This window comes from Eleutherodactylus coqui, chromosome 1 (assembly GCF_035609145.1).
Source record: "Eleutherodactylus coqui strain aEleCoq1 chromosome 1, aEleCoq1.hap1, whole genome shotgun sequence".
NCBI classification, from domain to species: domain Eukaryota; kingdom Metazoa; phylum Chordata; class Amphibia; order Anura; family Eleutherodactylidae; genus Eleutherodactylus; species Eleutherodactylus coqui.
In genome coordinates this window covers 286,409,205-286,481,293 of record NC_089837.1, presented here as the reverse complement: position 1 = coordinate 286,481,293, position 72,089 = coordinate 286,409,205, and the positions used below count along the sequence as shown (strand labels likewise).

General features: G+C 44.1%; 2 protein-coding genes across 3 annotated transcripts; one reads left to right on the top strand and one right to left on the bottom strand.

The window, feature by feature from the left end:
- Nucleotides 1-29,935: 29,935 nt before the first annotated feature.
- On the bottom strand, nucleotides 29,936-42,246 carry ZCCHC17 (zinc finger CCHC-type containing 17). 2 transcript variants are annotated; one of them, XM_066572546.1, is made up of 8 exons: nucleotides 42,141-42,246; nucleotides 36,767-36,857; nucleotides 35,721-35,778; nucleotides 35,533-35,633; nucleotides 33,292-33,383; nucleotides 32,663-32,763; nucleotides 30,883-31,019; nucleotides 29,936-30,466 (listed from the first exon to the last, which is right to left on the bottom strand). In XM_066572546.1, the coding sequence occupies exons 2-8, from the start codon at nucleotides 36,806-36,808 to the stop codon at nucleotides 30,281-30,283; spliced, it is 717 nt and encodes a 238-aa protein (XP_066428643.1). In that variant the 5' UTR covers nucleotides 36,809-36,857; nucleotides 42,141-42,246; the 3' UTR covers nucleotides 29,936-30,280. The 2 variants fall into 2 exon arrangements, with proteins under 2 accessions (XP_066428643.1, XP_066428650.1); XM_066572553.1 differs by lacking the exon at nucleotides 42,141-42,246 and adding an exon at nucleotides 41,939-42,128.
- Nucleotides 42,247-42,339: 93 nt separating this feature from the next.
- On the top strand, nucleotides 42,340-58,661 carry SNRNP40 (small nuclear ribonucleoprotein U5 subunit 40). The gene is made up of 10 exons (XM_066572537.1): nucleotides 42,340-42,530; nucleotides 44,683-44,812; nucleotides 48,284-48,377; nucleotides 49,279-49,444; nucleotides 54,370-54,492; nucleotides 54,670-54,790; nucleotides 55,615-55,697; nucleotides 55,781-55,842; nucleotides 55,936-56,039; nucleotides 58,221-58,661. The coding sequence occupies exons 1-10, from the start codon at nucleotides 42,450-42,452 to the stop codon at nucleotides 58,268-58,270; spliced, it is 1,014 nt and encodes a 337-aa protein (XP_066428634.1). The 5' UTR covers nucleotides 42,340-42,449; the 3' UTR covers nucleotides 58,271-58,661.
- Nucleotides 58,662-72,089: the final 13,428 nt, after the last annotated feature.

Below are 72,089 nucleotides of genomic sequence, written 5' to 3'. Positions count from 1 at the left end.
CAAGTGCCACTAGTAAAAATTCCAATATACCCACGTGTAATGACTCATAAGAGGGCATATCCTAACATCTACATTCAGTGCTGACTGTTCTGCCTTGCTCAAACTTTACCTTGCAAGTCAATAAAATGTGAGTATCCAATGTGCTGGTCATCGATTTAGGGCTCATTCACACGAACGTAATTTCACCACGTATTACGCATGCGTAATATGAGGTGAATGGAGTCAATTACAGCAAGATAACCTTTATTAGATAATTTTAAAATAGGTTCATGACACAAACAACATGTGACGATGATTTCAACTAACAATCTGGATGACCAGATTGAAAAATATTTTTATAATTATTTTTTCCATCTGGTCATCCAGATTTTTAGTTGAAATCATCGTTACATGTTGTTTGTCTCATGAACTTATTTTAAAATTATCTAATAAAGGCTATCTTTTAGTATAAGGAATCATGCAGTGATAGCGAGCTTTAGATATTAGATTCCTCTGTCCCAGTGAAAGAGTCAATTAAAGCACATTCATTTGAGATGAACCATTTACATTTGCGTATATACCTTGTGTATAATACGTGTGTGAAAAAGAACGCAATATGTTCTATTTTACCACGTATTACATGCATACAGCCTGATTGTCCTCTATGGATTGCATATTAAACACTGTACATACACAATATCTTGCGTATGTGTGGTGTTTAAACGCAGCACCGCTATTAGACACAGTGGGGAATTTAAAAATAAAAATAAACTAGTTATACTGCGCATGCCAGCGTGCGTAACATGCGCTGTCATGTGCAGTGCACAATACATGCAGCGTTCTACACATACGACCGTGTGAATGAGCCCTTAGTAATCTGAAATGCTATGGACACATGCACATGCGTATTATTATCAAGATTTTATAACAAAAACAATATAACTGTGTGTCCACCCTTAAACTTGAATTGCATTAAAACGAATATCCGATTATAAATAAAATTTTCAGTGAACCTTGCATAGTGTCAACCTTCTCCCCATGTTTTTGAGTTCTCCGGCTCCTGCCGTGGTTCTTTGGTTTTTTCATTCTTGTCTTGTGGTACATCAATATTGTTACAATACCCATGATTATTTATGCTGCCCACCCTCGATCTACACCACACACAGTAGAGGGAAATGAGTGTCCATGTATGGAAGAGGTCAACAACATCGGCACTGAACATTCGGCCCCCCCTCCCTAGATGACACTTGAGTTCCAAGCCCAGTCTGCAAGCTCTCACCACCTAGTGCCACAGCCTCTGATCGCCAAGGGTCAGCTGCTAACCTTGCCTGGATTCATTTTACGCCAAAACTGGTAGGTTGACTCAGTGAGTCCACACTAGCAGTCCCTAACAGTACACTGAGGCCATGGATCCCACTGATCCTTCCCACAGGGGGCTTATGTAGTTGTTTCAGGAAATGGCGCAACAATAGGAACACCAGGAGAAAGTCCTGACATACCTACATTATGTGAGTACTCGTTTAAGCAATATTTCTGCCACCGCAGTTGTACCGCAGCAGTTGCAACTGCAGCACCACTTCCACAAGCAGTTTCCCATCTGGATCCAGACCCCATTTGTCTGCTCCGCCCTGCTACAAGGGTGATCCTAAACAATGCTACTGTTTCATTAATCAATGTACCCTTCACTTCAAGCTTCTGTCACATCTGTTTCCCTCGGATCATGCCAAAGTTGCATTCATGACGTCTTATCTCTCCAGACAGGCGCTGGCCTGGATCAATCCTCTTTGGGAGAGAGATGATCCATTGGTAAATAACTTAGGTGCATTTGTAGAGACCTTTTGGAGGGTCTTTGACAAGCCCAGTCATACTACTTCAGTTGTCTCCACCCTACTATGCCTTTGTCAGAATAATCTCACTGTGGGTCAATTCCCCATTTAGTTTCAGACCTTGGCTTTGGAGCTGAGTTGGAACAATGAGGCCCTGGTAGCAACATTCTGGGAGGGTTTGGCGGGGTGCATCAAGGACAAGTTGGCTGGTCACGAGGTACTGACCTTGCTGGATGCCTTGATCTCTCTGGCCATGAGAATTGACCTTTGGTTCAAGCAGAGGTCTAAGGAGGCTACCCAAGAGAGGAGGTTGATCCATCTGGTTCCTAGGTTCCAGAGACTGTGTTTTGCTCTGCCTACTACCTTCTTGTCCAGTGACCCTGAGCCCATGCAGGTTGATTGGCTCAGACTAACAGAAGAAGAGCTCAGACGCTCAAAAAATCTGCATGTACTGTGGAGCGCCGGGCCATCTTGTCCACGCCTGTCCTCTCAAACTAGGAACTCCTCAGCCCAGGGTCCATTGGAGAGGCTACCCTAGGTGAGGATCGCTGCTCACCAAGATTGAATCTACCTGTGACATTGTCCCTCACTGGTGTCCAGATCATGGTAGCGGCCTTTCTGGATTCAGGGTTGGCCAGAAACTTCTTACAGCAAGACATGGTGTACCACTACCAAATTTCATTCTATCGCTTCGAGAGACTTCTGGTGTGAACACAGTCAATAGAAGTGCCCTTTCTAAGACCATTCAATTTGTCACGGAGCTGTTGAAGCTGAAAATAGGCGTCCTTCACTCTGAGAAAATTTCTCTGTTGGTGCTTCCTATGGTGACCAGTCCCCTATTACTGGGTCTGCTGTTGCTCCATCTACATAACCCTACCCTGGATTGGAGAACCGGGGTAGTTGAGAAATGTCCTGCCATACCAAGTGCCTGCGCCCCAGTCAGTCTGTTCTCTATTTTACTGCTCCCCAGAACCTCCGGGGCCAGCCGGAGGCCTACTAAGGCTTTACTGATGTTTTTGACAAGAAGGAGGCAGAGTGTTTGCCACCACATCAACCCTACGACTGCCCTATTGAGCTCGTACCAGGTTCTGTACCTCCTCCAGGCAGGATATACCCCCTGTCGCTTTCCAAGACTGGAGACAGATTCTTCTTTGTTAAAAAGAAGGATGGGTCACTTTATCCTTGCATCAACTATCAGGGTTTGAACTTGATGATGATTAAGAACAAATACGCGTTGCCCTTGATCACAGAGCTCTTTGACCGTCTGCGTGGCACTCAGATTGTCACCAAGCTTGATCTGCAAAGAGCTTGTACCCTGATCCGCATCCACGAGGGGGACGAGTGGAAGACCGCCTTCAACACGTGAGATGGACACTATAAATACTTAGTAATACCTTTCGGTCTAGTCAATGCTCCAGCTGTCTTCCAAGAATTTGTGAATGACATCTTCAGGGTTCTTCTACACAAATGGATTGTCGTATATTTTGACGACATCCTGATCTTCTCATCAGATATTCATTGACACCTCAGGCAGGTCCATACTGTACTCCAGCGGTTAAGGGAGAACCGCCTTTTTGCCAAGTTCGAAAAATGTATTTTTGAGTGTGAATCTCTTCCTTTTTTAGAATATATATTGTCTAAGCAAAGGGATCCCGATAAGGTTTCTTTTCCAGATCTTTCTCTGCTGCAGAACAGAATTACTCCATAGGAGACCATGAATGACTGGCCATCCAGAGGGCTCTGGACTTTTGATGGTTTCTACTGGGGGGAGCATCTCAGCCCATAGTGATTTTTACTGGCCATAAGAACTTGATGTATCTAGAGACTGCACAGTGGCTTAACCCTCATGAAGCTTGGTGGTCCTTATTTTTTGCTCACATATTTTGTCCTGCACTTTTATCCCACTGACAAAAATGTTAAAGCTGACGCGCTGTCTAGAGTGTTCGATTCAAATGATTCTTAGGAGGCACCACAAATTATCATTGATCCTGTCAAGATGGTAACTGTGGCTCCTGTACAGGTTAAGGCTATTCCACCCGGAAAGGCCTTTGTACCCGAATCTAAGAGAAAGTCGGTCCTGTCCTGGGAACATTGTTCTGAAGTAGCTGGGCATTCTGGGCAATGCAAGACTATCAAATTAATCTGTTGTCTCTACTGGTGGCCATCCATGGTAAAGGACATTGGTGACTTTGTCTCTACTTGTACCACCTGTGCTGAGAACAAGGAGGGCGACTCATCAGGAACCATAAATAAGAGTGTATACAGAACCGATTGACATTATTGTGACATTAAGGAGAATAAACGCCAGAATTATTTCTCTCTTTTTTTCCTTCTTTTTTTTCTGGAGCCTCTTCAGGACACCCCTAGGAGAGGGATGGCCAATAAACATAGGAACAAGAGATAACGTTGTCATAGGTGGCGCCATTGTTCCATTACCACTCTCTTTCAGGAACCCAGAAGAACAGAACCCCCGAGACTCCTCACTCACTCATACTTATAATCTCTCACATACCACGTGACAGGACATAAATTGATACATTTGCAGGCATCTCCCAGTCTCATGCAAACATTACCTTCTCATTTGCTGCAGCTGTGTAATACACATAACAAGATGACTAGACAACTTTGCACAGCGCATCTACAAAAGACATGACATTTATGACATTTATAGAGGGGCCAGAAATATACATTCTGGGCCACTACAGTTCCTTCCTACTTGAAATAAGCCGACCCTAGCGCCTCCAAGGCAGAGTGTAATATCCAGAGTCAGACTATCTCAGTGTTCTACTCCCATTTCCCCTTTAGGACCTCTGCTCAGTCATGGAATGTGCGAAACCTATAAACACAGCTCCTACCCCCTGGTTACCTATGTAACGGATTAACCCATTCTTGGTGTTCTGCGACTACCTGAGACTGTCACTTTCTGAGTATAGCTTTTGTTTATGACAGCGTGTAGGAAATTATGAATTGCAAGTACATTTGAGAAAGATTCTACAAGGTGAGCAGAATTCAGGATACACTAGTATAGCTATGGAGCACATACATAACTCTTCTCTCCACAGACAAAAGGAATGAGGCAAGTGGCATGAACATCACTTCCTCTGACAAAGAGCTGAAACACACTGATGCTAAACTTCAAAAATAGAGAAGGGCGACTGGCAGGAAAGAAAAGAGACGAAAGGAATGATCGTGACTAAAGAAATGAGGTGAAAGGGATGCCCCGCCTACTGTGACAGACTAGGACGGTGGACTGACACTGGCACGTGACATGGGGAACACAAAACCCCCAGTCATATACATTGAATCATGCATACCATTCATACACACGGGAGGGTTTTTTAAATTAAGCATTATTTACTTTAAAGGGAATAAATTACTCTTAAAGTTTGTGTGGGGTTGTTCTTTAACTGTATGGTGGGTACAACTCTTTATGCGCAGATATGTACAATATTCATCTTACTATTTAATTGTGGTAAAGTTCTGGGTGGGGAAACTGTTTTACAAACTTTCTCATCCTGTATCTCTGAGCAGGTTTTACTTTATGGCTAAAGGACCATTTAGACACAATGAGTATCACTCAAAGTTTGCTCAAAAGCCATCTTTTGAGTGATAATCGTTACGTGTAAATTTCAGTATGGCATTAATCTTGCTAAGTAAAATTCTCAGTACACAGTTTATCATTGCTGTATACATTTTGTCACCCTACTCAGCAACCCTAATATAGAAAGTGCTGACATTTGTGACCTGAGTACCAGAGTCTCTGCTCTTGATAATAATTTTAATAATGTTCCCGATTCCAATTGGAATAAATATAAACAAGATATCAGATGCTACCTATCCCCCCTTTTGGGGCATTACTTAAGAACGTGAATTTGTGGGACCTCTGGAGACTTTGCAATCCTGGAGAACAACAGTATTCATGCTAATTCTCTATGTATTAGTCTTTGTCCAGGATTGATCTTGTTTTTGGTAACTCTTAAATATTAAACATGATTGAACAGGTAGAATACCTACCCATAATGTTATTCACTCGCTGTCCTTTAAAAAGTGACATTGTGGGTTTCTCTGTCTGCTGGAACAGAACGGGACTTGTGGAAATGAAATCCATTCTGACTGCAAATTATAGATGTCGCTGCTCTATAGACACTCAACTACAAGTATATTTTAAATTAAATGTGGGATTGGCTTCACCTGGTAGTGCATGGGAGGTAATGAAAGCCTACCTTAGGGGAGTTAATTTTAAAATCCATTAGTTTAACTAAATACAAGACTAGACAGTTGGATTATGCCATATCAAAGGAATTTGATAAAACCCTATCTCTAGAGGAGTTGGAGGAGGCGTTGGAATCCATGGCGAATGATAAGGCTCCTGGGTTGGATTGCCTCCCGGTTTAGGTATATAAAGGAATTAATGGATAAACAGTAGAATAAGTATCGGATATGTAGTGTATGTTTACTGCTTTGGATAGTTGATTGGAATGTTCAAAATGATCATGTATGGATGCATAGATGTTATTTTGTTGTATATTACAAAAATTTGTGAAAAAGAACATATTTTGCAATGCTTGCTTCCTATTTTACCACTTTTTTCTTTTTATACAAATATACAAGACATAATCTTTATGCAATTTATCACTCTGAAAACTAAAGTCACTTAGAAGTCCTAAGGGCTCAGGCAATTGTATAAAAATATCTTGTATACAAAGCAGCTTATAGCCCGACCATGCAAATCAGTTTTTAAACTCCCCACCATCCACGAATTTTTGACTGCTAAATCTGTAAATCTGCTAGCTTTCACAGAAACGTGAATGCAGCAGTCTGACACTGCCTTTCCTGCTGCATTGTCTTACAATGGCCTGCAGTTCTCCCATACCCCAAGACTAAAAAACAAACGTGGCGTAGGAGTTGGTGCTCTTCTCTCCCCAAAATGTACCTACCAGGTCATCCCACCCCTACCCTCACCCACTGTCCCATTGTTTGAGATACATACGCTACGAACTTTCCGTCCGCTGTCCACGCAAGAAGCAGTTATCTACCATCCCTAAGTCCTCCCCGCCTGTTTCTGGATCACTTTGCTACCTGGCTCTCCCACTTCCTATCCTGTGAAATCCCAACCCTCATCTTAGGCGTCTTTAACATCCTCATAAATGACCCCATCTGCCTCTTAACTTCTATCGCTCACCTCCTCCCTTGGTCTCTCACAACTCAAAGATCTGGTCTTCCTCTGTCTCTGGTCTGCTTTCCACTTCACTAACTCCCCTTTCCTGCTCTCGGATCATAACCTCTTCTCTTTCTCTGTCAAGCTCCCTAGCATCTCTCCAGACCTGCTTACCTACGTATATACAGGACCGTGAGGCCGTTCACACCCAAGACTTTGCTGAGTCTCCACAGTCTTCTCTGTCCCCTATCTCTCTTCTCTCCTGCCCAACCTGGCTGTCACACATTACAACACCATTCTCAAACATGCCCTGGATGAAACAGCAACCCCCGGAATGTCTGTCCGCTGTCTCTAACACTATGTCCTCTCTCTTCCTAAAACTGAACCTCTGAAAAACTGACCTACTGGTGTTTCCGCCCTCCACTAACTGACCTCATCCTGACATCTCCATCCCAGTGTGTGGCACCATCATAACTCCTACACAGCACGCCCATTGTCTTGGGGTTATATTTGACCTTAGTCTCTCCTTTACCCCTATATCCAATATGTCGCCTGAACATGTCAGCTGCACCTCAAGAACATCACAAAAATCCACCCCTTTATCACCGTGTACACGCTAAAAACGCTAACTGTTGCCCTCATTGACTCTCGGCTTAATTATTGCTTCCCCTGCACCAGGCTCTCCCCCCTCCAATCCATCCTGAATGTGGCAGCCAGGCTCATCTTCCTGTCCAGCCGCTACTCACTCGCCTCTCCCGTGTGCCAGTCACTGCACTGGCTGCCCGTCAGATATAGAATTCAATTCAAATTCACAACCTTCATCCATAAAGCTCTTCATAGCACCGCGCCACTCTACATTGCCTCCCTCACCTCAATCCACCACCCAGCCCACGCCCTCCACTCCGCTAATAAAATCAGATTAAATGCCTATTTAATTCGACCTTTGTCTCCCGCCTCCAAGACTTCTCCAGAGCAGTACAAGTGCCACAGAAAGCGCTATCCAAAACTATCCGGGCAATCCCCAACACACAAAACTTCAGGCATGCTCTAAAAATGCACATCTTCAGGGAGGCATACCATATTCCCTAAACTAAACCCCTCTTTACCCCCCCTGACAACATGCTCCCTGTTCTACTGACTGCAATCCCTGCTAGCCGCAATCAACCGCCCCAGGCAGTCATACTGATTCAGCCATCACACGGCTTAACTCTGACCATTATCTATGAGTACTGCATCCCACATTCTCCACCTCACCATACTGTGCACATTTCCAGCCCCTTTACCTTCTGCATCACCCCATTATTCACTTACCTGCTCCGTTGCTAGCGTCCTCGTCTCCATGGTTCCGTCTAAATTCGCTGGCAGCTTGCTTTTTTAGACGCGCTTGCTCAGTCCGGTCTTCTCCTTTCAGCACGAGCCGCTTCAGTGTGCTCCCCGCTACAGCTCTTCTGCGCATGCGCAGACGAGCTGTCACTGCTCGGGAGCGCGCTGGAGCGGCCATTCTGTACCATCCTCTGTTAGAGGAAGGTGCAGAGCCGCCCAGCTGTCCGGAGAAGCCGCCCAGCTGTCCCGCCGTCCTGTGCCGGGGGGGCTGCCGCTGCGATGGGGGGGCTGTCGCTGCGATGGGGGGGGGCTGTCGCTGTGCCGGGGGGGGCTGCCGCTGCGATGGGGGGGCTGTCGCTGTGCCGGGGGGGGGCTGCCGCTGCGATGGGGGGGCTGTCGCTGTGCCGGGGTAGCTGTCGCTGCGATGGGGGGGCTGCCGCTGTGCCGGGGGGGGGCTGCCGCTGCGATGGGGGGGCTGTCGCTGCGATGGGGGGGGCTGTCGCTGTGCCGGGGGGGGGGGCTGCCGCTGCGATGGGGGGGCTGTCGCTGTACCGGGGGGGGCTGCCGCTGCGATGGGGGGGCTGTCGCTGTGCCGGGGGGGGGGCTGCCGCTGCGATGGGGGGGCTGTCGCTGCGATGGGGGGGGCTGCCGCTGCGATGGGGGGGCTGTCGCTGCGATGGGGGGGCTGCCGCTGCGATGGGGGGGCTGCCGCTGCGATGGGGGGGGCTGCCGCTGTGCCTGGGGGGGGGGGGGCTGCGCCGGTTACCTGCTGCCTGGCGGTGGGTGACTGGTTGGCCGTGTTCACTCCAGGGGTCCGGTCGGCGGCTGTGTGGCGTCTGGTTGTCAGGGAGACACAGCTGGTAGCGTCTCGGGAGCGCGCACGTCGGGCTGCAGCAAGTGATGGGAAAAGAGCCGGCGGCCATCTTGGGAAAATTTTTATAAGTTGCTGAAACGCTGGAACGGTAAGTACAAACCAGCTAGAAAAGTCATTTACAGGGGGGCTTAGTAATGTATGCTTAATTAGGGGGACTGGGCAAAAAAAAAATTCACTCCTGCCTCGAGACATCTCCTTTAAGTCTAAGGAAAGGATTAGATATCCTTTAGACTCTAGCAGACATAAAATTACTCCTCTCCAAAAAATTGCTAATGCATTTGCCTCATATTACTCCTCTCTTTATAAGCTAAGAGAAGATTTAAATACGCATCAACCCCAATTAAAAGAAATTTCAAATTTCCTCCAGAACATTAATTTCCTGTGCCTCTCACCCGACCAGTTAGCCTGTCTTTCTACACCAATCTTTTGGTCTGAAGTTCTAGAAGCCATCAAAACAATAAAACCTCTCAAATCTCTGGGCCCAGATCTCTTCTACAATGGTTATTATCAAAAAATATTCTTCCCTTGTGGCTCCCTATCTGGTGAAAGTGTTTAATAAAGTAATATTTAAAGGGTTCATTTCCATCAGAAATATTAGAGGCCCTTATAGTCACATTACCCAAACCTGCCAAACAAACTACCTCAACGGCTAATTTTTGTCCTATTTCCCTATTAAATACTGATGTAAAAATTTATGCTAACATCTTCAGCATCAACTCTTTTCTATTCTTCCAGCATTGGTTGCTGCAGATCAAGTAGGTTTTGTCCCACAGAAACAGGCTCCCAATGGAACCCGCCAGTTCCTGAATCTCATTAAGGCTGGGCTCACATGGCCATTTGCAGAATCCACTGCGGGCCTCCCGCAGGGGATTCCAGCTGTGAGTTCGGCCGTGACCCTGTGTACTGCCACGTAATTGTATTGCGCATGACCGCGTACTCAAGCAGGCGGTTATGTGCAGTACAGCTTTTTAAAAAAATGTGTTTATGTTTCCACGCCGTCTCTTAGTGATGATGCGGTTATATACCTGCAACCATAGAGCACAATGGGCTCTGTCGCGGATATCCGCAGTAAAATAGAGCTTGCTGCGCTCTATTTTCCGCAGGCACATTACGCAATTCCAACCTGCTAATTTAAGAAGAATTGTGTAATCCAATGGATTTGATTAAACAGTGTATTATTGTGGCTCAAATGATCACGAAATTCCGCAAATCAAATCCTGTCAGGTGAGACACGTCCAAAGACTGCTGAACTTGATCATATACCTTCTTCATTCCTAGCCCTGGATGTAGAAAAGGCGTTTGATCGGATTCACTGGAGTTATTTAGAGACTACCTTAGGGAAATTTGGTTTCTCTAGCCCTCTTAAATCTGCGATCTTGTCATTATATTTTACACTATCTGAACAGGTTTTTTAATCTGGGTGCATTTCCCCTTTATTTATGATTTTTAATGACATGGCTGCCCTCTCTCGCCCCTTATTTTTGCCTGTTTCATAAAACCTCTAGCTGAACAGATTAGAACAAATATTAACATCAAAGGAATTAAATTAGGACATCAGAAACACAAGAAAGGACTATATGCAAATGACGAAATATAGGAAAATTAGGAGAGCGCCCCGTCTGTGAGACAAAACTTCTGTGGTGATTAATAAAGATGAGGACACCCACCTGTCGTGGTGGTCGTCCAAACCACCACGTCATACGTAAGAACACGTTGAACACACTGTAATTCCTAACAACCATACGGAACCAGGAAGAGCACACTCGCAGAAGCCGACAGCCAAAACAGGGATCGGAAATGAATAGGAAAATAATGTGTGAATAACCCCGGCGCTCCGGTGCGTTTACTTAGTACGAATGATAATTGATGGAGAGGCTTGATAAAGGGAGTACACATTATATATCTCCCGTAACGCGTTGCCATATTAGCCCCACAGGCTTTTTTATATGTTGCATTTTTAATTTTATTTTTTGTGCTTCTCATTTGTTTGTATATTTTCAATGTGTGGCATATTGCCTTCATATTAAATTAAGGATTTTTTAAGCTGACACCCACGTTGTTTTGCGGTTAAAATTGTGTGCCACAATCCCACTGTCATCAATCTTGGTTCTGTTCTCTGGACTCCGGACTACTGAACACAAGCTGGAGACGTGTCTTCCCGGACATCTACAGAGGAGGCTCATCAGCCATACGGGCCCCTCTGTGCAATTAAGTGCCTCTGCATCAATTATCATTCATACTGAGTAAGCACATATGCAAATGATGCCATCTTAGCTTTAACAGACTTTATATACTTTTAAAACTGGCACAATCTGTAATTTCAGTTTTTGGAAAAATTTCATATGATAGGGTAAACAATACAAAATATCAATTTTTGGATGTTGGGACTGAAGATAAAACTGGAGAACATATAATTAATTCCCTCTGGTATGAATGAAACGACCATTCCATACCTCCTCTAGGTATTCATTTAACAAGCCCTAGCTCAGATCCATTAACCAAAAATTATTTGCCCATGCCTAACTCCATTCCATAATTCTTAAATAACATCTGTAAACCCTTAATTCCTGGGCAGGAAGGATATCAGCAGGTAAAATGATGGTTTTGCCATGCATTCTCTACATTTTTAGAGCTATAGCTATTTATATCCCAAACTCCTTATTCACAGACTACAGACCGTTCTTAACAACTTCATTTAGGTTGGCACTCATACTAGAATTAAACTTTCCACTTTAGCTAAGCCCTTTGAAATAGATAGTATGAAAGCCTCTGACATTAACCATTATTTTCACACAGCAATTTTGGACTAAATCTTGTTTGAATAAAAGATGGCTTTGATTCCATCGATACCCATCTATTGAGTGAGAATCGTTGGGTCTAAATGCATGGACATCGTGCAATTTTTTGTGCATTTCTGGGTCAATTCTACTTTCCTTGAATTAAGCGATGAACTATTATCAGCGGTGCAGGCTGTTATCACAGTCGGCAGCGCTGATAAGCATCTCTCAGCTCGCGTCCCTCTGGTAGTTCACAGCGGGATGCGAGCTGTAATCGTGGAGAACAATACAGCTGTTTGCTTATGCAAAACAGCTGTAATGTTCACCAAGCAATAGTGGCGGGGTCCCACTCCACCTGCGTAGTTCTTAAGCAGCTACTTAGCTACTATAGACTATGCAAAGATGATCGCTGAAAACTGTCACTCAAACTGTCGTTTAACCCTTTCCAATCCAATTTCTATCCTGGTTTTCCTGGGGAGCTTACTGTTTTTCTGCTGCTATACAACGGCGCTATATGCTGGCTAAAGCCAGTACTGCATAAGGTGACACGTTGGATAGACTCCGACAGCAGAGAGGCTGGCAATATACAGAAAGAGAGCCCTGATGGACGTCTTCCAACATTGGAGCTGTAAATCCTTAAATCATAATGTCTTCTGAGGTCAGACAGTGGATTGAAAAGGGTTAAGTGACTTTTGAGCGATCATCTGACAGTGTAAATGGGTCTTAGTATCTCCCGTTTTCTAGATTGTTGTTGAGGCATTTGCTATGTAATTGTCTCACAGCTCATCCACTACAGTGTGTTAGCTGATCATACTGGATCAGCTCAGGCTCATTGGAGAGAAGTTTCTAAATGATTAGAATTAGAGATGAGCGAGCATACTCGCTAAGGACAATTACTCGAGCGAGCATTGTCCATAGCGAGTACCTGCCAGCTCGGAAGAAAAGATTTGGCTGCCGGCGGGGGAGAGTAGGGAGGAATGGAGGGGAGATCTCTCTCTCCCTCTCTCCCCCCCGCTCACTCCCGCAACTAACCGCTCACCTGCGTCGGCACCTAAATCTTTTTTTTCCGAGAGGGCAGGTACTCGCTAAGGACAATACTCGCTCGAGTAATTATCCTCAGCGAGTATGCTCGCTCATCTCTAGTTAGAATTTCTTTAAATATTTCTGGCTTCTGAGGGGGTAGTATAAACTCTGAAGGGAGTGACAAAACTGTAATGTTTTAATTTTGTGATGTATTCTTGATGACTCTCCCTTGTTCTGTATTGTGATGTATGATATGCCCAATAAACGTTTCTTTAGAAAAAATATATCTATATATATTTCTTGCTTCTGCAATGTGTTGCTGGTTGTAAACTATGTACAATATAACCCAGCATTCCGTGTATGTTTCTAGTATCTTGTTCATAGTCTAGCTTTGTTTTGTGTTAGTGTAGTTTTGTTCCTGTGAGTAATCATAGTCCAGTCCTTGCTTCTTGGCTCAGTTATTTGTGCTTCTTCCCCATTTGTGTTTGTCTTCTCATATTCTTTTTCATGTCTCTGGGTCTCAAGTGTCCTCTCATTGTCAGTGCTTCAGATAGGGATACTCATGGTTAATCAATAGATTAGGGTAAAACATATGCAAAGCTACAGTTAGGGTCAGTTATCACTTTGTTATGATCTGTTCACCATCACCCATCTGTTCCATTGGTGCAATCATCTGATTACTATCACCATTCTGATCCTGTTATCTAGTGGCAAGTTCATACATGGTTCACATTATTGCTCATTAGACTATCTGGTTGTTACATAGTTAATCTCTACTGTAAATCTGGAGGTATTTTAGCAGTGGGAGACACCATTAGTTCCTATGAAAGAGGACCACCATAGGTGAAGTAGATTTCTGCGATCTTGTATCCAACTGGTGTTGTTACAGTGACTAAGTATTATTATGACACGTGCATGTACAAACAGAAACTTTGGCATTGTGGGTCAATGTTACAACTCTAAGTAACAATAGTGCAGGCAGTGCCTGGTTAAATGGTGTCTCATGACTGGAGGCTGTGATAATGCGGTTCTTAAATATGGATATTTTTTCTTAAACTCATTTTATTAAAAGTTGAACATCATACAAAAATTTAAGAACTATAGCACACAGTACATGGAAAATTGGTGTACAGAAGGAAAAATAGGAAGGTCAAGCCTTCTTAATGTTAAATACTAAAACATAATAATAATTAGGACATAAATTTGGGGAAAACACGAGTCCCACCTCGCGAATACACCCATCAAAAGGGGACTTATCAGGAGTACTGATGTGGACGAGGAGAGCAAGTGTGGCAGATAAGAAGTAAAGGCCCATTTACACTGGACGAGTGTCCGGCAAACAATGCCCAACACTCGTCCCTGTGTCTCCGCGCTCCTGCACGGGAGCTAGCACAGCTGGCTCGCACACAGAATGGCTAGCAGGGGGGCTGGGCAGTGCGGGAGATTTCTCTCCTCTTGCCCCCTGCCCATCTCCATTGAGTTACACCGCTGACGTTCGCAATGGAACGGCAGCTGTTTAAACTTTACAACAAGCTATGAGCTTCATCGCTCATGTTTTATGCAGCATAAAAGATGAGCGATAAAGCTCATTGTTAAGTTTAAACAGCCGCCGTTCAGTAGCGAATGGCCGCTGTGTATCTCAATGGAGAGGGGCGGGGGAGCAAGAGGAGAGAAATCTCCCACACTGCCCCGCCCCCCTGCTGGCCGCTCCGTGTGCGAGCCAGCTGTGTTGCTCCTGTGCAGCAGCACGGGAACGCGGAGACAAAGGAACGAGTGTCAGGCATCTTTGGCCCGACACTCATCCAGTGTAAATGGGACTTTAGAGGGGAATTACACCATAGACCCCGTACTTTGTCAAACTTATTAGGGCATTTACATCTCTTATAAAATATGTAATTATATGGCATTACAGAATTGACCAGTTTCCTCCACATAGATAGAGAGGGGATTTTATGATCCATCCATCACTTTTCTGGCAAAGAATAATGCTTCCCTCGGGAATACTCTGATGTATTGTTGCCAGTTCTTCTCATCAATTATCCAAAATAGACAAATTTCAGGGTATGTAGGAATAGGAACTCCTTGGAAAAGAGACCTGTGACCTCTTCCCAAAAGTCTCAAATAACTGTGCATTCCCAGATCATATGACAGAAATCAAAGTAAACACATGAGCATTTGATACAATATGCTGAGGATACGCTACCCATTTTCTGTAGCTTTGCTGGGGTAAAATAACATTGATATACAATATATAGTTTTATCATTTTGTTTGCTGCTGGAGAAACAAATAAAAGAGAATCCAATAACTCTTCAAAAGTGTTGGTCGTTAGAGTTGGTATCAATATCCTCATTTTATTAAAGCAGGAGGTGTTTGGAAGTTTTTGATCATATCAGATGAGATTATAATACAAATATGAGGCCTTGAGAACGTAAAATGCCAATTAAGGGGTAATGTGATATACAAGGTCAAAAAGATGAAAAAAGAGAAAGATGAACAGCGTCTTACGTGTCCTAGATATTAAATATATATATATCATAATAGGAATGTGTGCATGAACACTCACCTGTCAGGTAAGATTACCCCAGGGTTGAGGGGAATCCACCTGCACCTGAAGTCCAGGTTCGCGTATCTAGAATAATCCCTTTCCACAGTCCAGTCGGAAGGCTGGAGAAGCATCCTGGAGTCGATCGAGGCTCACTAATGTGGAGGGCCTTGCAGCAACTAGAAACCCAAGTGAAGAAAAGTATGCTCTGTGCTCCATAGGTCAAGGGGGAATCATTTAAAAATCTGAATCGGTATAGGGAATTATACCATACTTGATTGAATATAATGCAACGCGTTTCGGCGTGTAGATGAACACCTTTTTCAAGCATGAAATATTACTTACACAGGACCAATATATATAACAACAGGCAATACACTCACTCTGAATAGACACGCTGGACGCCGGGACGGTTAGCATGTGACGTCACCAGGGGAGGAGTATGTGAAATGATGAACAGACATATGTCACATGATACCATGGAACGCAGCGTGCGTTCCAATTCTTTATTAGTTGGAGCGCATGGTATGCATTCTGTTATTACTATCCTTCTCACAGTTGCGCTGCTACACTTCATTCACAAAAATGGAAATGAAAGTGAATGCCAAGTTGTGTTAAAGGGATTATCTGTCAATAATATGGAGGATGATTCTGGGCTGTAAAAGGTATACCGGAGATAATCAAGGTATTACTACCAGGTAATATCGAACAGGAAATATTTAACATAAAAGATAAAAAACAATAATAAATAAATAAAAATTGGGTAAATACACTCCATTTATAAATAAATGTATATAAAAAATAGTCACAGTAAAGCGTAAAAGAGATATTTTCTAATGTTTTATATTTTTTTGTTATATATTTTTAGATTTTCTCCAGCTGTTCATTTAAACAGTCAGTTAATCCATTAGTGTTTGGAGTCGGAAAATGCAATACATTTCCTTTTTGCAGAGTTCTTCGATAGAGCTGGATTGAATGTATTCGATTGGTGTGACTTTTAACCGTCTACTGTCACTAATGTGGAACTTTAAAAAGTGACGTGGAATGCTGTGATTGGTTATTTTTAGAGATGAGCGAACGTACTCGTCCGAGCTTGATACTCGTTCGAGTATTAGCGTGTTCGAGATGCTCGTTACTCGTGACGAGTACCACGCGATGTTCGAGTTACTTTCACTTTCATCTCTGAGACGTTAGCGCGCTTTTCTGGCCAATAGAAAGACAGGGAAGGCATTACAACTTCCCCCTGCGACGTTCAAGCCCTATACCACCCCCCCTGCAGTGAGTCACCCGAGTATAAAAATAGGCCCCTCCCGCGGCTCGCCACAGATTTGTTCTGACATAGAGGAGGGAAAGTGCTGTTGGTGCCGCAGCTGCTATAGGGAGAGTGTTAGGAGTATTTTTGGCTTCAAGAACCCCAACGGTCCTTCTTAGGGCCACATCTAACCGTGTGCAGTACTGTGGAGGCTGCTTTTTGCAGTGTTGCACATTTTTTTTTTTGTATATCGGCCATGCAGAGCATTGCGCCCTGCAGTAATTATACATAGTGCAGGGCCAGTAGTGGTGAGGCAGGGACAGAAGACATATATTGTGAGGCAGGGACAGAAGACATATATTGTGAGGCAGGGACAGAAGACATATATTTATTGAATATAGGCAGTGGGCCTTTGCAAAAACATTGGGGGAAAAAAATCTATTTGGGCTGCCTGTGACTGTCCTCAGTGTTCTGGGTCTGTGCTGGGTGTAGTTGTCCTCCTAATTCATACGCAGCCAGCTAAGTGTTACAGCAGGCTTGCGCAAAATTATTTCCTGGCTCTGTGTTGGCTGTTAAATCACCGCTGTATTCCTGTCCACAGTGCAACAGTCTGCAGTTATTTTACATACTCCAGGGCCAGTGGTGGTGAGGCAGGGACAGAAGACATATACAGTGTATATAGGCAGTGGGCTTTTCCAAAAACATTTGGGGAAAAAAATCTATTTGGGCTGCCTGTGACTGTCCTCAGTGTACTGGGTCTGTGCTGGGTGTAGTTGTCCTCCTAATTCATACGCAGCCAGCTAAGTGTTACAGCAGGCTTGCGCAAAATTATTTCCTGGCGTTCCGTAAGCGAAGTCAGCCTCCAACCACAGGCCAATAAGCGGCACATTTAATTACAGCGTTCTGTTTCTGCACTACTGGTAATACACCATGCTGAGGGGTAGGGGTAGGCCTAGAGGACGTGGACGCGAGCGAGGACGCGGAGGCCCAAGTCAGGGTGTGGGCACAGGCCGAGCCAGTGCGGTGGCCAGGGGTAGAGGCAGGGCCAGACCGAATAATCCACCAACTGTTTCCCAAAGCGCCCCCTTGCGACATGCCACCCTGCAGAGGTCAAGGTGCTCTACGGTGTGGCAGTTTTTCACAGAGACGCCTGACGACCGACGAACAGTGGTGTGCAACCTTTGTCGCGCCAAGATCAGCTGGGGAGCCACCACCACCAGCATGCACAGGCATATGATGGCCAAGCACCCCACAAGGTGGGACGAAGGCCGTTCACCGCCTCCGGTTTGCACCACTGCCTCTCCCCCTGTGCCCCAACCTGCCACTGAGATCCAACCCCCCTCTGAGGACACAGGCACTACCGTCTACTGGCCTGCACCGACACCCTCACCTCCGCTGTCCTCGGCCCCATCCAGCAATGTCTCTCAGCACAGCGTCCAGACGTCGCTAGCGCCACTGTTTGAGCACAAGCGCAAGTACGCCGCCACGCACCCGCACGCTCAAGCGTTAAACGTGCACATTGCCAAATTGATCAGCCTGGAGATGCTGCCGTATAGGGTTGTGGAAACGGAGTCTTTCAAAAGCATGATAGCGGCGGCGGCCCCGCGCTACTCGGTTCCCAGTTGCCACTACTTTTCCCGATGTGCCGTCCCAGCCCTGCACGACCACGTCTCCCGCAACATTGTACGCACCCTCACCAATGCGGTTACTGCCAAGGTCCACTTAAAGGGGTTGTCCCGCGCCGAAACGGGTTTTTTTTTTTTTCAACCCCCCCCCCGTTCGGCGCGAGACAACCCCGATGCAGGGAGGTAAAGAAAGCTCACCGGAGCGCTTACCTTAATCCCCGCGCTCCGGTGACTTCTCTACTCACCGCTGAAGATGGCCTCTTCCTCCGTGGACCGCAGCTCTTCTGTGCGGTCCACTGCCGATTCCAGCCTCCTGATTGGCTGGAATCGGCACGTGACGGGGCGGAGCTACACGGAGCTACACGGAGCCCCATAGAAGACTGCAGAAGACCCGGACTGCGCAAGCGCGGCTAATTTGGCCATCGGAGGCCAAAAATTAGTCGGCACCATGGAGACCAGGACGCTAGCAACGGAGCAGGTAAGTATAAAACTTTTTATAACTTCTGTATGGCTCATAATTAATGCACAATGTACATTACAAAGTGCATTATTATGGCCATACAGAAGTGTATAACCCCACTTGCTGCCTCGGGACATCTCCTTTAACAACAGACACGTGGACAAGCACAGGCGGGCAGGGCCACTATATCTCCCTGACGGCACATTGGGTGAATTTAGTGGAGGCTGGGACCGCTCACGTCCTACCCACCCCCAGAATTGCGGGCCCCAGCTCGGTGGTGGTATCTGCGGCGGTGTATGCTTCCTCCACTAAACCACCCTCCTCCTCCTCCTACGCAACCTCTGTCTCGCAATCAAGATGTGTCAGCAGCAGCACGTCGCCAGCAGTCGGTGTCGCGCGGCACGGCAGCACAGCGGTGGGCAAGCGTCAGCAGGCCGTGCTGAAACTACTCAGCTTAGGAGAGAAGAGGCACACGGCCCACGAACTGCTGCAGGGTCTGACAGAGCAGACCGACCGCTGGCTTGCGCCGCTGAGCCTCCAACCGGGCATAGTCGTGTGTGACAACGGCCGTAACCTGGTGGAGGCTCTGCAGCTCGGCAGCCTCACGTACGTTCCATGCCTGGCCCATGTCTTTAATTTGGTGGTTCAGCGCTTTCTGAAAAGCTACCCACACTTGTCATACCTGCTCGGAAAGGTGCGCCGGGTCAGCGCACATTTCCGCAACTCCAAGACGGACGCTGCCACCCTGCGGACCCTGCAACATCGTTTAATCTGCCAGTGCACCGATTGCTGTGCGACGTGCCCACACGGTGGAACTCTATGCTCCACATGTTGGCCAGGCTCTATGAGCAGCGTAGAGCTATTGTGGAATACCAACTCCAACATGGGCGGCGTAGTGGGAGTCAGCCTCCTCAATTCTTTACAGAAGAGTGGGCCTGGTTGGCAGACATCTGCCAGGTCCTTGGAAACTTTGAGGAGTCTACCCAGATGGTGAGCGGGGATGCTGCAATCATTAGCGTCACCATTCCTCTGCTATGCCTCTTGAGAAGTTCCCTGCAAAGCATAAAGGCAGACGCTTTGCACTCGGAAACGGAGGCGTGGGAAGACAGTATGTCGCTGGATAGTCAGAGCACCCTCAGGTCTATATCTCAGCACGTTGAGGAGGAGGAGGAGGGGGAGGAGCATGAGGAGGAGGGGGAAGAGACAGCTTGGCCCACTGCTGAGGGTACACATGCTGCTTGCCTGTCATCCTTTCAGCGTGTATGGCCGGAGGAGGAGGAGGATCCTGAAAGTGATCTTCCTAGTGAGGACAGCTATGTGTTGCGTACAGGTACCCTGGCACACATGGCTGACTTCATGCTAGGATGCCTTTCTCGTGACCCTCGCGTTACACGCATTCTGGCCACTACGGATTACTGGGTGTACACACTGCTCGACCCACGGTATAAGGAGAACCTTTCCACTCTCATACCCGAAGAGGAAAGGGGTTCGAGAGTGATGCTATTCCACAGGACCCTGGCGGACAAGCTGATGGTAAAATTCCCATCCAACAGTGCTAGTGGCAGAAGGCGCAGTTCCGAGGGCCAGGTAGCAGGGGAGGCGTGGAGATCAGGCAGCATGTACAGCACAGGCAGGGAAACACTCTCTAAGGCCTTTGACAGCTTTCTGGCTCCCCAGCAAGACTGTGTCACCGCTCCCCAGTCAAGGCTGAGTTGGCGGGAGCACTGTAAAAGGATGGTGAGGGAGTACGTAGCCGATCGCACGACCGTCCTCGGTGACGCCTCTGCCCCCTACAACTACTGGGTGTCGAAGCTGGACACGTGGCCTGAACTCGCGCTGTATGCCCTGGAGGTGCTTGCTTGTCCTGCGGCTAGCGTCTTGTCAGAGAGGGTGTTTAGTGCGGCTGGGGGAATCATCACGGATAAGCGTACCCGCCTGTCAACCGGCAGTGCCGACAGGCTTACACTCATCAAGATGAACAAAGCCTGGATTTCCCCAGACTTCTCTTCTTCACCAGCGGACAGCAGCGATACCTAAGCAATACGTAGGCTGCACCCGCGGATGGAAGCATCGTTCTCTATCACCATCAAAAACGGGGACATTTTTGCTTCATCAATCTGTGTATAGTATTCCTCCTCCTCCTCCTGCTCCTCCTCCTGAAACCTCACATAATCACCCCGAACGGGCAATTTTTCTGAGCCCACAAGGCTCAGTCATATAATTTTTCTAAACAATTTTTATACGTTTCAATGCTCATTAAAGCGTTGAAACTTTCACCTGAACCAATTTTTATTTTAACTGGGCTGCCTCCAGGCCTAGTTACCAATTAAGCCACATTAACCAAAGCGATTAATGGGTTTCACCTGCCCTCTTGGTTGGGCATGGGCAATTTTTCTGAGGTACATTAGTACTGTTGGTACACCAATTTTTGGGGGCCCTCGCCTACAGTGTAATCCAATTAATTTTTAGCCCACCTGCATTACAGCTGACGTTCCATCAGCTGTGTTGGGCAATGCAATGGGATATATTTATGTACCGCCGTGGGTTCCAGGGAGCCACCCATGCCGTGGTCCACACGGAGTTGTAACTGCATGTGTCCACTTCTAAAGAACCCCAGTCTGTCTGGGGCATGCAGTGTGGGCCAAAGCCCACCTGCATTAAACATGACATTACCTCAGCTGTGATGGGCACTGCAATGGGATACATTAATGTACAGCCGGTGGGTTCCAGGGAGCCACCCATGCTGTGGGTGCACACGGAATTCCCATTGCGGAGTTGTACCTGCCTGTGACTATTTATAAAAAACCGCAGTCTAACTGGGGCATGCAGACACCTTGACAGAATGAATAGTGTGTGGCACATAGGTTCCCCATTGCTATGCAGTGTCATGCAGGCAGTGATTGTGCTTTGTTGGAGGTAGTGTGGTGCTTAGCTAAGGTATGCATTGCTAATGAGGGCTTTTCAGAAGTAAAAGTTGTTGGGAGGGGGGGGCCCACTCTTGCCACTATTGTGGCTTAATAGTGGGACCTGGGAACTTGAGATGCAGCCCAACATGTAGCCCCTCGCCTGCCCTATCCGTTGCTGTGTCGTTCCCATCACTTTCTTGAATTCCCCCGATTTTCACAAATGGAAACCTTAGCGAGCATCGGCGATATACAAAAATGCTCGGGTCGCCCATTGACTTCAATGGGGTTCATTACTCGAAACGAACCCTCGAGCATCGCGATAATTTCGTCCTGAGTAACGAGCACCCGAGCATTTTGGTGCTCGCTCATCTCTAGTTATTTTATTTTTAATATTGAATCTATGTTTTGATATACGTGTTTTTAATTTATTTTTTGTTCCTATATATTTTTTATCGCAAGGGCATTCCAATAAAGAAATGATTTGTCTACTATCACAGTTCATTCTTTGTAGTAACCCCTTAGTGACCAAGCCAAATTTTGGAAATCTGACGTGTCACTTTAACATAACTCTGTAAAGGCTTTACATATCCCAGTGATTCTGACATTGTTTTTTCGCCACATATTGTACTGCATTTAGGTGATAAAAATAGTCTGATAGAATTTATGTATATTTATTAGAAACACCCAAATTGGGAAAATTTTACATTTCAATTGCAATATCTCAAATATGTGCAAACATACTGTACAAATTTTTGATAAGATATATATTTCCATCTGATTACTTTATTTTGGATGCACATTTGAAAAACTTTCAGGGTTCTTAACCTTTTAGGAGACGTACAAATTTAACATTAATTATTAACATTTTGAGGAACACTTTGTTTTCCTACTCCAAGCCAAGATTGCAAAGGCTCATGGGTGTCAGAATGATAGATACCCCCACAAATGACCCCATTTAAAAAAAAAAAAAACCACCCCTTAATGTAGTCACTGATGGGTGTCATGAGTATTTTGACCCCACCATTTTTTTTCAAGACCTAATGCAATTTAGAGAAGAAAAAATAAAATTTCATATTTTTACAAATATGTCATGTTAACCCATTCATGACATGGCCTATTTTGGGCTTAAGGACGCAACAATTTTTGGCGGATTTTCTTCTCCGTTTATCAAAAGTCATAACTTTTTTATTTTTCCGTCGACGCGGCCGTATGAGGGCTTGTTTTTTGCGTGGCGAACTGTAGTTTTTATCGGTGCCACTTTTGGGTACATAGACTATATTGTAAAACTTTTTTTTTTTATGATAGCAGGGAGAGAAAACGCATCAATTCTGCCATAGATTTTTTTATTTCTTTTTTACAGCGTTAATCATGCAGCATAAGTGAGACATTCCATTTTTTCTGCGGACCGGTACGGTTACAACGATACCAAAATTCTTACATTTTTTTAGGTTTTCCCACTTTTCTGCAATAAAAACCCTTTTTTTTGGAAATCTTTTTTCTATTCTAAATTGCTGCATTCAAAGTCCTGTAACTTTTTTATTTTTCGATGTACGGAGCTCTATGAGGGCTTGTTTTTTGCGAGACGAGCTGTAGTTTTTACTGGTACCATTTTGGGGTACATATGGCTTTTTTGATCACTTTTATTGCGTTTTTAGTGAGGCAAAATGCTAAAAACTAGCATTTTGCCTCAGTTTTTTAGCGTTTTTTTCCGTGCACAGTCAAAAGCATGTGCAACTTATTGTATGCGTTGTTATGGACGCGACAATACCAAATATGTGGGGTTTTATTTTTTTTTTACCTTTTTTTATGCTAATCTGAGAAAAAGCATAAAAAATGATTTTTTTTCTTTTTTTTACATTTTTTTAATTCATTTTTTTAATCTTTGTTTTTTTTACACTGTTTGTGTCCCTCTGAGGGACTTTAACCACTGCCCTGATGATCGCTGTCATAAGGCATGGCAGAGCTATTGCTCTGCCATGCCTTATCGCTTATACAGCGATCTCAGGCATAGGCAATACAGGACGCCAGTGTCTGGCGTCCTGTTACCATGGTGCCAGGCCGGGCTCTCACGATGTTATCGTGAGAGCCGGCCGGAGACACAGAGGGAGTCCGCTCCCTCTGTGAACTCTTTCCCTGCCGCAAATCTTAGATCGGGGTTAAGGAAGGGGTTAATAGCGGGGGGCGCATCTCCGATGCCCCCCCGCTGTTGCAGCGGGACGCCGGCTGTGACTGACAGCCGGCTCCTGCTGCGGGATAGCGCGGGATCATATGTGATCCCGCGCTATCCCCAGGACGTAAGTTTACGTCCTGTTGCGGGAAGTACCAGGCTGCCAGGACGTAAACTTACGCCCTGCAGCGGGAAGGGGTTAAAGGCAGGTTTTTTTCTATAGTGCATGAAAATAGATACTCCTGTTTGTCCTGTGTACAGAGACATACCCATTGTGACCCTAATATTATGTCTATATGCACAACAGGGCCCAAAATAAAAGGAGCAGCTGGTAGCTTTCAGAACTGAAAATTTGCTTGAAGGCGATTTAGGCCCCATTGCCCACTTTTAGAGCCCTTGAGCTGCCAAAACAATGGAGAACCCCCACAAATTACCCCATTTTGAAAACTAGACCCCTTAACGATTTCCTCTAGGATCCCACAGTTTTTGAATGAATCTAAGCATAGCCAAAGAAAAAAATTACAATTTAAATTTTTTTGCCAATTGTCTCATTTTAAAAACAGTTCTTTTTTTACAGCATACAAATAAATGAAGACGTTCACCCCAAAATGGATACCCCTGTTTGTCCTGTGTTCAGAGACATATCCATTGTGGCTTTATTCTACTTATAGGACACATGGCTAGGTCTATAATGGAGGGAACAACTGAATAAATTCCAGGCCCCAATGCTCACTTGTGCAGAAAAAAAATTGACTCCCTAAGGCCTCATGTCCACGGGCAAAAGAAGAATTAAAATCCGCAGCGGATTTTAACTCTTCTCCTGCCCGCGGATCCGCATCCCATAGGGATGCATTGACCACCCGTGGGTAGATAAATACCCACGGATGGTCAGAAAAGGGATTTTTTTAAAAATGGAGCATGAAAAAATCTGGACCATGCTCCATTTTCATGCGGGTCTCCTGCGGGGACGGCTCCCGCAGGCTTCTATTGAGGCCTATGGAAGCCGTCCGGATCTGCGGGAGACCAAAATCAGAATATACTCACCTGCTCCGGATCTTCCCTTCGCCGCGGCTTCATCTTCTCTCCGTCGCGGCCGGATCTTTTTTCTTCGGGCCTGCGCATGCGGGGGGCACGCAACCAACGTGCCCTGCGCATCCGCCGGGCCGAAGAAAGAAGATCCGGCCGCGACGGGGAGAAGATGAAGCCACGTCGAAAGGAAGATCCGGAGCGGGCGAGAGGTGAGTTAATTCTTATTTTTATGCCTCATGTCCGCGGGGCAGGAGGGACCCGCTACTGATTCTCTATGGAGAATCTGTAGCGGGCCTGATTTTCCCCGTGGACATGAGGCTTAAGGCCTCATGTCCACGGGGAAAATAAGAATTAAAATCCACAGCGTTTTTCCTGCACACGGATCTGCGCCCCATGGGAATGCATTGACCACCCGTAGATAAATACCCGCGGATGGTAATTAAAAATTTCTGGAGCATGAAAAAAAATGGACATGCTCCATTTTAGTGCGGATCACGCTTGCAGGAGCTCATAGAGCATATAGCTCAATTGATCTCCCGCATGAAAAATAAAAGACAATTACAGTGCATCCGCAGCCCAAATCCGCATTACAAATCCGCAGCGGATCTGATTTTCCCCGTGGACATGAGGCCTAAAAATAATCCCCCTCACCCCCATTTTTTGACGCTCCCCAAATCTTAGATAAAAGTAATAATGTAAACTGTGTGGTATGTCTAAAGACAAGAGTAATTAGGGGGGCCTGGATTGGATGGGCATATGGGGCAATAAAACCGGGTATCCCCCCTCCTCTCATGCTTTTTGGGAGGCATTTCTTGACCTCAGTGGCAGGGTTGGGGTGTAAAAAGTGGCGCTCTGTGAGGCTTCATAAGCTTGCTGAGGTGCGGCTGTCTCACACAGTAAGGCTGGGTTCTCACAGGGCGGATTCTTGGCGGAAATCTCGCGGTTTGGCCACAGAGAAAAACCGCAAGATTTCCGCCGGGAGAACCACTGCTGCAAAACCCACGGCGGCTTTGAAGCAGCCTGGCCGCTCGCGGATAAAGAGGAGAGCGCGGCCACAGCGGAAAAAAAAAAAGGACATGCTGCGGTCTGCAAATCCGCGCCGCAGCGGCGGCTTCTGCCGGCTTAGCTGCAGCGGATTTGCCGTCCCGTATGGACGAGATTTCTGAGAAATCTTGTCCACATGGCTGGCTAATCCCAGGATTAGCGGCCGCATGCGGATTTGCCACGGCGAAATTCCGCATAGAATTTCCGCGGCAAATCCACCCCGTGTGAACCCAGCCTAAGCGCTCAACAGGCTGCTAATGATACTGCAGGAAGGCTAGCGTTCTCGGGGCTTCTTATAAATTACGTATTACAGATAGCAGTCTGAATAATGCCGGGCTCACACTGCCGTATGTGGAATCTGCTTGGGGAGGCCTGCAGCGGATCCCAGCTGTAAGCCTCGCCACGGCCTTGCGTATAGCTGTGTAATGTACTGCGCATACCTCCGTACTTACACTGGCGGTCATGCGCAGTACACCTTTTCTTGTTTGTATGTTCCCAGCCATCGCTCAGCGATGACATAGGTACCCGCAGCTCGTATACAATGTAGTTGCATATGGGCTGCTGGTATATCCACGACTATGGAGCACAATGGTCTCTATGTTGCGGATATCCGCGGTAAAATAGAACATGCAGTGTTCTGTTTTCTGCGCGTGGATTACGTAATTCCAACTCGCTAATGTGAGCGGAATTGTGTAATCCAATGCATTTGATTGATCCGTGTATTACCGCAGATAAAACGCATGCAAAATCCGCAATTTCTATCCAGTCGTGTGAGACGGACCTAAGGTAGATCACTACCTTTTTATCACGTGACTGGGGACCGCTCAACAAGGTCACCGGTCACTGCTCCAGGCTCTTAGCGACCGTTGGTAACAAGGAAATTTAAAGTTTCCTGGGCTCCCTGGCTCCTGCGCATGTCCCTGGCAGGGGCATGCGCAGGAGTCGGGGAAGGTCTGTGGAGGATGATTGCATCAGGGTTCAAATGGGGAGGCGTACGGTAAGAAGTTTCATCTCCTCTCACTGATCGCATTAGTAAGGAAAGATGAAACTTCAACTTTTTAAAAGGAATTTACGTGATCACCATTATCTATTGGATAACAGCGATCATGTGACCAGGAACTGCATACCGCAGGCCCCCGTGACCACTCCAGGCTCTCGGCTACCTTTGGTAGCCAGGAGCAGGGAAATTTTAAATTTCCTGGGCAATTCTTAACTTTTGCGCATACCATGCGCTCCAACTGATCAAGAATTGGAATGCACGCTGTGTTCCATGGTATCATGTGACATATTTCTATTCTTTTGACATACTCCTCCCCTGGTGACGTCACATGCTAAGCAGGCCGGCATTCAGCGTGTCTATTCAGAGTGAGTGTATTACATGTTATTATATATGTTGGTCCTGTGTAAGTAATATTTCATGCTTGAAAAAGGCATTCATCTACACGCCGAAACGCGTTGCATTGTATTTAATAAAGTATGGTATAATTCCTTATACCGATTTGGATTTAACAATTCCCCTTGACCCGTGGAGCGAGGAGCATACTTTTCTTCACTTGAAGGTCTAGAAGATGGGAATTGTTTTTGTAACGCATATCTAACCTGTAAGAATCTGTAAAAATGGGCATGGGGTAATTCCTACTTAACCTGCAGTTGTTCAAAGACCATTGAGCTGAACTCATTTAATAAACCCAGAATCCTGAAGTGTGAGATGTGGGGCAGCTCAGAAAAGGACAGACTGTATTTACAAACCACGAACACTAGTCCAATAGTTGCGTAAATGAAGCTAACAAAAATTGCCCAAAAGTTAATATATTATCACAGACAGGTTCAAAATTGCTTCAGTGTTTCTTTAAGATAATAAGCTGGTAATATTGGATGAATAAATTTCCAGTTAATGTAAGCTGTCAGGTCTCATACACATGTATCACATAAATATCCATAATGGAGGATATTGGTCTCACCAGGCTACAGAACGGTAAACAGATTTCACCACCAGAGATAGAGTTCAATCAAAGGAGCAGGGGAACTCCCAATTTCCAGCCACTTATCACTGTGGGGAAGGAGAAGCAGGGCAGAAACTGTATATTAAATGTGAGGCCTGCTTATCACTGTGGGGGAAAGGAGCAGAGGGTATTCACATCCATGGCCTGCCTACTGCTGCAAGGGAGAGAAAGCAGTGAGATGCTAGAACCGTGGCCCACAGTCAGCACAGCAAGGAGGAGGCAAGAAGACAGAGGGGAGCCGCTGCGCATGTGATCCGCAGCCGAGACGCAAGTCACTAGCTGTCGTGTCCACCACAGCACACCACCGCCGAAGTGGAGGAGCTGAAGACACTCCTCTTCTCCACAGACAAAGTCTGGGAGGTCCTGCGCTAACCAAAAGCGGTGGCTTCCCCTTGGATGGACAGCAGGAGAGGAGTAGACCCGAGACCAAGACCTGTCACACGGAGGGATCTCTGAGTGGCTCCCAATCATTTCCGTCTCACTTCCAAGCAAAAGCCCAATTGCAGGGAGTGTTCTAGGCCACACACTGACCCCAGGGATAGCAGGACGGCTATAGGATTCTTGAGGTCACAGAGGAGCTCAGGTTAGGTCCGTCTTCTCTTCATGGCTGCAGTCCATTCCCCACCCCACACATTTTGATTTCTCAAGAAGTTTTTGTACATGGAAAACCCTTTTTACTCAAAATTATGAGTCTGTAATTTTATTATAGCAAGTCCAAAAACTATTCCATTTGCTATTAATAGTGGTTAATGTATATGCAGCTGTTTGCTATGATTTGTAAATAATTGCACAGAGATCCACTAGGTATGTATTTATTTTGGAGAATACTTCATGTACTCATGGGATTTACCCATGGGAACAGAACAAATTCCATAGAACAGCTGCATTGAATATTGCATCCTGCTGTCTGAGAGCTAAAAAAAACCAGTCCCAACACCAAGTCTACATCAGGGTAAATAACGTTCTATTAGAAAAAAACGTCTCTGCACTTCACGATACTGTGGTATGAGAAAGCTACTTGTCAAAATTATAGAGATAATGGCAGCACAATGGCACTTACTGGACAGGAGGGGGGTATGATGTTCAGAACCCCCCTCCCTGAAGTGTAGATTCCAGCATCAAAGGGGAAGTACACTCAAGTCCACAGAGGTACAATCCAAAGCTTTAATATAACAGACAACGCGTTTCGGTGCTTACACGTTAGCACCTTTTTCAAGCCAACATAAAATAACACATATATATGTTCACATATTATATTAAAACAAGTAATACATCACGTTTCATCCTGGATAGCGCCATCTTGGAGGCGGGACTGATGACGTCGGCGTTTTGCGTCATCATGGGGGGTGGGGTTGATTACGCCAGCATGCCGCATCGACACACCACATCACCGTGGAGGCGGGGTTGATGACGTTGGCACGCCACCTCAGCGTGTCATCATGTGGGCGGGACTAATGACGTCCGCGCGCCACATCGACAGGGATTTTAATATAAATGTGAACATACATATGTGTTATTTTATGTTGGCTTGAAAAAGGTGCTAACGTGTAAGCACCGAAACACGTTGCCTGTTATATTAAAGCTTTGGATTGTACATCTGAGGACTTGAGTGTACTTGATGCTGGAATCTACACTTCAAGGAGGGGGTTTGTGAACATCATACCCCCCTCCTGTCCAGTAAGTGCCATTGTGCTGCCATTATCTCTATAATTCTGACAAGTAGCTTTCTCATACCACAGTATCGTGAAGTGCAAAGAAGTTTTTTTCTAATAGAACATTATTTGCATTTCTCTTTTTGGGGGGCTCTCTCTGTTAAGAGAAGCCCTCCATAGGTCCTGCAGCTCTCCCTATACCCCAGGGATTGGATATATGTGGATGAGAAGTTGAAGATTTAACCTTGTGCGCATTCCTACTGTGTTTTAGCATAAATAACGATGCTTTTACGTATGCTCTTTTTACACCTAACAAGAACCTCATGGTTCTGATAATGTCATCACCAGCTTGTTTGTGCAGCCTGTTAATACAGGCTAATCATACTTGGGAATCGCACATAACTCGCTTAGCGTTCCACAGTGCTATGTGAAACACTGAACGATCAGCGTTTAAATGTAACAAGAAGCCAACAACTCAACGATGATTTTTATGCCTGCTGAAACTGAACGACGAACAAAAAGCACACAATTCTCATTTGTCATTCAATTGTTTGCTTGCGTTTAAACTGAACGATTATCGTTCACTTTAGACCATTTGAACGGTTTTTAGAATGATAATCGTTCCGTCTAAATGCCCCTTTAGTCCCTTTGTTTCCGTTTCTTGTGTTTTTTTTTCTTTTTCTTTGATGTTCTTTTTCTCTTCTCTATATGGCGGCTCTTCTTTCTGGAGGGCTCAGAGTCTGAACTTCCAGAACTGCTGCTTGACGAGTTTTCTGTTCCTGAAGAATCTTCTTTGTCTTTCCGATGCCTTTTTCTCTTCATTTCCTGGAGTTGAAAAGCAGAGCAGGTGTAATGACAACCAGTAAATAGTTCTCTTTTTACCAACAACACTGAACCCACAACTTTAAGAACTGAAATAAGCTTTGTATAACTGCAATGGCAAAAAGCATAGCGGTGAACAAATGAGAACAACCTCTGGCCAAGACAGTTTTTTAGATCATTACACACGGTACAATTTGTACTGAGTAGTCCCAAAATACACCTTCATTAGTATTCAACAAAGGTAAAATAAGAAATACAAGGACTGCAATCAGAGCTCCAAATTTCTGCAGCGTAAACACGCATGGGTTTTAAGTAGTCGGCAAATGTGTGTTCAGGTCCCAAATTTAACTGTGAAACTCATACTAGAATCACAACACTGGATTATTGATAGACTTGGTTTATCAAGTCTACAATGTTACCTTCTTTTTTTTAACATGCTTATCAGTTTTCTTGCGATCACCATCATCATTCTTGTGATCTTCGTCTTCATTCTCTTCTGGAAGTAAACTGTATTTCGTTCCTCCAGGCTGCATGAAACAATCTTGGGCAAAGTGACCTAGAAGAACCAGTGCAGTATTTAGACTAATTAGGGGTGTCCTTGTATCATGTTTTACATCACCAGTTACAACTATGACTCCTCGATCATCTCAGTGAGAAATGTTAAACAGTGCGCTCAGTCTGAAAACCATGTTCCCAAGTGCAGAAGCAACGGCTTCCAGTCGGGTGGTTGCTATAGTAACCCTTGACATCATTAACATTGCGCGCTTCCTGTAGCATAAAGGGACAGGAGAGATGCCAAGAAGACATGATCTGTGTCATTCCTGGCATATTCCCATATACTAATCACTGGTAACAGTAATGTTACTGACAGGTACTTATATTTTATTCATTTATATAGTTCCAAGATATTCTGCAGCAGCTGTAGAAATCGTCAACAGTCACTCCAGTCCCCGTTTACACTGGGGCTCACACTCTAAATTACCTATTATCAAAGGAGCCAACAGGACTACTTATAAGAAATTCATATGAATAGAAGAAAATACAAACTCCATGCAGATGTTGTCATTTGGTAGATTCAAATCTAGGATCCCAATTCTGTAAAGTACAGTAGCTGCCCATCACATAAGCTCATTCTCACCAGCAGGGAAGCCATGAAAAAAGCATAGTTACAATGGCAATTTTTTTTTCCCCACTGAAACTCCAATAACGACGTGCACAAATGAGCATTGCCATAATTCTGAGTGGCAATATGTTATCTTAAGTCCAGCAGCCACTGTTGCCGATGTAACTCATCTATTATCATGGCCAGTACCTGTGCTGCTTCTCCTAGTTTCTTTGTACTGTAGTTCTCCATACTTAACAGCATCTTGGTCTGCTCAGAGATGTGTCTGGACAGAGGCAGAGAGTTCAGCACAATGTGTTGGTTGGTGTATTGCTCTAGTGGCAGATGTCAGTTAAAGAGGGGACTGTGACATCTTTGTGTAGTTAACATATGGAATATGATCGAGTAACTGCTGGGACTTCGCAGATACTGAGGAATACAGTGAGGGACCTGTATGATCAGGCTCTCCAACACAAACTTCTCTGATGGTGCAGCAGAAGCTCGATCACAAGACTGCCAAGTTATTTGAATTGCGGAATCCACGTGGGCACCCCACGTGGAAGATCTGCAGTTCAAGCTGCCCATAGGGAACCATGGAAATCCGCACTTGAATTCACACATGCAAATTTGTTTGCTGGATTACGAATGCGGAAATCAGATCGCAGCATGGTCCATTGCAGTGCGGTTCTTGCACGGACGGCTTCCAATGAAGTCAATAGAAGCCTTCTGATCTGCAGCCCGTCCGCAATTGACATTGCGGGCGGACTGCGGATTCCACGGGGAGCAAGAAATAAAAAAAACAAACCTGCACTGTGTATGTGCGCTGGCACTTTTGCACACATCCACAGTACAGAAAAAAGAAGACCCGGACAAGTATGCAGTGTCGACAGCTGCAGGCAGGGTCAGATTCCACTGCAGGCTCCTGCATGTAGATCCGACCTGCCCGTGGACATGAGGCCAGACACTTGTATTTACCTGTCCCATTGACCATAGGAATACATTTTAGGTGTTCAAGCCACTGCTTTATTTCTGACTTTCAACAACACTACCAAATGATAACAAGTCTCTATAGTGGCAGAGCTATGTGCACATCCTACCTTTACAGCCGCACTTCTTACACACAGTGTTCAGCACTGCCTCCAGCGTAATCTTCTGCTTGCTGTAGTCCCTAAACTCCCGTCTTTTTCTCTCATCTTGCCTGAAGAGAGCAAACAGCATTAAAAGGTTTTTTTGGAAGTTAATCTATGCTAAGGATGGGTCATCAATATCAAATCAGTATGGGTACATCATGTACAGCACTGTGCCTGGTATACAATGAACAGGCCGCAGTGCTTGCCAGACCTGGAACACCAATTGGATACTGATGTTTTATCCTAAGGATAGGTCATCAATATTTAAGTTCTGAAAAGTTCCTTTAACATTACAGGACATACAGTTACATCCTGCAACTTCGGGGTATGTATGAAGAGAGATTGCGGCGATCTTGCTCCATACATTGCAGCTGCTGTCCGTTTCTTACAGCCGACACTGGCCCGCAACAGCTCCGACAAGCCTCGCTGCTCATCTGAGCTGCTAAACCTTTAAATGTTGTTGTCAATTCTGCGGCATTTAGTAGGGGGATGAAAAAACAAAAATGCAAAAAAAAATAAAAGGGCCGTGTCCTTAAAGGGTTAATATTAACAATAGATGTAAAGAGCTGAATATTTCTGGCTTTGACATCACTTACTCCAGCACTACATTATTGGTATCTAAATCCTTCCCAGTTCCTTGGTGCACAACTTTCATGGATAAGGAGATTTTTTCCTTTGCATCTTTCTTCTGAAACAAGAAAGCATACATGTGTCACTCTGAAAAGTTACAAGTCAGATTATTTATTTGTCCTCATATAGATCTCAATATAATTTAAGGTTTTATCCCTTAAAAAGAAGAGATGGGCAAGGTCTACGTAGAAAAGCTCTCCCATCATCACATTTCCTAAACAGAGTTTCTCCAGGACTTTATCAGCGTTGACTTATGGCCCATTTATACCTAACAATTATCGCTCCAAACTGGTTCAAACAAACAAATTTGAGTAATAATAGTTCAGTGTGAATGCGACCCCCCCCCCCATAAAAAAAACAAAAACAAAAGAAAAACGCTTACTGTTTGTTCGTAGTTATTTATTGCTGACTTTCAGTCTACGAAAAAACTATCGCTGGAGCACTGGCTTCTTGTTGCATGTAAACGCTCCCGCTCAGCACTTTACATAAAAGGTGAAGCACTGAACAAGAGGCCAGCAATAATAAAGATGAGGTGGCAGCATCAATTGGTGCAAAACAGTTTCAAGTGTATTTATTTTCCCATAGCAAAAAGTACAGTGACGTTTCAACCAGCGGTTTGGTCTTTATCAAGCTGAATAAGAAACCAGCAATGTCTTTCGGTCTAAAAGCTCTGCACATGCGCTGTCGTTTAAATGACTGTCAGCCCGTGTTAAAGGGACATTATGCTTGTGAGGATTGTGTCCCCCTCATTGTGTAGGCAGTGGCTTGTTCATAGAAGCAACTGTGCATGGCACTGTGGTTCCTCCATCACTTGAATGAAACACAGCAGTACCAGGCACAACCGCTCGTAAGGACAAGCTACTGCCTATACAAACAATGAAGGGGGTCCACTACTTGCAAGAGGGCTACAGCGACTTTAATGTCCTGATCAATGGGCTTCATAAGTTGGACCCCAAGGATCAGGCATTGATGGTCTATCCTAGGAAAAACATCTTATAAAATAGCGAGTGTAAGTGCTGCCACTTACTGTATAGTTAGTATACAAGAAATTAAGGTGTTCCAGTGTTTTAGAACATACGGAAGATGGAACAATACCTCTGCAGCGCCACCTATTGGAAGGCAGAATTCCTGCAAGTCAATGTTAGACTCTACACAAACCTTGTAAAAATGACTGGGAATTGAAAACCAAGCCAGAATCCATACACAGACAGCTGTTTCACAGTGTTTGCTCCTCATCAGTGTGTAGTGGGTTTCTGGCTTGGCTAGCGAGAGGCTTGGGACGTGGGTCAGGAATGCTATCTTTTCTCCTTAGAAAGAAACAGTGAGGAGTGTTTTAGAAAGCATACAAAACTTCTTTGGTAATGCTGAGGGATTTTAGATCCTACATAACGGATACCCTCTTATCTTCATCTCCGCTGATTATGTAGTATGTTTCCACAGATTACCAGCAATAGAAATGTACACGGTGTTGACAAGGTCTGGGGACTTTATAGTTTTGGTAATCAGCAGTGATCGACATTAATAAAACAACATCAATCTGATCTTCTGGCCTGTCTCTATGGAACATGAAAATATCTATTTCGAACGATTTACCTTTCAAAGTAATTTGTTCTAATACTATGCTTTTTACATGTAGTGCTAATGGTTTTAAAATTTGATCTAAGACACACTGGAGGTGATTTATGGGGACAAGAGCGAGAATGAGCTGTGTACTTCTAGATCAATATATGCAGCTTGTCCATACAAGCAGCTGCAGGGGCCAGTATGGCTATAGGAAGGGTGCATTCACAAAGGGGAGTGCCGAGAAACTCAAACCAGAATCACACTTGTAATCCCGAGATTTTTATACAATTGTGATGCCATTTAAAAAAAAACAAACAAAAAATGCATCACAATGCTGCACTTACGATTTTTATGTGCAGCTTGCATGACTTTCATTTAACTTGCATGACTATTTTTTTTCCTTCAATATAGAATAATGGGCATAATCACCTAAAAATAGCGCATCGCCTATTTAAATACACCCATTTTAAATAATGGGTTCTTTTCACATGCAACATCTGTGTATCTCGCAATGCACAGAAATCACGGGTAAAAAAAAAAATAAAATCACCTGTGTAAATAAACTTACAGTCTCCTTACATTGCCCTAAGCCAGAAATTGTACCAGGAATTGGACAGTAGAACACAAAAATGAAGCGGTTGTACCTCACGACCGATGACTTTCACCCACACTTTCTCTCCAACATCAACAATTTCAGAAGGACGCTCAACGTGGGCAGATGACATATTTGTTCTGTGCACGAGACCTGAGAAATAGAGAAGGACAATTGAAAAACAGCGGGGGTTTCATGTTACAATAGATGAAGAAGAGGGTCGGAACAGGGTAGTTTTACCTTGCTTCCTGCTGCCGGGTATTTTAATAAACGCTCCATAGTCAGTCACATTTGCAACCTGTGGATCATTAGATATTAGTTTAGGAAAGGTGTTATGATTAACACCCCGTATATCACAGCAAGAAATATGGATGAAACTCATATTACATCTTTACTAATGCATATTATATCCACTAAATACATGAAAAACATTTGTGCTTTTGAACAGTATGAAATGGGGTCTATAAAAACCGACATTTGAGGGGAGCATCGTAGGGCACTGTCTGTCAGTGGCTCTCAGTCCATGGGCATCATTCAGCGCATTCTCAATGCTGATTTTGCAAATTACTTTTTCATATGGATGCCAGCTACACAATAGAAGCCCACCTAAATGATTCCAGAAGCTCTGTAGCGAGAGCTTTAAGCACCCACTATAGTTTACCCTATAACCCCTTAACGCTATATGATGTCAAGTTACGTCATGGCAGCGTGGAACTTAACGCACCAGGACCTAAACTTACGTCATGTGGATGGCGCAGGTCTACAAGCGGAGCCCGTGCCATCTTGCAGTGGGAGCTGGCTGTTACCAATAGCCAGCCTCCCTCTGCTACACCTGAGATCAATGAGAACTTTGATCTCCACTTTTAACCCCCTACATGCCACGATCTATGTAGATCGCGGCATGTAAAGGCTTCACAGAGGGAGCGCACGCTCCCTGTGATGTCATCGGACCCCAGCGATGTAATCGCAGAGGGTCGATGGGTTGCCACGGCAACAGGATGCCAGATACTGGAATCCCGGCTTGCCATCGTCTATGTTCGCTATTACAAGCGATGCTGGTTGCACTTTTCTGCCCAGTGTAAGGCCGGGCTCACACGAGCGGGTCGGATTCCGACTGTGAGCCTGGCCGGTGACCCTGCATATGGCACTTTGCTGTATTGCGTATGATTGCGGAGGCACGCAGGTGGTCATGCACAGTACAGTACATTCAAAAAAACTGAAGTATTAAAATGCTTTTAAAAACAGCAAAACTAAAGGGAACATTGTTGAAAAGATCTGCTAATTACCTCCCCTTGGAAGATTTCATACAATCCTGGCAAGTCATCCATTGCTGTAGAGCTGGTTTTGGACTGCTAATACTTAGGATGTTTTATAACTCTGCAAGAAACATATAGTTGTTAGTTTTATGCTGCTGAATTTAGGAAACTCTAAACCTATTTTCCATCATACACTGAATGCAAGGCTGTGAGGTAGAACAACTTATCCAAAAGATGTCTGAAACCACATAGGGAAAACTGCGTTTGGTAGCACTCCCTCATGCAGATCGAATGTGGTGCAGTGTCCCCGAGTCCCTCCAGTTTGGGCAGCACACACTAGTTTTTGAATGCACATAAAATGTATTTGCCAGTCCATATGTTCACATAAGGCAAAGTTTCGGGCTGAAATGCCCTTTATAAAACATATAAAGAAACTTGGGAGTCTTAGGGGTTAAAGGTAACAAAGTTCAGCCTGGCTATGGCTAACATCCAGAAGTGCAACAATGAGAAAAAGTCCTGTGATGTGGCATGAAAAGGGGAACCTCAGTCACCAGCTAACTTAGCTTTCCAATAAGCACATTAGTACAAACGTAATATTGCCACCATTTCTGGCCATAAACGGTAATAATGCCCCCCATCAATAGCAATGCCCTCTTTGTGGCCCCCATCAATATAAAAGTCATTCTTTGTGCCCCAACCCCCCATCTGTAACAATGTATTGTTTGACACTGTAAAATACAATTACAAGTTACTCACCGCTCTTGCTTACCCGATAAACAACAAGTGCCGTAAATGTACGGTGTTTGGTCTTGGACTTTAATCTCATCGAAAAGTAAAAATACGGCACAGGATTAAAGCTCCGGCAATGTAGTAGGAGCAGGTCGGGTGCCCAGCTGTTAGCCACAACCGATGATCAGGGGGACATAGTAACATAGTATGTTAGGCTGAATGAAGACAATGTCCATCCAGTTCAGCCTGTTTCAACCCTCTTGTTGATCCAGAGGAAGGCAAAAAACCCCAACGAGGCAGAAGCCAATTAGCCCAATCGGGGACAAAATTCCTTCCCAACTCCCTAATGGCAGTCAGAATACTCCCTGGATCAACGTTTGACAGTTCCTACCTGTCTGTAAGACCCAGATCAACAACCTGCTGGTCACCTAATGTCTATATCCTGTAATATCACAGCGCTCTAGAAGGACATCTAGTCCTCTCTTAAACTAATCTATCGATTTTGCCATCACCACATCCTCAGGCAGAGAGTTCCACAGTCACACTCCTCTTACAGTAAAGAACCCTATTCTATGTTGGTGATGAAACCTTCGTTCCTCTAGATGTAGTGGATGTCCTCTTGTTACCGTTGCAGTCCTGAGTATAAACAGATCATGGGAGAGATCCTTGTATTGTCCCCTCATGTACTTATACATGGTTATTTGATCGCCCCTTAGCCGTCTTTTTTCCAGGGTAAATAAATCCAATTTTGATAGCCGCTCTGGGTATTCCAGTCCTTCCATTCCGTTTATTAATTTAGTTGCCCTTCTTTGAACCCCCTCCAGCACTGTAACATCTTTCCTGAGCACCGGTGACCAGAACTGTACGCAGTATTCTATGTGACACCTGACAAGTGCTTTATATAGTGGGAGGATAATGTTCTCATCCCTCGCCCCTATATCTCTTTTTTTATGCACCCTAAGGCCCCCTGCACACGGGTGGAAATTCTGCAGCGGGATTTCCCGCAGAATTTCCGCCCGTGGAAGCTGCCATAAGATTGCATTAAAAAGCGCAATCCTAGGCAGACGGTCGTGATTTGTCACTCCCGGAGCCGTGGGAGAAGGTGAGACCAGCACTCATCCCTGCAGATGCGCGGGTCGGGTCCCGCTGTGAGAATTCTCGCAGGGGATCCGACCCGGTCGTGTGCAGGCGGCCTAAGACTTTATTTGCTTTTGCAGCAGCTGATTGGCATTGGTTACTCCAGTTTAGTCTACAATTCACTAGTACCCCCAGGTCTTTTTCCATATCACTTTTCCCTAGCAGTACCCCATATAGTGTATATTGGTGACATCTGTTTCTCCTGCCCGAGTGCATAGTCTAACATTTATCAACATTGAACTTCATTTGCCATTTTTCTGCCCAAGCCCCCAGCTTATCTAGGTCCATTTGTAGCCGTTCATTGTCCTCCGTCGCATTGATTATATTGTATAATTTTGTGTCATCTGCAAATATTGATATTTTACTGTGCAGCCCCTCTGTCAGGTCGTTTCTCAGAAACCCCTGGAATATTTTTCCAATTATTGAAGTGAGACATACCGGCCTGTAGTTACCAGGCTCACTTTTGGACCCTTTTTTGTATAAGGAAAACACACTGGCAATGGGCCAATCCAGTGGTACAACCCCGGTCTCAATAGTGTCCATAAATATAAGAAATAGCGGTCTAGCTATCACATCACTTCGTTCCCTTAGAACCCTTGGGTGTATTCCATCTGGGCCCGGCGATTAACTGCTTCTTCCTTCTCTCTAGCAGGCTACATAGTATTTACTGAACACTATGTAGAGAAAAGAGAAAGGGCTGCTTCTGCTATGTGACCTGGCAATCATGTGATCATCCAGATGAGCTCTACCAGTGACTAATGTCACTACAGGGGATGTTTCTTTAGGCCGCCTGCAGACGGCCGGGTTGGATCCCGCTGTGAGAATTCTCGCAGCGGGACCTGACCCGAGCCCCTGCAGTGATCAGCGCGGCACTCACCTGCTCCCGCGGCTGCAGCTCTCTGATGTGCCGGCTGCCGCCCAGCCGGCGCATGCGCAGAGCGGAGCCGGTGGCCTGGGAGTGACATTTCTGTGCGGGCCTCTGTGAAACCTGCACAGAAATAGAGCATGCCGCGATTTGTTTTCAGCGTGAGATTTCACGCGGACAAATCGCGGCTGTCTGCCTAGGATTGCAGTTTTTTAATGCAATCCTATGGTAGTGTCCACGGGCGGAAGTTCTGCGGGAAACCCCGACGCAGAATTTCCGCCCATGTGCAGGGGGCCTTACCCTGTAACTGGGGCTCCTATGGATGCCCCGGCTACAGTGGAAAAGTGTGTAATAAGAAAGAAAAAAAAAAATAAGACCATGTGAATGACATGCAGGGGTCTTATATGAGGTAAAAGGGAACACATGTTAAAACAAGTAGTTACAAAAATAAGTAAAAGAAAATAAATAAAAACTATATATAAACAATCCACGCTGATGTCAACCTAAGGCCGCCTGCAGACGAGCGGGTCGGATCCGGCAGCGAGAAATCTCGCCGCGCGATCCGACCCCAGAGCCTACAGTGACGAGTGCGTACTCACCCGCGCCTGGCGGCCCCGGCTCTTTGATGTGCCGGCTGCCGCGCAGCCGGCGCATGCGCAGACCGGAGCCGGCGGCCAGGTGAGTGCGTGCCCCGCAGAAAATTAGAACATGCCGCGGTTTGTTTGCCGAACCGCGGCCGTCTGCATAGGAGTGCGTATTGTAATGCACTCCTATGCAGACTTTCAGCGGCGGAAATCCCGCGGGAAATCCCGCAGCGGGATTTCCGCTCGTCTGCAGGCGGCCTAAATCATTGAAATAAGTACCCTGTAACCTCAGACTATATACCGGTAAATTATAGATCAAAATGTCTGAAATAAAATAAAATACCCATTCCTGTATTTTTTTAGCATAAATATACTAATTGTAAAAATAGACAACTGTAAATTAAAAAGCCTTTTGTTTTCCACACTTTTTTTTTGTCCAATTAAACTTTAAAAAAGGGGGGGGGGGGGATTCTGTGAAAAATATATGTTAAAAAAATAGCCCAATATGTTACGGAAAAAATAACTTTGGTAGCTAAAGAAATTCCTAAAAACTGTCTGGTCTTTTAGGACTAAAACACCCTGGTCCTTAAGGGGTTAAATAAACATGAAGCTCTCAAAGCATACACCAGCCAAGATACTGAAGTTGGTCTCCTATTCACAATAAGGCCTCCTGTCCACGGGCGATATTTTATTGTGTTATTCACACCGCTAATACGCATGCAGGTAACGCATGAAACGCTTTCTATAGGAGAACTATGGGATGCGCAGCCCGATGCACACGAGCGGAAAATCCACCCCGATTTTACGCTCCCGTATAAAAATCGTGGTATGCCGCCATGAACCTATCATAATGATAGGTTTATCACGGAAAATCGCGGTGACTTTAGTGTTCTCCCGCTGCGAAAATCTGCTGCATTAAAATGCAACGCCCGTGAACAGGCGGCTTAAACGTCTTCTTGTTTTTTCCTTGTCCATTAAGAAGGAAGACTTATTACAATAATAATGTATATTGCATGGAGGCGCCCCGAGTGCCACAGCTGAAGATGGCACAAAAAATGACAACTGGCACAAAAATCGGCATTAATGTGGACACCCAAAAGTGTGATTCAAAGGGTTAACGGGAACCTGTCATCTGCCTAAGGCTGGCTGTCCACGGGCAAGGCATCATTGCGAGATCCGCTAGCGATATTCCGTCGCGGTGTTGCATTTTAACGCCGCGGATGAACACTAAAGTCACTACGATTTTCTGTGATGAACCTATCATTATGATAGGTTTGTGGCAGAAAATCACAGTGGATTCCCGCTCGTGTGCATCGGGCTGCACTTTACGTAGTTGTCCTATGGAAAGTGTTCATTGTGTTACCCGCGTGCGGACTATCGCCGCGGATGATGTAATGCAGAATGTGGACAGGAGGCCTTAGGCAGTCTAAACTAACTTATGGTGCTGTTAGGGCAGGAGGCAGGGAGCCGGGTGATGTGTTTATATACTCACCAGCTCCCTGGTGCCAACGGTGCACACCTGTAAAGTCCAGGTGCTGGCCCAAAATCTGACTCTCTTCAGAGTCCTGTGCTCCCCTGTAGACTTGTATAGAGCAGCACATGGGACTTGGTGAGGCTGTGACACAGTACCTGGCTGCAGGGGGCACAGCTATGATAGAGGAGATCACAGCTCATCCTCCTGACTCTATACTTATGGCCTGCAGCTTATTCAGAAGCCTATAGGAGCGAATGATAATTAAAGTGCCAGGTTCCATACTGTATCAAAATCAGCCTGGACCAAGCTGGTTCTGGGCAGGAGGGCTGGCATCAAAGTGGGCAGACACTTTTTTACTGGTTTGGAAAAGCAAATTATGTCTTCAAAGGGTTAAACTCGTTCGGGCCGCTGACCTATCACAGAAGGGGACGCCTCTCGAGTACAACGGAGTGTGGCACGTCTGAAAGTAGTTGTCGACATCTAGATGGGCGTCCTCCACCAGCCTGCCCGCTGTAATAACAGACGGGGATGTGACGTCACCACATACCGGCTCCTACTCGCAACCGAACAGCAGAAGAAAACCTAAAGCAGAGCGGCAGTGCCAGCAGTAGTTACCTCACGTGCGCCGCCATGTTGTCTCCTCCCTCCACTCCTCAGCGGCCAATAACAGAACGCCGTCTGCACTCTATTACGAGAACAGCTCGAGGCTCCTCCCACTCCGCGTCCCTCCACTAGTCAGCGGGCTCTGAGTTCAGCTTCCCTTTTGCCACGTGATTAACAGCAGCCTATCAGCGGACAGTCCTCATGAAGTATTGGGCGCAGGGGATTTACGTCATTTTCGGGCGCCGGAACGGTGCGGTCTATTTGCGTGTTGGAGGCAGAAAGTTCATTCATTTTCTTGATCGGTTTAGGGTGAAGTGAGGCATGATCGAGCAGAACAAGCGGAAGGGGCTGGAGCTGGTCCCAGTGCCGGCCAAAAAGCCGCGGAATGAGGTGGTGGCGACGGTGAGTGTTGTAGGAGGAGAACGGGGGCGAGTAGCGCTACGTCTCAGCTGTGTGAAGGGCCTGGAAACCTCACCGGAGCCGTCCCCTGGGCCCCCTCTGCAGCTGTACACCCACTGACGCTCCTTGCCCGGTTTCTAGTCCCGTAGCTGGCTTCTCATTTGTTGCTAAATGCCAAGTGAAGGGGCCGTCTGTCTAAACGTGAAGACCCCCCTGCCTGCTGTGGCTGCAGCTCTGTCACCTCCAGTGATGGGCGTTTATGGTTCAGTCTAAGGCCAGTCTTACGGTAGATGAGAGGATTTGAATGGTGGATCCTATGAACGCCGCCCGTGCGAACGATACGCAGTAATACACGGGCATTGAAACGTATGGACTTTTGCCGCTTTGATCACACTCGCGGTAGGAATTGCGCTGTGCTCTAGTTTACCACTGATCTCTATGGATACGTTCAATCTGCAGTGCATAGGCAATTAACATGGTGTGTGGATGAGGATTCAATCGCTAGTTGCACATGGAATAAGGAACGCAGAACGTTGTGGGCAGAGAATGCCGGACAGTCTGGGAAGCAGCACACCTATCCAGACTGCTGGCTGCAACCTCCGCTTATTCTTCTGGGCTCTTCCTCCTCCACAAAAAGTGGTTCATACTACTTCCAAAATAAGTAGTATAAAACCAACCAAGCCCAGAGAGCAGTACCCAGTTCTGAAGGCTCTGAGCAGCTCTCGCCATGATGGCACAAGGGAATGATGCCTGAGCGATAGAAGGGGGTTCCCATGGGGTTGGGGTACTTTCTGATGTTCCCTGCTTGCATTCGGTCTTCCGTGCAGACGATACGCCGTACATCTGTGCAGAAAAATGCACACCTATGCTATTAATTTCTGCGATCATTCGCAGGCCTTCAGCTGTGGGCATCCGCACGTGGAATCCGACCCGCTCATGTGAGCCCAGCCTAATGGTACAATAGCATGGACGCGGTCCCTCAGTGGTTTTCAGTGCTGTGTGATTACATCTGGAGGGTCCGTCACAGATGCAGCTGAAAATACCAAATATGTATGTGGTGCTTTTTCTTCCGTCAAAAGCCAGGCAGAAAGCCAATGGACTGCGTTATAGTCAATCCAGAGAGGGAACCGTTCGGCTGCGGGGATTCCCCTTTCCTGTATCCTGAATGGAGCAAGCAAGCAGAACCCCGAGAGCAGGTGTGTAACCACCCCCAGGCCTCGTGCCCACAGCTGTATTGGTCAATCGGTGCAGACATGGTAATTTTACCGGTATTTGTAAACCTCGTATATTGGGCAGTACATGGACTGGTCTATGTGTGCTGTCCAATACCAGACGTACCCAAGTGTCTCGGGCGCAGCTTGCAGGTACGACCAGTGTGCTCCTGGGCTAAGAGCCATGTTATGGCTGTTTATTTATTTAGCTCTCAGTATGTTAATACCAGCTGGTTGGCTCATGGAGCATTGTTTTGGATGCCATTGAAGATTTGCTTGCTCGTTGATTACACATAGCTCTTTAGTAAACAGGAAGATGTGCAGCCAACCAATGATGGCTAAATGGGGACAAAAAAATCACATTAATGATGTTCCTCATACAGGTGATCCTCTGCTGTGTATGAACAGTGGTGAATGAGCGCCAATTAACATGTTTTATTGATCGGCAGTCATTACAATAGCGATTCTATACTTGTCTTAAAGGAACTTAGAGGGTCCTTCTACAAGGCAAGATAAACTGAAAGGTGCGTGCAACCAGCGGTGTTATAGCGATTATATCTTGTTCACTTGGCATGTATTTACACTGAACAACAATTGGGCAGTTTGGGTCGTTCACCACATCTCTAATCCACCCTTCTGCCGCTGCTTTCTATTCTGCAAATTGTTACTATATCAGTTTATATGAAAGAATTTTGAACAGATAGTTGATGATTTTAAGTCTGCTTGACAGATCCAGTCAGCCACAATCTAGCAATGTATCGTTCAATTTGAATATATTACACCTACTGATTACTGTGAAAATGACTCCAGTTATTCGCAGGAGAATTGTACCGTGCTAAAGGCTCACATGTTAACTGCTGTTCGTTGAGTGTCTTATTTAGTACTAAGACAGGGTGCGGTACCAGGACTGCTGAGCTACATCATGTCTTGCTTCTGTCTTCTAGGGCCCACCCAGATCCTCTAGTCTCCAAGCTCCTATTATGCTGTTGTCTGGACACGAAGGAGAAGTCTACTGCTGTAAATTTCATCCCAATGGCTTGACTTTGGCATCTGCAGGATTTGACAGACTGATACGTGAGTATTTCAGCTATTGCTTTGATACAAATATTCTTTCTTATATTATATATTTGTATATGAATTTTACTTGTTGCCATAAATATTAGGGTTTTGATGCTTCAAAGAAACTTCACAGATGGGTAGGATTTCAAAATGCAGAATCCATGAGAGAAAATTGTGGTGTTCTCCACCGCATAGCGTACTGTGGATATATAGATATATAATTTTTTTTTTTTCCCCCAAGGGAAGAATACAGTGTTTTGCAGAGGACCCTATGCTTTAGCTTAAAGGGGTTGTCCAGGACTTTCACTACTTATGACCTACTCTCCATCCTGGTGATAGGCAGGACTTCCAGGCAGCGGATTCTGCTGATCAGCTATTGGTAATCAATTCTGAAGTTGTCATCAGTAGTAAAGTCCCAGACAACCCCTTTAAAAGTGGAATTTTGGTAAAAATATCATGTTTTATATTTCTTTTTACGTAGTTATGTCCCAAGCTGTCAACCACATTTAATGCTACTGATGCCCAAGAAGGAGAAAACATGTTCTCTCACTGATACCACTACTGAGACATGCTACGAGGTTTACATTTTTAAATTTTTTTTCCCCCGTGCCGTGATGCGGAAAGAAAATCGCTCATGTGTATTACCCCATTCGAAAGAATAGGGTTCATATTTGTGCGTCTCACAATGCACAAATCCCACACGACTTTTCATCCATGTGAAAACTGCCTTAGTCTAGATTCTGAATTACATCTCTGCATCGTGAGAGGGATAGAAGGTTCCTTTTATTGCAACTATCTGCCAGGTAGCTGCCAAGTAGGGGCCCCTGGGAGCACCATGAAAACTTGTATAATTGGCAGTTATTGAACACATTGAGAAGTAGCATGTGAGTCTTCGTTATTATTCCGTATACAACTTAAAATAATAATTATTGATGGAACATCATATGAATTAATCCGTATCCAATTAGTATTAGTGCAGGGTAAACATTTTGTCTGACGTCTTTCAGATGTAACAAGTCTTTAGTTGTAGAGGGGGGGGGGGGGGCGCCTATGACTAAAGATTTCTTAAGTGTGAAATGAATCAGCAAAAAATGTCAGCACTATGCCATAATTTATGGGACTTCCAGTGCAGGAAGTGTATGTTGTGTGGTGCCGTGGGTTAATAGGTTGCACGCTGCTGGCACCATTAATAATGGAGAGGCACTCAGCTGTGAGGGGCCAGTGCTAATAATCAACAGTATTTTAAGTCCAACCATTGCTGGCCATTCTACCTCCTATGTAATAATTCAGTGCAGAGGAAAGCACTCATTAGTGAAGACATGCTCCGGTCATAGACACATAGCTCATAACTGTGCCTATATTTACCAGTGAGCACCTTTCTTCACTGCAGAGCAAAGCATTTCATTGCAGCTCTGCGGAGGCCGGCCCTGGCAGTCGTCATAGAGCAACAGGGGGATCAGACGAGTAGGCGATAAGCTCTGTTTCAGTCTAGCAGGGCAGTAGCTGCAGGTTGTCTGCCCTTACCTAATACTTAAAGGGGTTTTCCAGGGAGAATACTACTAATGACCTATACTCAGGATAGGTCATCAATAGTTGATCGTCTAGGGGCCATCGCTTGGGACCCGGACTGATCAGTTACAAGCGCCAGCCACTACACAGAGGTCGGCTCTAGACTTCCGCTGCTTCCACTCCAACCTCTGTATTTGCGGCGCTGACAGCATGCATCCACTCAGCTGATCAGTCGGGATCCCGAGTGACGCACCCCAGACAATCAACTATTGATGACCTATTCTGAGGAATAGGTCATCAATTAGGATTCTCCATGGAAAAACCCTTTTAATCGAATTGTTCAACTAATTAACTGCTCTTTTTTTTTTTTTTTTTGATGTGCAAGTACCATATATACTTGAGTATTAGCCGACCCGAGTATATACTGAGTAAAAAGAAAAAACCTCCATACTCTCCTCCCAGCCGGCGTCTGTGTTCCCGGCGGCGGTGCAGCAAGCTGCTGGAATTCTCCCCGCTGTCCTCTCTGCTTGGCTCTGTCATCCCCCACCATAAGCGCTGTGATTGGATTCAGCATCGGATTTGATTAGCCTGCGCTCAATCCAATCATAGCACTTACACCACAGCGTTGACGGCGGGGGATTTGAAAGCCGAGCAGGGAGATGCCAGCGGGGAAAATTCTAAAGCGGCTTGCTGCACCGCTGCTGGGAACACAGAAATTGAAGCAGCTTTCCGCACTGCTGCCGGGGACAGAGACGCAGTCTGGGAGGTGAGTATGGAGGTTTTTACCCTTCCCTGACTCGAGTATAAGCCGGGGGAGGGGAGGGGGGGGGGGTGGGGTGTTCAGCACAAAAAAAAAGTGCTAAAAAACTCTACTTATACTCCAGTATATACGGTAATTGGAATTCAGTGTGTGAATAATGTGCGTTGTCTGCAGCTTTTATCTCTATATATAAAGACGAAAGCCCTCACTGACTCGCCAAAAGTTCTCCAACTTCCCGATGTCGTAGAAACATGAAATTTGGCACACGCATAGATTATCTCCAAAATAGGAAAAGTAATTGGGTCCCAACTCGATTATTCAATTCTAGCGCAAAAGAATTGGCGTCGAAATTTTACGTACGTAATCTAAATCTGTCACTTTCCGGTGTCATAGAAACTTAAAATTTGGCACGAGCATTGAATATGTCATAAATAGGAAAAGCTAATGGGTCCCAACTCGATTATTCAATTCTATGCGGAAAAAAAATTAGCGTCCAAATTTTACGTGCGGAATGTAATTTTTTCACTTTCCGGTGTCATAGAAACGGGAGATTTGGCTCGAGCATTGATTATGTCATAAATAGGAAAAGCTAATGGGTCCCAACTCCATTATTCAATTCTATGCGCAAAAGAATTGGCGTCCAAATTTTACATACATAATCTAAATCTCTCACTTCCCAATGTAATAGAAAAATGAAATTTGGCATGGGCATTGATTATGTCATAAATAGGAAAAGTTAATGTGTCCCAACTCGATTATTCAATTCTATGCGCAAAAGAATTAGCATCCAAAGTTTTACGTACGGAATCTAATTTTCTCACTTTCCGGTGTCATAGAAACGGGAAATTTGGCACGAGCATTGATTATGTCATAAATAGGAAAAGTTAATGGGTCTCAACTTGATTATTCAATTCTATGCGCAAAAGAATTAGTGTCCAAATTTTATGTACGTAATCTAATTCTCTCACTTCCTGATGTCCTTTTATATAAAGTAAACGTCGCATGGTTACCTCCACGTGGTGTTTCCTGGGTAACGCAGAGAATTATGCAAAATGGTGAACATATGTTTTTCCGGTATCTCTAAAGTAAGCACGACTTCATAAGATTTTCCGTGTGAACACCAGATAAACACCAGTACCAAATTAACTCGGGCGAAGCCGGGTATATCAGCTAGTTCACCATATGTGAATGTTCAGTTTCCTTTTCTTTCTTTTCAGTTCTGTGGAACGTTTATGGAGAGTGTGATAACTATGCAACTCTAAAGGGTCACAGTGGGGCTGTGATGGAATTACATTATAATACAGATGGCAGGTAGGTTAACAAGCTGTTCCCTTACAATTTGAAGACCTCAGAAATGGGAGTGAAATTGTTGGCTAATGCAGTTGGAAATTTAGTTGCCAGCTCTGTTTCATAATCATTGAAGAATAAAGTAACTAAAGGGCTGCAGATACTTATCAGTCAAATGAGCCCAGAGAAAACCTTGTATGGCTCTAAGAATGAACTTGGTTCTTTCCCATTCATGTGAATGAAGCAAGTTGCCGCCATGTAAACAAGGGCAGGCATGCAGGACATGGCTTCTGAAGCCCACAGTATTTGTTATTGCTGGCCTAAAGTTAAATTCCCAGAAATAACTTTCTGCTTTATATTTTACCTGAGTGCCTTTAAAGGAGTATTCCCATCTTGGCCAAACATAGTTTAGGAATACAGGATCGCTTCTGCAGCCGGGATTGCAAAAACAGCTGAGCTGGCTGTTCCACACTGCTCTTGTAACTCCCATAGAACTGAATAGGACTTACAGAAACAGTGTAGTTTGCCATTCTGTACTATTTACGCAGCCCCCATTCATATGTATTGGAGTTTCAGATAAGTTATTGAATGGCCAGTTTGGCTCTTTCCAGACTCCCAGTCACCTTAGGCAAAACATGGTAAGCCAGTGATGGAAATAGGTGCGGTATTGGACATACATGGTATATTCTGTGCATCTGCTTTAAATGTCCAAGATGGGAATAGCCCTATAAAACATCGATCTTAAATGGGGAGACCATCACTGGTAATTTTTTAGCAAACCCCTTTAATTTGCTTTTTATTACCAATGACTTCCTTTTCCTTTCTCGTCCTCCGAGGAGTTGCTGTGGTGAAAAAAAACTTTTGTGAATTGCTTGGCAGGCTAAAACCTAATCAATGTTGAAGCTCTCTATTTTTAATCTCTCAGCTTGCTGTTTTCTGCCTCAACTGATAAAACTGTTGCAATTTGGGACTGTGAAACGGGAGAAAGAGTGAAGCGTCTCAAGGGGCACACATCATTCGTTAACTCCTGTTACCCTGCCAGACGAGGTCCCCAACTAATCTGTACAGGTAGTGATGATGGTACTGTCAAGGTGGGTAACATACTTTGTTTTTTTTCTAGAATGGGAGGGGTTGTACCTCGAAGGGCCTATTAGAGTATATGGATGTTATGCGTGTGTCCCCTTTATAGGACCCTCTCTCAGGTAAAGAAAAAACTGAGTAGTAGTAGCTGCTCTTCACTGTTGAACCCTGGCTGTACATTTTTTTTTTTTTTTTTTACCTGGAGGACTATATACTATCTCTCCCATGTAGTGGGCATAGATTTCAGAAGCTGAATATACAGCAGTCAAATTCTTCTCAGTCTTTTAAATCTGTGATTGGGGTAGGGGGAGGAAGGGGGCATGTCACTTCTTGAGTCGGTAAGTGTATCGTTTCTCCTTGGGGAGAGCACCTAGTGGGTGTGGGGAAACCTATAAGACCATCCATATGCAAATAGCAAGATGGAACAAGTGATCATTGGGAGAGGTTGGAGGATGTTTGGATACCATTCTTTATTTATGGCGGAGTTCTTAAAAATTGTGAGTGAGCCCATTCCATTGGATGAAAAGCAACCCCTCCGGAGTGGTAGCAGACAGGTGTCAGGGCATCTACATGGGTAGTGTGGCAAAGGCTTTTAAAGACTGACCTGATGTCAGGAGGAGCCACTGCTCTCCAAGAAAAACATTAAGGATAGACTGACATTCTGATTGGACTGTAGAGCACTGGAGTAAAGTTATTTTCTCTGATGAAGCCCCCTTCAGACTGTATGGGACATCTGGAAAAATGATTTTCCGAAGACGAAAAGGTCAGCGCTACAATGAGTACTGCGTCATGCCAACAGTAAAGCATCCCAAGACTATTCATGTGTGGGTTTGCTCTTCATCCAGGGGAGTGGGCTCACTCATAACTTTAACTAAGAACACTGCCATAAATAAGGAATGGTATGTAAACCTCCTCCAAGAGCAACTTTTCCTAACGATTCAGAAACAATTGGATGATGAACAATGCTTTTTTACTACATAATATAATATTTTGGAAATTTTGGGGTATAATCTGCTGGTATATCCCCCACATACCCCCATACTCCAGATAAGGGAACCTGGGTGGATAGACATCTCTGACCTAGTATACGCATGCCCAAAGGATGTTGGTAAAGCACATATCCAAAACGTATGAATAACATCCGTATCAGGCTACTGACATGGAAGACAGGTGCCTTCTGCACGGAATTCCATTCTAACCACCAAACAAGGGCTTCTATAGGCTCTGAGCAATAAACCGTTGTGAACAACACTGTTTCATGCTAAGAAACAGACTGTACACTCGTTCAAAACATTCAACCACTGCTCCTCTGAAATGGTCCCAACATCAGCTTCCCATTTGTCTTTTAACTGATTTTAAAGGGTCCTTCAAGATTTTAGGAATCATCTGGTAAAATATAGAGATTAATTTACTAGATATTTCGGCTCCAAGGATATTGGTGCATGGCATTGCAATGTATGTCTTAAGTGCAAATATTGATAGAAAGTAGCATTCAACACTTCAAAGTTCTCCTGTAACTGTTAAAGGGAACACATTATTCCCCCATCGTAGTTCTGAAAGACCTATTGTATACCGCTGCAACTTAAAGCCTTCTAACATAATTACCCCAAAAAGTGGGTTATCCCAGATACGCGCATATTTTGTACACCCCGTAATCTCAGAGTTCCTGGAACTTCCAACCCACTTTATGAATCGAGAGCACAGTGGGCTACTTGAGAGTCCAGAAGCAGTCGCCTCTCCACCCCCCCTTCCCCAGTAAATACATTAATATCCAAACCCTGGAATCCATCATATTCTTCTCACTGTCATAATATACACAAATGGATGGCTTTTGCTGTGTTGATAGAAAATCAGAGATTGGTAAAGGTTGATGAATGTGTCTCAGAAATCACACTTAACAGATAAAGGTAATTTAAACTAGATTAGCAAAGTGCTGTAGTTAAATTAGTATGTAAAATCGCTTTATGTAAATTGGGCCTAATCTTCTGATTTTCAAAGAGTCCAATCCAGCACTAGAATTACCGGTAAGTAATATCTTTTATTAATTTCCAGAAAAAGCATGTTGTAAGAGTCCACACCTCAGTACTAGTTCAATATTTGTCAAAGTAAGGCAACTAAAAAGTTAGCAAGAAAATATAAGGAGAAAGATGGAGCAATTGTTTTTTGCTCTGCTGCAGGTTTTGTGGTTATTTTAGTTTTCTCCTTAATTTTTTTTTCTTGTCTCCTTTTTATTTTCTCCACCTCAAACTACTAACGACCACTTATCAGTTAGTATGCAAGTGCTTCTGATGCTCCGCCCCTGGTGACATCATCGAAGGTCCTACTATATAGAGAGAGAGATCTCACAGAGGCGGACCAATAGAAGAACACAGTTAGGGCTCTTGAAAAGGGGAGCACAAAAAAAAACCAAAATGAGAATACTACTAAGCCGTTATTATCTCAGACACAACTCTGCTGTCCTGACAGAAGACACCGACCTACTGTCACCTCAGATATCCGGTGGGCTGAAGGACCTGCGGTGACGTAACTGTTGTGGGAGGAGCCATTGTGCAGTTTGGTAGAAAGTGCTGTATAAGCCGACAGCAGCTACTACCAGGACCTGTGATTACGTCACCATCCTGTGATCACCTGTGTGGGTGGAGTCAGGAATTGCATGTCCAGGGGCTCCTCACTCTATCCAGTAGTCTGGTGATGTGTGGAAATCGGGATGGATGTGGAAGTAGCAGAGCTGTGTGTGAATCAGGATGTAGGAGAGAGCTATGTGTGTCGTGTGTGAATCAGGATGGATGTAGTAGAGCTGTGTGTGTAAATTGGGATGTAGCAGAGCTGTGTTTGTGTCATGTGCTGTGTGTGTAATGTGTGGGGTCAGAATGGATGTAGTAGAGCTATGTGTGTAAATCGGGATGTAGCAGAGTTTTGTGTGTGCGTGTGTGTGTGTGTGTATATGTGTGTGTGTGTGTGTGTGTGTGTGTGTGTGAATCAAGATGGATGTGGTAGAGCTGTGTGTGAGAATATTAATGGATGTACCATGTAGCAGGTGGGTGTGTGTGTGTATCGGGAGGTGGCAGAGCTGTGGGTGACATGTGATGTGCAAGGTTAGCATGCATGTAGTAGAGCTGTGTGTGGGGATCATAATGTATGTAAGATGTAGCAGAGTTGTAAACTAGTACTATAATTTCATAATAATTACTAGGCTTTTTGATGCATGTGTTTTCCAAAAGTTAGCTGTGAATAAGAACTTTCTATTCAAAACGTGTAAGCATGTAGAATAGTATTGATGCATACTTTTTCAATATGCTGCTACCAGAAATGAATAAAGTAGGTAACATTTGAATCTGGTGTTGGGATGGACTTACTTGGAACTTTAGTGTCTTGCAACAGACTAGTGACTGATCCTGGCAGAGACATTTCTGGCCTTAGTCTATAAACTACACAGTCCAGATTGATATTACTGGTGTCTAGTATAATCCATACTAATATAAATGCAAAAGTAACACTTTGTCTGTTAGCTTTTCACGGCTAGACTGCTGAAGCGATTTTGATGAAATTTGGCAGGGAGATAGCTACGTTTTAGCCCAAAAATTTATAAAGTTCTCTAGGGAGCGCAACAAGACAGATTTATTTGGTGATGTGCAGGCATACCTCCGCTCCGCCAGAGTGCCTGCACAAGTAGGCAGACGTCATTGGCGCACATATGCGATTATTAAGCTAGAAGGGATACCTGGCAGTAAAATTTGAACGAAAAACACATTAACAGGGATTGAGATTTTAAAGAAAATCTGTGTTACCCATAGCAACCAATCAGAGCACAGCATTTATTTTATCTCAGCTGTGTGACAAATGAAAGCTGAGCTCTAGCAACCAATCACAGCGCAGCTTTCATTTTACCCCAACAGTGCAACACATGACAGCTGGGCTGTACAACATAGACAGATTTTGCCTTACAATTTGAATGAAAAACATTAACATGGAGTGGGGTTGCCTTTTCAGTTCAAAAGGCTGCAATGCCCTCTAAAAATAACATTTGGGGTGACTATCAATAAGGCTCAAGGGCAAACATTTAGGGTAGCAGGTGTTCATTCAGAAAAAACATGTTTTGCTTATGGCAATTGTATGTGTTCACCTGTAAAAAAGCCGACAAAACCTTTATATCCTAGCAAAAGATGACAGGATCCAAAAACGTAGTGTACAGAACTGTGCTGACATGGCATATTGCAGTTACATTCCTTACAGTATTTTAGAAAAACACAGATAAAAAGAAATACAAATTCCATGCTGACAGTCGCTGGTAACAAGCTAGTGTATTAAGTCTTCAGTTAAGCTCTGTCTGCACTGCCCATCAAAATTTACCATAGGAAGCAATGAAAAATGGGCTCGCTGTGGCTCATTATTGTATCACAATCCTATCCTGACCGGACCATGTGTCTTAAGGCCCATTTAAACGAAATGATTATTGCTCAAATTTCATTTAAACGAATTTGAGTGATAATTGTGCACTGTAAATGCAAAATAAAATAGTTTTCATTCGCGAGTCTTTATCGCTGATCACTGCCTTCTCGCTCCGTGTAAACGCTCAGTGCTTCACATGGAGCACTGAGCAAGAAGCCTGTGATCCAGTGGCAAGTCTTTCTGTGTAAACACTCTGCACGAGCGCTCTTGCAGTCGTTTACCCGACATCCGCTTTAATTGGTTGCTGTAGGTAATTTTAGCTTGATGAATTTATGTTAAATAGTGGAGGCCAGAAAATACTGATGAGGTTGAAGTAGTTAGAAGGGTTGTGGGGGATCCTGAGATGTCAGCCATGATTAGCCAAAGAAGAGTGACTGCTTAATACATTAATCTTATACCAAACATTTTATTTTTACATTTTTGGTAAGGTTTTCAACAAACAAAAACAAAATGTTATTCCATTTTTAAACTTTCCTTTTTGCTTTAGCTCTGGGACTTTAGGAAAAAAGCTGCAGTGCAGACCTTCCAAAATACGTATCAGGTTTTGTCTGTCACATTCAATGACACCAGTGACCAGATCATCTCAGGAGGAATTGATAATGACATAAAGGTAAGTTTCGTTGTGTTTTATACCCCTTTTGGATTACTTTATCTTGCTCTCCTCCTTTTTCCATGCACCCAATTAGTCAAACAGTATACTACCTTATTTATTAACCAGGCAAATTGGGGCATAGCTCTGTATTAAACAGTTTATATGTAATCTTTTTTATCTGTTCTCCTCTATCAGGTTTGGGATTTGAGGCAGAATAAGTTGATGTACACAATGCGAGGACATGGAGACTCTGTGACAGGCCTGAGCCTCAGTTCAGAAGGTTCTTACTTGCTCTCAAATGCTATGGATAACACAGGTATTGCACAGACTATTATCTGGAAACCTAGGGGGGATTTATCTAGCATAGTTTTCAGACTGACTTGTGCACCTCTTAATAAGTTTGTCACCTCTCTCTCCAGTGGCACTGCACTATGACTGGCGTTTAAAATACTGGTCTTTGCTAAATGTGCCACATTCGAGTTTAGGTAAATGGGCTTGTAGGATATGTGCCTTCTCCTAGTCACAAGTGTTTTAGCATCACGGTTACAATTAAGCATATGTCTGGATTTTATGATGTAAAATGTACTTTTAAATCTCTGTGGAAGGCATCTAAACAGTAGTATATCTCCGGCTTAGAGTGCCTCCTGGACTGAGCAGCTTTCATAGTACAATATTGTTCCTTACGATATTACTTATAAGTGTATTAGTTATTAGTATTATTTATAGTACCAGTGTTTCTGGTGGCGCCCTTATAATATAACTAGCTGATATATCCGGCTTCGCCCGAGTTAATTTGATACAGGTGTTAACGTGTTGTTCGCACGGAAAATTTTATGAAGTCAAGGTTACTTAAGAGTAACCAAGGAATAAAATATGTATACACATAGAGGAGCGTTCGCTTGCGATTTTCCGTTCACGTCTAAAAAATCATGGCATGCCGCAATGAATCTATCATTAAGATAGGTTCATCGTGGTGACATTAGTGCTCCACCGCGGCGGAATATTGCTCGCAATATTCCATCCTGCCAATAGACACTCGGCCTAAGACAGATATATATATGTATTTGATAAACATAGCAAAATAAAAGCCGTGCCTGTACCATCCCACATCCATGTTCATCCCATATCTTTTGCTTGTAGTTCGTGTATGGGATATTCGCCCTTTTGCCCCTAAAGAAAGATGTGTGAAGATCTTCCAAGGAAACGTGCACAATTTTGAAAAGGTTCGTAAGTGTAACCACATCTGCGCTCTCCCAGAGTTATACCAAAGTTGCGATCATTAACAGGCTGCCCTTCTGTATTGCAGAATTTACTGCGCTGTTCATGGTCATCTGATGGCAGCAAGATAGCAGCAGGGTCAGCAGACCGGTAAGTGTAATCTTTTCCATCCTCCATTTTTGCTTATTTTACCTATCCACAATTGAAGAATCCAATTGTACCTTTTTACTTCTTCCTGAGCAGATTTGTCTATGTATGGGACACCACATCCCGCAGAATCCTGTATAAACTTCCAGGCCATGCTGGATCGGTAAATGAGGTAGTGTTTCATCCTGAAGAGTCAGTTGGTGAGTTTACAAGGATATATTTACTTCATGTTAAATGAACAGAAAAATGTGTATTTTTTTTAGTTTGGATAAAGCTAGAATTGCAGAGTCACACTAAAGGGGCTGTCCAGGACTTCGAGATTGTTTTTTGTGTTTTTCTTTTGACAACCTATTGAGCTGATTCCCACTGTAAGTACGGACTGTACAGGATGCAGATCGTGCCGTTTGTGCTGTAACAGCCCGGTTTGGTATTTCAGGGATAGCTTCTATTGAATTCAATGGTCGCTGTGCCTACACTACCAACCCAGGCCACTGCAATATGGATGATGTGATCTGCTTCCTGCACTGTCTGTACTGTGAGGGGTGCCAGGAATCCACTGATATGGCAGGTAAGCTGATCTGCAGACCCCTGACTATCATCTGTCGATGACCTGTCCCAAAAGTCCTGGAAACCCCATTAACTGTTTTAAATTGCTCTTGCTTGCAGTTTTCTCCACAGTTGACTGTAGTTTCCTTTTCATTGTTGCATAAACTAAGTTACAAACAGTTATCGGTACTTTGCCATATGGTCGCCACTTTGTTTTCCCTGCAGTTATCTATCTCTTTATTGTGAGTTTGCAGCAGGAGCAATTTTAGTTAATGAGTATATTGGGTATAATCTAGAAGTATTCTAATTCCCTAACCTATTAGCAATTGCTCCTCTAAAACGAAGGTACATTTTATTTATGTATTTTTCTCTTATGTCTTCATGCATACTTTTTTTTGTTATTTTTTTTTATTTTTTTAATCCTTCTCACATTAAGTTGCCCTGATGTCTATGATCTGGTTTATAATGATGGCATTATAATAACTTTAGAAACATACATAGGCTGCACAAGCAGTGTCGAGGATCCCTTTTTCATGAGAAATAAACATAGCAAGCAGAAATTAAACGAAGGTCATTGACAAAAGTCTAAGAAACAACAAATGGATGATTAATGGTGTTTCAGGCGTATGACTATGCATAATAACTGGATAGATGCATGCATAACGACATTAACTAACTGGACATTGCAAAACTGAAGCAGAAATGCAAAAATCAACCAATGTAAAGTACTATAGTAATAAGTATTGTTGGTTATTATCTACCAGAGTAGTGTCAGAAGATTGCTAAAGCAGTAGAAAGACCTTAACTAAGGTATAAATCAATCTGCCATAGCACTAAAACTATGGGGAGGGGAATAACATTGATCTTATTGCAATTACATCTGTTAAGGGGTGGGATATATTATGTGGCAAATGCACAGTCACTTCTTAAAGTTGATGCTTTGGGAAGTAAATTGAGCGAGGTAAGGATCTGAGCAAGGGACAAACGGTGTTAGAGAGAGCATCCCCAAAACGCCCCTGGATTGCATCAGTATACCAGATGGCAGTGGCACCTTTTCAGCAGGGTAATACCCTGCCACACTAGAGTTCAAGGTGTTGATTGACCTCCAAAACCCCAGATTTCCATTCAAATATTGTATGCAGAACACCTTTTAAAGGTATATGCCTGATAACCGACACATATGACATGAGCAAGTAGATACTTTGTATTACATATGTTGGTACTTAAGAAAAAACAATGTGGCAGATCATCAGTTCTGGGTGTGGTAAGAATGTAAGAGAAAATCGGGTTATAAATGGTAGGTTCCAGAAACTAGATCAACACAGAATGGTACAAAAACCATATAAACACCAAATGTGGAGAGAACCCCAAAATAGCAAATCGATTTTGTAAGAGGTTCTGCAGTAGCTGAGGTGTAGAAGGAATAATGTACCTCTTACTGTAAATTCTAAAGAATATTAGTCCTCTTGGAGTTCTGTGGCCTGTATAGATGCACTTGGCCTGTGACCTCATGCTCTTCATTTGGTGACAGTACACCTCAATGACCTCTGACTTTTGAACTTCAAGAACTGGAGAACCTTTTTTCCATGTATCACTTGTAGTTTTTACACACAAAAAAGCTGCTAGACCTGTTTGGAATGGCAGAGGGGAATTAGGATGACAAAGAGAGAATAATTTTATAAGTTTTTAACATTTTACAAGGTGTATTAGAAACTTGTTTCAGTGACTAAAACCTAATTAATGTCATTAGTCCCATGTGGCCAGCTCAGCAGTAAGTTATGGTAATGCCGTCCTATATCATTCAATAACTCTGCAATTCTGTTTTGTCTCCACAGTTCTCTCTGCTTCCAGTGACAAAAGACTTTACATGGGGGAAATACAATGAAGCAGCCACGCACAAGCATTTTACCCTTTTTTATTTTATCTTGCATTTCAGATTTGTTGCAGAAATGTTCTCAATGTTCCCCATGCATTTATCGCAACATAAACACTGATCTTCGTACAAAACACGCTTATTATGTGTAGCATAAAGAAACTTCATTCAAATGTATGGAAGAAATTTTCGGTTGAAGCAATTTCTGCAACAAATCTGCCATGTGTGATCAAATCCGTACTGTGGTCATGGTGTGTATCATGTACATGTACAAAGATCAGTGTTTACATTGTGACACATTTGTATTCAGAAATGCACATGCAGTCTGTACCATTAGAAAATGCACATGGTTTACTGATACAATGGGACTTTTTTATTTTGTATTATAAACTGTTTTCTAAAATGGTGTGATTGTCTTTTCTGTCGTGCTGTCAGCTGCTTCTATCTCATTATCTGAGCTTCAGAAGTCTGTTGTGGACTTGTACCTACACTTCTACCACTTCTTTGCACGTTTCCTGTGTAAACCCAATTAGCATTACCTTTCCATTGTTGGTGGGGAAGGAAATGTTTTTAATAAGGTCCAAGGAAAGAAAAATAACATGGTGCTCATAAATCATACCTTCGGATGCTTAGGTGATGGGGCCATGGCTAATGTGGTTGTTGTAACATTCTTCACTATAGAAAAATATTGCATGTAGTGTACAAGACCTGTACCCTTGTAATTATCTTATGCTTTGTCTGTTCACTCTATTGATTAATTATTGGGACGGCGTTCTGGGCTCTACACTCAGAGGCAATGATATTTTCCTAGTATTAACAACAGGAAAAAAATGTAATTTCCTATTACATCAGGCAGAGGGATGTCCCCATCTACTCTCCCCTCAAAATATTCAGAAGTAGTAATGCTGTAGATCAATTATACGAAAAGCAAACGGCCGAACAATGGATTTTAAGTGGACTGAAAGACAACGATGAGCGAATCTTTAACAAACTGTACGACAGGCGCAAGATAGACACGATTATCGCTTAAACAATGTCTTTTGAGCGAATTTAGAGCGATAATCGTGTCTAAATGGGCCTTTAGTAAAGAAAAATTTGATCAGCTCAGAATTATTCTTCAACATGTTAAATGGGACAATGCTGTCAAAAATAACAGCACAGTCGCCAAATGGGAAAAGTTTAAAAACATTCTAAATACCTCATGTGAGCAGTTCAGCCCCTTCAAAATAAAAGGATTAGAACCAATGTGGCTCAACAGGACTGTGAGGAGGGCAATAAGGGAAAAAAAAAAGCGTTCAAATTACTAAAACAAGAAGGCAGTAAAGAAGCGCTAAAAACATATGGGGAAAAAAAATAACTATGTAAGAAAAACATAAGAACTGCAAAGGAGGAGGCAGAGAGACTGATTCCCAAAGAGAGCAAAAATAACCCTAAACTATTTTTTGATTATTTAAACGGTAAAAGGATATGCATTATAAGTATTGCCTCTTTAACAAATAATTCCACAACGTGATTAGTTCTCCAGCTCTGCATTGATTGGCTGAGTAGAGTTCGAAGAACCAATCACAGCCCTCACATTGGTTCTTCGAGCACTGCATTGATTGGCTGAGTAGCGCTGGATGAACCAATCAACACCATCACTTCCTGGGGCTGGAGTTTTGAAGCCTGCAACCAGGAAGTGATATTCTGTGGGTGAACAAGGACTGCAGAACACACAGTGGACCTCTGGCCAGCAGCAGGAGGACCCAGAACACGCCTGCTAGGTAAGCATTCCCTCCCCATCCCCTGAGATGTGATGCGAAAAGCAAGGAGCCTCCATAGGGAAATATGGGCTTCAAAGCATCAGAAATCACGGCAGTATAGAGCATGCTGTGATTTTTTATTTATTTTTTTCACGCAACATCGCATCACACAAAACATTATTAATGTGAAGAAACCTATATGAAAGGATGGGCTTCACATACATGTGATTTGTAGCACTGTTGCCTTGCCAATTATGGTCATAGTTCACTCATTTCTGAGTGAAAATTGGTCAAAGGTGAAGCTCAACAAGAGTGTTGCTATTACTACAAGTGCCATTAAGGCCTCTTTCACACGGGCAACAGCAATATCGGTACTACAAAATCGCGGCGATTTTGTCGCTCGCGTTAAAGTGGCCTTATGCTCGTGTATTAGCGCTAACTGCCATACTGCATCTGCAATTATTGGTAAAACACTAGTGATAGCTTCTAGTGTTTCTGTAAGGGTGCTTTCACATGGGCCCGCAATTAGCTTGCAGGACACACTGCAAACTGTGGTAAATTCCGCACCGAAATACCTGTGGACTTTTCTGCAGAATTGAAAATGGCTTAAAACCTGCCCCTAATTCTGCATCAAAATCCACAGTGAGACCTCCTAATTTTGGTGTGGAATTCTGCAGCTGTGGATGTAGGTGCATCCTGCAGGCTATTTCCAGCCCATGTGAATACACCCTAATAACAGCCTAAAACTATTGTTAAGAGTTCAAGAATATGATGCTGCAGCCGTCTAGTGATTTCTTGTGACATCAAGCAGTGGGCTACATCCCAGCAGCCGTGAAGGGGTAAGTATATTTCTGTTTATTATTTTCACACATTGAAAAGGAGTTGTGCAGTAACTAGACAACCCCTTTAAATAATTAGTGTTGGGGGCATGGCAGAGTGAGATGTGGCATCAGTGACCTCCTGCAGCACTCACCTTCAAAAAGAAGCAGGGCACCAGCAAAACTGGGACACCCACAGTGGGCTATGGTGAATCGGAGAGAGGTGATAGTGGGCCTATGGAGCCGTTCCTCAGCGCTACATTTCAGGGGGCAGGAGTATCTAATATGGCGCCTGCTCCTGCAGGGCCACATGTGGGGAGAGTAGCGGAGGTGACAGGCGCTCTCCTGATGGGGAGGCAGCAGGAGCTCCTGTGCCCAGGACTGTGACAGACAACATGCTGCAGGATCCAGCAGCCCTGTGGACAACACATCACCTGGGACAGTGAGTACAGCTGGTGACAGCTGCCCTGCACCCCTAACAGCTTCCCAACCCCAGACTCCAGAGAGGCGTTACAGTCGCACATGGACACCATCACCCTCAGCAGGGAAACGTCACACTGCAGAGAATAAAAAGCAAAATACAGCTTCCTCTAATGGGAGAGGGGAAGCTTGGAAAGCCTGCATAATGGCAATCCCAACAACAGACGTCTAATAAACAGGAGCTGGATATAAGCCGCAGTGATGTGCACCAGATAGACCACAGGCTCCTACAAGTAGAAGAAGCACAGGAGGGGACAGCAGCCATTTTGGAGTCTCACAGACAGGCTATACAGCGCAGGCAGATCAGATTGCGGGCCTCACTATGCATTTGGACAACCTGGAAAATGGGAATTGAAATAATAACTTGCGTATTAGAGGTTTCACCGAGGAAATTGAGCGGAATCAGTTGGAGCCCTGGGCACAGGCACTATTTTCACGTCTGCTGGATCGGTTATCTGCCCGACCAATAGAGATGGACAGAATACACAGGACGCTCAGCCCCAAAACCTCAGATGCCAGCCGTCCCAGGGACGTAATTTGCCGAATACATTTCTACAGGGACAAGGATGCATATTCAGTAAAGCCAGGGATGCACCAGATATTCTTGTTCAACAGGGCAAGCCAATCATCATTTTGCAGGACTTGGCACGTCATACATTCAGTTTGCGAGAGGCATTGCGGCCTCTTCTGATAGCACTCAAAGATCGTGGAATACAGTATAGATGGGGCTTCCCGTTCTCTTTACTGGGTAAAAAAAGAAGGCAGATCTGTCTTCCGCACACTGCGAAATCTTCCCAAATTCCTGGGAGTGTTTGAATTGCCAATGATTGCTTTACCTGAGTGGCCCATGGGTCCGAACTTACTCCCATACCGCAAGATCAGTGCCAAATGGCATCGCCCAGACAATGGCAAGAACGCAGTAGAAGAAATGATCAGGCCACTTGAATGTGAAATCTCAGACCCAGAGGGGTCGTCAGAACTTTCTTTAGTATGATCCTGGATCCTGATTATGAGGGGGTGGTTTGGGGAGGCTGGGATTGGGATGTTTTTGCGCTGTCTCCCCTACCCTCTCCTCTGCCACTTGCAGTGGAGAGGGGAGATGGGGGAAGACCCACAGGGATGTTTACGGGTCTACTGTTTACATGTAGAGTTATGCTTGGGGGTCCCCTGCCCATGTGGTTGCGGGGGGAGTTGTTCAGATATAAGCATGCATAATGTGGGCTGCCGGTGCCTGGAGTTTCATAGTTCTATAGTTGGGACCTCTTAGGAGGTTGTAATAGTTTGTGAAAGAGGCTGGGTGTGAGTGGGGGCCGCGTTTGGTTCTGCGGTGTGCACCCACTCTCTCCACTTGGTGACTTGTCGCACAAAGAGTGTAGCTTCTAGCAAGTTGCTGGAGTTTGAGGCTCACCATGAGAGCAATGGTGGCTCCTATATGCTGTCGTGTGTTTTTCTCTGTATTCTTTGTTTCTCTTTTTCCCTTTGTTTTTCGTGTCCTGACTGTGGCCCTTTTCCTGTCCAACTGCTAGGGGATATTTCCAAACAATCACATGAGGTCTAGTCTTTCCTTCGGCACCTTCAATGTAAGGGGCCTGAATAAATCGGCAAAAAGAGGGCAGATTTTGGACCATCTGCATAAACATAGGGTGATGATAGTACTATTTCAGGAAACGCATTTTTAGGTGGGACACATTCCCAAATGTACGCATTGCCATTACACTACTTGGCATCATTGTCCACATCCTCAGAAAAAGGTAGGGGGCACATCCATTGCTATCAACAAACAATTCTCGCATAAATATCTCTAGTCTGAAATAGACCTGGAGGGGCAATATTTGTTCTTGAAGATACAATTGGGTACAGAGGTCCTCAGCATTGCCAATGCTTATTTCCCAAATCAGGCACAGGTTCAATTCGGGATCTGGATGCTGGAGGCCTTGACGACCTTCGCAGACGGCTCCAACATAATCTTGGGAGGTCACTTTAATTTGGGCATGAGACCGTACTTTGACTCGTCAGTGAAAAAGTCTGGGGTTTCCCCTTCAGCTGCATGCAGGCTACAGAGGGAGATTGCTGATTTGTGTTTCATGGACTCGTGGCGAATACTATACCCGAAAGAGAGACATTACAGTTTCCATTCATTGGCACATAATAGTTATCACCTCTTAGACTATTTGTTCATCTCACATAGGCTTCTGGATCGTAGTCCCTAATGCTCCATCAGATCTTTTTTAAACTTGATCACGCATCTAATAACACAATAGCCCATTAAATGAGAGGCGCTCAAGTACGTACTGAGAGGTATCTTTGTCTTTCATGGGGCGTGACTTAAAAGGAACAGGGCTGGTACCCTGAAGGGGCTTCTCTCCCAACTCGGCCACTTGGAGGCGTCAAACAAGGCTCCGCCTTCGGCCTAGAGAGCCGCTGAGATCTCAGATGTACGCAACAAGATTCTCCTTCTGCTAGACCAGGCTTTGCATTGCCAAAGGGACAGAGCGAGAGGGAGTTTCAACAAGTATGGGAATAAGAGTAGTAGAGGGCTAGCTAGGATTCTGGTATTCTGGAGGGCCTGGTACTCTCCAGCACTAAAATAGTAGACTGCTTCCACTCATATTATCATAGCCTATATAATCTGGAAGAGGACAAGGGCGGTGTCAGCAAGGACAGGAATAGCGAAAGGGACGACTATTTGTCTAGATGTGCCCCTGATAATGTCTCAGATGTAGACAGACGTCTTCTTGAAGAGTATTTTTCTCTAGAAGAATTAACTGACATGATTAAATCTCTTAAAATAGGTAAAAGTCCAAGGCCAGATGGCTTCACACCATGCTTTTTTAAGATGTGTGGAGAATTATTAGCCCCTTTAATCTAGGACGCCTTTAACCTCATTGCTCGTGATTGCCATTTCCCTCGCAGGTGTTGCAGGCTATTATCACTGCCTTACCCAAGCAAGGGAAAGACCCTTCAGTTTGCAGTAATTACAGGCCGATTTCTCTACTAAATATTGATACTATAATATTCTCTGGGATGCTCGCAGCTTGCCTTCAGCCTCTCATTTCTTCGCTGGTGCATTGTTCCTGGGAGGGAGGCAGGGGACAACATGATCAGAACCTTGGCCATTGTATCGAGGGCTCTCCACTTGGGGGACACTCTGTGCCTATTCACAGTAGATGCGCAAAAAGGCATTTGATAGGATGGGCTGAGGGTTCATTGAGGCAGTTTTGAGGACAGTTGGATTGGGTAGCGGATTCATAAACTGGCTCATGGCCCTTTATCGTGGCCCGACAGCTAGGGTGCGTGTCCACCTACAGTTGTCTCCTGTCTATTTTTTTTTGTTATATATTCGTGATGGAGACTTTGGCAAATGCACTAAGAGCGAATGTCGACATCCGGGGGTTTGGGATCGGTCGAACAGAGCATAAGGTCGCTCTGTACGTGGACGACCTTTTGATATATGTCATCAATTCCACGATAGCTCTCCCAAACATATTAAAAGAGTTTGAGATGTTTGGGAGGTTGTCTAATTGTCAATTTATGGTTAAAAATGTATTTTTATTTTGTGGTTATGCAAACAACACCGTATACCATCAAATATTATCGAATATTATCACATTACAGGGTTATGACAATTTTATATTTTTTAAAACATTAAACTGAATTGAAAAACCAAATTGTCATAGTTGAATTGAATTGTACTAGAATGATCTGCCTATATTACTAACAATAGTTGTTATAGAGAGAAGGAAAGGATAGAATATTCTTGCAGAGAAGAAGGACATACAGAGAGGGGTATAGGCGAAGAGGAGGGGGGGAATCCGACCCAGTAGACACTTGTATGTCAGTCTTCTGAATTGTGGCTTGTTTATAATAGAATAGAATGAGTTTGCAGAGGGGGTATGTAGCTGCTAGAGACCCACGTTGACACTTCTGGTGAGTTACAAAGCGAGATCCAGGTGATCCAGGTTACCCGGTAACCACTATGTCTCATCTCATCCCTGGCACATAATTCTTCCAAATGTTGGATGTTGTCAAGCGCTTCTAACGACATTAATCTGGTAGGTGGTGATGTTGATTTCCATTTTCTGGGAATTACCTGACGCACGGCTATAATGAAGAGCCGCAGTAATGATTTCTTGGCCTGTGCTAGAGAACCTGAAAACATTGATAATAAAGCTATTTCCGGCGTCAGTTTTGTGTTCTCTCTACTCATCCAAGAATAAAGAGCACCAACCTCCTGCCAGAAGGAGCAGACCATCGAGCATGACCACCATATATGGATAAAAGTGCCTTTCTCTCTTAGGCACCTCCAACAAACATCTGGGTATTGCGGGAAGACTCTGGCTAGCCCAGCCGGTGTTTCTAATTGTCAATTTAAACAAGTTTGAGTTATTAAATGTGACACTGTCAGGAGCGCAGGTAGACTTGCTACAGTTGGCATTCGCTTTTCCTTGGAAAGAAGATGGGATTAAATACCTGGGGATGGTAAACATGGCAGACATCAATAATCTTTTTGAGAGAAATTATAGGCCCCTACTAATAGCCCTAGAGGCAGACCTGGACAGGTGGAAAAAACTTCCGCTGTCCTGGTGTGGGAGAGTAAATACGGTTAAAATGAATTCCTTACCTAAGTTTTCTTTTATTTTTCAGATGGTACTGTGGTGGAAGCCCAGTATATATCTATATGGATCGGTGGGCCTTGGCAGTAGACAGTTGTCAATTTAACATTCTGTATACATATTTGCTTTCTGTCTTGCTACAAATATAATGTTCTTACAGTTATGCAATAGGTACTTCCGCTCATATGAAAATATCTGTTTTATAACTCTGCTGACATGGGGAAGCCAACATGAAACTTCTGTTCTCAAAACGCTGACAAGATAATATATAGTATAAACACGTCACGTCTTCCATCTGTTTTGCAACTTTGGAAGACAGTTAACTCAGACATGGACAACCGCAGTCTGAAACAGCTACCGCAGAAATTACCCAAGCAATTTTACTGGAAACGTATGCAAATAACATGGGAGGTCTATGCTATTACTAACTCATGATGTAACCCAATTATATCGAAGGAACCACACGTGGGCCTAAGACAACCCAGTCATTTCATCCACCACCTGATGGCCAATCACAGAGGACCGGAGGATGGAAGAATTGCAAGATGCTTATCCAATAATTAAACAATACGTTGTATCTATGTAATCTTTTGACCTGCCCAGATGTTAAACTCTTAAAAGAGGCTACACGCCCAACATTAAAGTTAGAATTGAGGAAGCTATACATGCTGAACCTCGTGTCAGTGTGAAAACTTCTTATGCGCATTATCAATTCAGAATTAATATGGAGGGGTGTAAACATTCCAAATTGAGTAAGCCGTGGTTCCACAAAGGAATTCTACGACAGTACATATAAGGCCTCATGTCCATTAGCTAAATGGAATTGCAGAATCCGCAGCGGATTTTGCCCATAGGGAATCATTGGCCATCTGCGGTCCATTAAATTGATTTTTGCACCCGCGGATGGCATTTTAAAAGAAATGCGTTTTTCACGCGCGGGAGAAAAAAACGCGGCATGCTCCATTCTGCCGCGGATTCCGTGTGGATCGGCAACATTGCTATCACATTGATAGCAATGTGTGCGGATATCTGAAGGAAAAAAAATACCATTTAAAGCAAATCTGTGCGGAATCTGGGACTTTCTAATGTTAAAAACGCAACGCACCAAAAACGCAAGTTGTATTGCGTCACGTTGCGTTTTTAACATTAGAAAGTCTAATTGACAATTGGAAAAAAAACGCTGCGAATTCGCAGCGGAAAAAAACCCACTAGTGGGTAGTCACCCTAAGACAGAAACGGATTTGTAATGTCATCACATTTTATTGCAAATGCATGACCACTCTGTTTGTATTGTTATGAAAAAGGCAGCTAAATGAATAAAATACTTTATGAACCATAAATCATTGGAGGTACAGCTCATAAATCTAAATGTTGCTTAATCACATGTGAACAAGGCTTTGCTGCTCGCCCACAGTCAAGCTCTGTTTTCAGTGTCTTAGATTATTTCTCTCCACCCTAAGGCTGGGTTCCCACATGGCGGAATCCCACCGTAAATCTCGCTGTTTGACAGCAGCGAAAAACCACAAGATTTCCGGGAAAGCGCTGCTTCAAGACCCGTGGCACTTAGCCTGCTTTTCTATTGCAGCCAGCGCTTCCATAAAGGAGAGCGCGGCCGCAGCGGAAAAAAAGTTACATGCTGCACCCGGGGAATCCACGCCGCAGCGTCAGCTTTGCCGTGACGGCTTGCCCATCTCGTGTGGACAAGATTTTTGACTCTCGTCTACATGCCTGCTCAACACTGGGATTAGTGGCCGCAGGCGGACTTGCCGCAGCGAAATTCCGGGCGGAATTTCCGTAGCAAATCCGCCCCGTGTGAACCCAGCCTAAAACTCACGCTCAATCAAGAAATACATGGGCACATACACATGATGTGGCTATGTCCAAAACTGAATAGGTATTGCAATTAGGTCTATGCGTTAATATCTAGTGTCTTTAGAATGCATGCCATTGGTGTTCCGTCTTGGGTATGTGAGTGATTACCGCTGGAGAACTAAGAGTACATTGCAATAGCCAGACTTCTTTATATGACTAATCACTGTGACAGTAGTGTTCTTTTTAAACTTAATTATTTACACTGGGAAGAGCCCACTAACTAATTTTAAACATAAAATATAACTTTTATTCACTCTGTTAAAAATTGAGCTCACTGACAAACATACACAGATATATATCAATCTAAATGATCAATTTACGATCAGTAAAGTATCAACACTGTAGTTCCAATATTAATAGATTCTGTTGGTGGACAAAAAGTATATAAATTATGCACGATCAACTTGTTTTTGTGTATCGTGCAGAAATTAATTTATTCTCCCACAGTCAAGTAAAGACTTCTTTATATGGACTTAAAATTGATTGCTCAACATTAGCTAGATGAGGAACCCCCCACAATTAGGGACTTTAAAGAAAATGTTTTCCGGCTCCTACCCTGGCAAAAGGCGATATACATGAAACATAAAGCAGGTCATAAATATGAGAAGTCAGGGACTAAGTGGTTGAGCGATTTTGGTTTGACTTCCATTTGCTAAGCAGTTATACAGTTGAGTTAATCTGTAAGAATTATATTTTGTACATGTCCTGTAACTATTTGAACTATAATGTCAATATACTGATGTAATTCTACTCGAATGTACCACAATTTGGAGCACTCTTTGTTTTTTAACCCCCAAGAACTAATTTTATATGACATAACTGATCGGAGAGCAACATAGCTCGATCCTTCTGTGTGATGGAACTGTTGCAGCTTTGTTCTTAGCGGAACTCTGCATTCTTCTGACATGACTGGACGATGAGGGGGCAGGGGAGGATAGGGATAGTGGGTGGGGAGGATGGGGATAGTGGATGCGGAGGGTGGGAAATTCTTTGTATTTCTTGTGGTTCAAGTGCTGAAAATAAATTGCAAATAAAAGAAGAAAAAGATCCAAGGTCACACTGTGCTTTGCAGAATAATTAGCCCTACCCACTAAATAATAAATATCGTGACTTAATATTCCCACCATACCATGACTGAATAACAGCTACAATCTGTTACTAAATTAAAAACCCTACAGGAATTCTATAGTCTAAGTGAATGCTGAGACTGAATACATTAAGGACCAGGGTGTTTTGGTCCTAAAGGAATAGACACTTTTTAAGGATTTTACCCATGTGGTGATTTTACTGCTCTAATTTGTTTTCTTCAGCTACCAGAATTATTTTGCTGCATTTCTTTCCGTCACATGTAGGGCTATTTTTTTATATATATATCTTTTTTCACTGACTTTTCCCCCCATCTTTTAGTTTTAGGCTGCCTGTCCATGGGCGGGTTTTCATTGCGCTCCCGCGGCGATAATCCGGCCGCGGGGAACGCAGTGAAAGCTCTCCATAGCAACGCTATGGAGAGTGCTTCCCCCCTGTCCATGAGCGGAGAATTATTGCATGCTGCGATTTGCCGCGATTCTCCGCGGTCAGCCTGTCAGATAGGCTGACCGGCGGAGATTCGTCTGCCGGATCCTGCTCCCGGGTGGATCTCCGCTGCGGGATACTGCAACGCCCGTGGACAGGCAGCTTTAATAGGGCTAATACGTTTACACTCTTTTTTTCAATAGTTGCTTATTTTTAAAATTTAGCACATTGCACTACAGGTACAGGAATGAGTTCCTCATTTTGTTACGGACGTTTTGATATATAATAATATGTTTAGTCTCGGATTACAGGGTGCAAATGGTGATGGTTTTGGTTGGGGGTCGCTGGGTCATCTTTATACATATACATTTTTTTTTTAATTCTGTTTTATTTTTTTGTGCATCATAGAAAATCTTGGGCGGGGGTCAATCACATTTTTTCATTCATAGGAACCCCAGTTACAGGGAAAAATATCCCACTGCAATGACAGTGGTCACAAACAGAACTGATTTTGGATCTGCTAGGACCCTGCAGCTCTGCCGTGGCAGGGGGCACCCAGCGGTCACGTGATTGCCAGGTCAAATAGTGGAAGTAACATTTTTGCTTTCTCTCTTCACTACATAACCCTCATTGAGGATTTGCATGAGCTTTAATCCCGCAACATATTTTTACTGGGACCAAGCACCATAAATTTACTATGCTTGGTCCTTGTGGGGATAATAGACATCCTACACTTGGGCTGCAAAGTATTGTGCAGTCAAGGTCAGAATAGACAAATCCAGTGACTCACTGGTGACATATTTTCTGTTTAGAGTACTTCTTTTCTCCTTCTGGTTCAGACCACCATGATGACTTCTAGCTGTGACTTGCCTCTGCAGTGCTTGTCACACAGACATCTTTGACTCAATACTTTCCCAGCACATCTCTCTACCCTCTTTACAAACCCCTCAATCCTACTGTTACCCCTAGTAATGTGTTTTGTGATACCCAATGCCCCCAAATACTGTACTGCGGTAGTGCCACACACACAGCCCCACAGTAGATAGCATCATAGAAATAGTGGACCATAATGCAATAATGCAATAATACAGATAGTGCATTGTATAAAACTACTATATACTGTACCATCACTGTTTTATATCCCTCCATACCACACATGGAGAGGTTGAGGGCATTGTCAACATTTCTAAGGCAATATACTCCAGAAATCAATGAATTTTTGGTAATGGCAACTGATTTTTTTCTGATCAACAACTATTTCTCCTTTAATGGTCAATACTTCATTTAACAACAAGGAGCATCAACAGAGGAGGAAATGTTCCTCCTCATTGGCTATTGTTTACATGGTCATATTGGAGGAAATGTACATTTCCATACATTCTAGTCTTTTTACCCCCAATATCAGATGCATTATATTGATGCCGTCCTTCTGGTATGAGGGAGAAGGGGGTACACAGGATGATGCCTAATACTGTGTGACAGATACTAAGTCTATGAGTCACCACAAATTTTGACAGAAAAAAAAACAACCTTTTGGATATTTCATTGATAAGATCTGTTGTAGCAGACAGTGTAACAGACAGTAGGACCATGTATAAAATCCTTCATTCTGTCAAACACCTTCAGTAATAAAAATGTTTCCATGTATACATTAATCAGGACAGAGAGAAATTGTTTTCCCCAGGAAAATGGGGTCATTCTGCATATAGCCACTGATGTCGTTTCCATGTGGATTTTAACATCCGGATATGGAAAACTCTGTGCCATATGCATTATGGTGCAGATTTTCTTAGCATTCAATGCTTAATTGGTATTGCTCTTGCCACTAAATTTTCTGTGAATGAGGCCTTAGGCTACTTAAACACAGAGAAAACCCCATAAAATATTCATGAGAAAAACTTAAGTACGCCCTCTTTGAAGTATATGGTTTTCTGTTAAAATGAGGAATTACAGCCTTGGATGAACAACAATGCATGGAAAATTACACTGTGCCATTATTTATTTAACAAAAACTACCGGTAGGTCAAAATACGAACCAGTGTGTGAAAAATTAAGTACAATCTTATTGCTTTCATGGAAATTAAAAGTGTAAATATCACTCAAGTGCTGGTAATCAAATGCCCTCGATTAACTGATCATCAGCAAGTGTGACCACCTCTATAAAAGCATAAATTTTAGCAGTTTGCTGATCTGGAGCATTCAGATGTGTGTAAACACAATTCCAAGGAGGAAAGATATCAACAATGATCTTAGGGAAGCAATTGTTGCTATCTATCAAAGAGGGAAAGATTGTAAGGGCATTTCCATAAATTTGGAGTCCATCATTCTACAGTGAGAAAGGCTATTCACAAGTGGAAAACATTCAAGACGGTTGACAATCCCAGTGGCATCCTAGCAAATTCACCCCAAGGTAAGATCATGCAAAGATCATGTAGAGAAAATGCAAAAAAATCTAAGAGCTAAATCTCATACCCTAAAGACTTATATATCTATATAGCTATATCTCAGACCCTTAAAAATGTTCAAGCTCAGAAAAAGACTGAAGAAATATGGCTAGTTTGTAAGCAGTGGTGTAGCTACAGCTGTCGCAGTTGCGACCCAGTCCCTCACTACATAGTAGACCTATGCTCCTCTCCCTTTTAATAAACACATTCTTCACCACTCGGACTGCTCACATCCTTCACACAACTGAAGCACCTTGACATCACAGGCTGTCAGTGCTTTTTCCTCCCCAGACCTGTCTCCTCCACTCCGGTGCCTCAGAACATCACTGTTTGCTAAGTGTACTGTCCTG

Bases quoted from the DNA above. Each gene is read 5' to 3' on its own strand.
- ZCCHC17 (XM_066572546.1), bottom strand. From the start codon at position 36,808: ATGGATGACTTGCCAGGATTGTATGAAATCTTCCAAGGGGAG. The intron at 35,779-36,766 runs GTAATTAGCAGA...AATGATCCACAG, and splicing joins ATGAAATCTTCCAAGGGGAG to GTTGCAAATGTGACTGACTA. The intron at 35,634-35,720 runs GTAAAACTACCC...TCTATTTCTCAG, and splicing joins ACCCGGCAGCAGGAAGCAAG to GTCTCGTGCACAGAACAAAT.
- SNRNP40 (XM_066572537.1), top strand. From the start codon at position 42,450: ATGATCGAGCAGAACAAGCGGAAGGGGCTGGAGCTGGTCCCAGTGCCG. The intron at 42,531-44,682 runs GTGAGTGTTGTA...TCTGTCTTCTAG, and splicing joins GGAATGAGGTGGTGGCGACG to GGCCCACCCAGATCCTCTAG. The intron at 54,493-54,669 runs GTAAGTTTCGTT...CTCCTCTATCAG, and splicing joins GAATTGATAATGACATAAAG to GTTTGGGATTTGAGGCAGAA.